The sequence below is a fragment of the Xiphophorus hellerii genome, chromosome 19 (genome assembly GCF_003331165.1).
Source record: "Xiphophorus hellerii strain 12219 chromosome 19, Xiphophorus_hellerii-4.1, whole genome shotgun sequence".
Classification (NCBI taxonomy): domain Eukaryota; kingdom Metazoa; phylum Chordata; class Actinopteri; order Cyprinodontiformes; family Poeciliidae; genus Xiphophorus; species Xiphophorus hellerii.
In genome coordinates this window covers 3,263,569-3,324,516 of record NC_045690.1, presented here as the reverse complement: position 1 = coordinate 3,324,516, position 60,948 = coordinate 3,263,569, and the positions used below count along the sequence as shown (strand labels likewise).

The 60,948-nt window shown below is 38.9% G+C and overlaps 2 protein-coding genes across 2 annotated transcripts; both read left to right on the top strand.

Annotated features, from left to right (window-relative positions):
- The first annotated feature begins 396 nt into the window (after positions 1-396).
- colec11 (collectin sub-family member 11) lies at positions 397-7,617 on the top strand. The gene is made up of 8 exons (XM_032547622.1): positions 397-553; positions 1,060-1,219; positions 3,882-3,976; positions 4,144-4,215; positions 4,986-5,057; positions 6,329-6,382; positions 6,472-6,567; positions 6,715-7,617. Exons 1-8 carry the CDS (start codon positions 397-399, stop codon positions 7,104-7,106), a joined length of 1,098 nt encoding a protein of 365 aa, XP_032403513.1. The 3' UTR covers positions 7,107-7,617.
- A 3,381-nt stretch (positions 7,618-10,998) lies between these two features.
- On the top strand, positions 10,999-35,943 carry dcdc2c (doublecortin domain containing 2C). Its single transcript, XM_032546372.1, has 12 exons — positions 10,999-11,361; positions 12,363-12,411; positions 12,777-12,853; positions 12,936-13,067; positions 13,825-13,932; positions 15,237-15,285; positions 22,300-22,423; positions 25,664-25,764; positions 26,812-26,925; positions 30,941-31,010; positions 33,898-33,953; positions 35,811-35,943. Exons 1-11 carry the CDS (start codon positions 11,075-11,077, stop codon positions 33,912-33,914), a joined length of 1,128 nt encoding a protein of 375 aa, XP_032402263.1. The 5' UTR covers positions 10,999-11,074; the 3' UTR covers positions 33,915-33,953; positions 35,811-35,943.
- The last annotated feature ends 25,005 nt before the right edge of the window (positions 35,944-60,948 follow it).

Here is a 60,948-nt window from a genome sequence, read left to right as displayed (position 1 = left end):
TAACTATTTGAGTGTAAAATCACCTGATAAACACTAAGTTTACAGTAAATAAATATTGGGGAAATATTTCATATTTTCCCAACAGTAGCAGCAGGAAGATATTAACCTATTATTATTATTTATTATACTTCCGTATTATTATGTAACAACTATAAGACATGATATAGAACTTATTTTTTTCATGTGAAATAACTTTTAATTTGTATATAGTTAGAGAGCCATGACTCTGGCTTGGTGCTCTTGGGGTCCCCCTGGTGGAGTGGAGGCCCTAAGCAGCCTCCTAACTAGCATATGCCTTAGGACATAAACTGTCTGACTTTCAGTTTACGACAACAGCTTTTTCAATGTTACTTTAACTCAAATTGTGGAGAATACATCCAAACTCCTCATCAAACCATGATCAGTTCTTCACCCAGAAAAACTTTGACTCTGCAGCCTGAAATCCTCTTAGTATTTGACCCTAATCCAAACAGAGAGGTGATAGGCTTCAAGTTGGACCAAAGTCAGCCAGCCATCAGCGTAAGGAGCATGCAAATCAGAAGACAGCAAGCATGTAAGTGTGCACGGACACTAGCTCAGAGTTTGAAGCAGGACACATAAAACACGCCTCTTGTTTCCTGCCATTTGTTTCCTGACTACAGCAGGCCAAAGGGAGAACGGAAAACTGGACAGCAGTGAATACTGGGAAAAAGCAAGGTTGCACTTTTTAAAAAAGGTATGAAACACTGGGTTAAGATAAAGATTTGTATTATTGGAGAAAATTTAAAAGAACATTTCAAAAACTGGAAAGTTAAACATCCACACAAGAGAAGGCTGGCCATGACTGAACATTGAATGAAAGGATCTTCCATGTTCTATCATGGAAGTAAGAAATTTACTTACAAATTTATTTTTAAGACACAATAAAATAGAAAAAGTCCAATAAATTTATAATAAACACTATGAATAGAAATTAAAATTCACATGACAAATCATTAAATTAAAGAAACCTGAGGGAGTTTCTGAACCGGAGTTAAAGTTTGATAAAATCCCGAACTCTTACCGTTTAATCTGGTTCAGATGGATCCGTTTCGGTGCAGAAGAACCGTCACAACTTTCATGTCCCTCATACGGATCTGAAATGCGGCGCAGGTCCAGGATCCTCCGCGTTTCCTCGCGCTGCTGCAGCACAGGACGCACAGATGAAAGGCTGCAACAGAACGCTGCGCTCGCGCCCCCGGTGAGCGCACGTGACGTCATCCTGGAGGTGCGTTAAAGTGCTGCTCGTAAGATCCCGTGTCAGGTAGATTTACTGGCGCCTAAAGGCGTGGAAAACGCGCGTTGACTAACAAACATTTGAATATTTGAATTATCGTCTTACGTCCAATTTGTTTTTAATCGTTTCGTGTGTGTGGATATGAAGTTTATAAAGCCTATACAAAGTTTTTAAAGGGGCTGGACGTTGTTCTAACTCTAAATAAACAGCTTTGCTCCTATTTCAACAACTCAGTTCACATGATATAGATTACACAAAGATGGATGTTTTCAAGTAATTTTGTTAATTATGTCAATTTTCTGCTTAAGGCGAATGAAAACATGACATTTAAGATCAAAATATTAAACAATATCTTTAACATAATCTGTCTGTCTGTCTGCCCGTCCGTCCGTCCGTCTGTGCTCATACGTTATCATTTTTCATCTCCTATTCATATTTGGTAGCTGTAAACAAACCATTTTGTCGCTGTGTGTAATGTGTTTATTTTTTGTTGTAGTTCCGCATTTTCAAAAAACTATGAAGCTAAACCGTCAAAACAGATTTAATTGAAATCAATTATATTTAGTTTTTCTGAAAAACTTTGCCTGTTTGGACCACTTCATTCTTTAAAAAAATTATATGATGACCCCATGAAACTATAATAATTGATCTCCAACTGGTTTTTCATTTACTTGAGTCGCACCAAAATATAGCATAAATAAATAAACAAACATTAAATTCAGCTTGATTAAACTTCGTCTCTGTTTTATTGATAAAAAACTTTAAAATATGACAGGAAAGTGGAGAGGGTTGGTTGGACTCTACAGGTATAAAACTGCAGCAGAGTAACAGAGAACCGCTGACCACTTCATCAGCTTAGATGAAGTGGCTGCAACTGCTGCCTTGAGAGTCATGAATATTTGAGAAGCAGGTAATGTAAAACTTTTGGGGGGAATTTTGAAGGAGACACTCAATCCTCAGCTGAAACAGTGGCTGCCACAGGGTTTGTAAATCTAATTAGGACATCGGATACTCCCACAGTGGACCGTATCTGATTACTGACACAGCATGTCCAACAGTGGCTGGACATTTTTTTGGTACCATTTTAATACCAGGTTGGTGACGCTAAGAAGTCCTGGACACAGTAGAAAAAACAAAAAAGACACCACAAAGAGATGCAATGAAACGGTTCAAACACCACAACATGCCAACAGGACTTACTCTCTCCTGTTATGGACGCTGGCTCCCTCAAGTGGTCAAAGAGGTGAAAAACATGTTGAAAATCTGGAGCAGGAAATTTAGGTTCTACAAATGACTTAAATAATAATAAAACATAAAATTAATGAATTGGAAAATCAACAAATTATTTCTAACAAAATTTCTCCTGGTTTTTACATGTATGTTTGCACAGTTTTGTTTTTATATATTATAAATAGTTTGTTGTTTTTTAATTCACATTGTCCTTTTTTAGGTTATCCTACTCAGCTGTATTCCTATGGATTGGATTACACGATTTTTGGTAACACAGTATATTATGTTGTAATTTTACCCTCACTCTACAGTATATTGTGCATAATTTTGTCTGATTGTCATTTATATATTTTTGATTTTTTTCAAGTACTAATGATGCACAGTTTTCTTGAAATAGGCGCTAAATGAGCAAACATCTACACTGAATTGCACAGAAAACTATAAAAATATTTTAATTCCTTGACAGAATTTAAGCCTCTAAACAAAGCCATACTTAAAGTATTCTGAATTATATATATACATATGACTGTAAAGATCTAAATGAATAATTAAAAGCAAAGAATGAGTGATCCAACTGAGTCTGTGAATTTAAACTCACATCCATCACAGGCTGCTTTCTCAGCCAATTATCTGCAGGGGCCCCAACTGCTTCAGCACGTTATCTCTGAACTGTTTATAAATGTGCTATCACACACACTTTCACACACACACACACACGCACCCCCACACACATACATCCGAGGAGGAACATGAAAACTTTTCAGTAGGACGCCCAGAAATCAAAGCTGCTGCAGATCTGGAAGCTGGAATCGCCTGTCTGGTCTGGAAAACACTCGTCAAGGTGAGCGTCAGAAAAACCAAAGGTTTTAATCTTAAACTGTGAAATATTTCTAAAAAGGTAGAAGTTTTCATAAAAATAAATCATGTGTTTTGTCTCTGCTCCAGGATTATTATGTGCACCTTCTAAAGGAATGACACTGCATTAACACAAACGTTTACCAAAGATTCTAGTGCAAATATCTTAGAGGCTGTTGAATTAAGACAAAACTAACTCACAAGTCACTTTTCAGCAAGATGTAGGAGCTTGTTTTACTCAATAACACCATAATATTGATGAAAATGTTCTAGTTCTACTTGTGGATTTCATTTATATCCTGGGGAAAATGTCTGATTGTGACAGTGCATTACTGCCTTAAAACAAGCTTTATATCTTACTGAAAATTAACTTGTAGGTTATTTTTGTTTTAATTCAAGTGTCCAAGGATTTTACACTAAAAAACCAAAAATACTCAGTAGGATTTTGTGTTTTGCAGTAAATCTAAACGTCACTACTTCAGCTCTGAACCAGTTTTCATCCTCTAACCTAATATTTTCTAATCTTGTTCTGTTTCTCCAGTAAACACACCATCCAGTCCATGTGGAAGAATGGCACGATGGAAACCTTTACTCCATGTGACTCTGATATCTGTGATGACGATGAGTTTATTACAAGTGCAGCTATTACATGGACAACAAAGTGGCAGAAGACTCCTGTACAATTCAGATCCTTGTCCCTGGACTCAAAGGCAAATGATCCACACTGTGCATAATCTGCTTTTCTCAACACAACAATCATATTAAAGGTGAAATATGTCTGATTTGATTTCCTGCTGCTGCAGGAGAACCAGGAGAAAAAGGACAAAAAGGAACGCCTGGCAGGCCAGGAAGAGTCGGCCCTCCAGGAGGGAACGGTAAACCTTCATGTTGCACTGCAAAAACACTCAACTTTAGTCTAGTTTCTAGTGCAAACATCTTCGTACACTTCAAATAAGACAAAACTAACATGCAAATAACTTTTCAGGAAAAAATATGAGCTTGTTTTCAGTAAAAAAAAAAAAAAATCCTTAATATTGAAGAAAAAATACTTGTCACATTAGCAGATTATGTCACTTATAACAAGACATTTTTCCCATGTTATAAGTGAAATGAAACTTGCACTTTTTCATCAATATTAAAGAATTATTAAGTTAAAAAAAGCTCCTAAAAAGTTACTTGCATGTTAGTTTTGTCTCATTTCAAGTGTGCCAAGATATTTGCACTAGAAACTACACCAAAATATTTGGTAAGATTTTGTGTTTTGCAGTGTTCTCCTGAATATTTGTTTTGTACGTTTGTTTCCCTAAAGCCTCTTTTCTATGTTCTAAGACTTGCAGCAGTTACCGGGGCAAAGATCACATTTCTTGTGCTGATAATGTGCAGTTAAGTTGCGTCCCGGCCAGCCACAGATCTCCATGTTTACATTTGGGTGAAAAGTTGGAGGAGGGACGGATTTAGGAATGCAGGGTTACTGCAAGAGTTTACTGCAGAGATTAATAAAGCGTGAAGGATGTTTTCAGATTGAATCACTATATTCTGATTTAGGTGTTTACAGAAAGTATCTAAAAGCAGAACTTTAATCCAGAATCAGAGATACGTTGTTTTTTAAAGTTTGGAATGTGTTTATAATGTGTTGCTTTTTCAGGAGAACCTGGGCTTAAAGGACAGAAAGGAATTATGGGACATCATGGAAAATTTGGCCCAAGTGGAATAAAAGGTAGGTGGTGGTCAAAAGTTAACCTAAACTCATCATATGTGTAAATATTATAAGTTTGGCCTTTGGATTTATTGTTGATTTCCTTTCATACATTTTTATGTTTGATTATTAATATGTATATATATTGTTTTCTCCTCTGACAGCTAACTTGTTCGAAATAAAAATTTAATTTAATTTCAGGGTCAAAATAATACAGTTACATAAATTCAAAACTTAAATCTTAAAGAAAAATTAAACATTGTTGCAAGTCAAAGTTCTCAAAGAGTCACTTTAGATGGTTATGTCTGTCGGCAGTAAGAATCTCCTTAGCAGTATGTAATCCAGCGGTTCTGAAGACACCTCTGACTGAAGATGCTGTTTTATTCCCGTTTTGTGAAGAAGTTGCTCAGGATATTTATATTCTTCGGTTTATATCCTGGGAACCATTTCTGACCCACATGGGGTCGACTGCAGGCTTCCTAACAATCCCATATCCTTCCTGAATATCACTTTGATGCCTTGAGATGTTGCCATTTAAACAAGAAGCTGATTTTCTTTGGTTGACACCTTCTAAGTGGACAGTGAATTAGTCTCAAAAAGATTCACAAAACGTGCAAATATCTCTTTGTATGCGTAAAATAAGATCAACAAGTGTACAATAAGATTTCTAAGTATGTTTGTAAGTGTTAGAATTTTTTGTTGTTTGTTTTTAAAGTTACTTATACAACATGATTTTAGTTAGGGAGAGCTACCACACACACATGCACAAATACTTCAGACCCTCTCGTAAAAATGCATATAACTTCATATTTCAAAGTTCAAAAGTTAAAAATACCTTAATATGCATTCTTAATATGTGCAGAAATGTAGATCTGAGGGGTTCAGCCAATCAGCACAAAGGAAAATGAATGCTGCTCCTGGATGGGCTGCTTTGCAAACGCCAGCCAATAGCATGTGAAGTAGCATTTTGGCTAGCTATTCCTGCTTCCTAAACTGCATCTTCTTGTGAATATTCTATGCACTACAAACCCCCCAATGAATAGACACATTTTGCACAAATAAATTTGAATCATATACAACACAACATGGGTGAATAGTTGAATTCAGCTGAATTATGAAAGGCCAGGTATCCACTGTAGCTTTTGTTTTATTATTCCACCAATGGAAAACAAAGATTTAACTGCATCACTGAACATCTGAAATTAATTTACTGACAAAAAACAAAAAGTATATTTAGCAATAAACTTTCAAGAAAATATTAGTTTTGAATGAATTCTCTTTTTTTTTCTCAGGAGTTAAAGGTGACATGGGCAACCCAGGACCTAGAGGTCCTAACGGAGAGCCAGGTTAGACAAAAAGCTACTTTATTCAGTTTAACAAATTCAAAACTTGTAAAGCGGCAGAGTGGTAATCCATCAAACGTTCGCCTTACCAGGTGTTCCATGTGAGTGCGCGTCAATGAGGAAGATGATTGGAGAAATGGACATCGTCGTGGCTCACCTGTCCTCAGAACTGAACTTTATTAAAAATGGTATACTCTAAACCTTCTACACTAACATTCTCTTAAACGAATCATTATTATGCAATAACCATTCATCCAAATGTAATTGGTGTGCAAGTCAATAAGAAATTTATAGAAAATCAAGTGGTCATTTCACAGCACTGCCCTCCCCTGCAGCTGTTGCAGGCATAAAAGAGACAGACAGTAAGGTCTATCTGTTGGTGAAGGAGGAGAAGCGCTACGCCGACGCCGAGGCTTACTGCCAGGCGAGGGGGGGGCACCTGGCCATGCCGAAGGACGACGGAGCCAACGCGGCCATCGCCGGCTACATAACAGAGGCAGGCCTGAGCAGAGTCTACATCGGCGTTCACGACCTGGACCAGGAAGGGCTTTTCACCTACGTGGACCGCTCCCCGATGAGCACCTTCAGCAGGTGGAGGCAAGGGGAGCCCAACAACGCCTACGATGACGAGGACTGCACGGAGATGGTGGCGTCCGGGGAGTGGACCGACGTGGCCTGCCATCCCACCATGTTCTTCATCTGTGAATTTAACAAAGACTCTGTGTGAGAACGAGGATAAAACCACACACAACTGGAGCAATTAACTACATTAGTCATGAATAGTCATGATTAATCGATAGTTGAAATAATCTTCAACTAATTTAGTAATTGATTAATCATTCAATTAATCATTTACTGGAGTACACTGATTTTAAAGAGGTTGTTTGCAAAAAGAAAGACATACTCAAAGATGTAATTAAGCCAAAACTGAACAAAAATATAGAAATTTTGCATTTAAGATAAAATATATGTATTTGTGTATAAATCTGTTCTATCCAGTCAGAACTTCTCCTAACTTCATGTGGTTCAAAATCTTCAATTAAAAAAAAGAAATCTATCTCCTGTAAAGAACATTTTCCTACCTAACTATTAATTGGTTCATCCAAAAATAAATAAACCCTACACTGCTTTGATGTTAAGTCAAGAAGAAAGGTCTGGGCTTTTCACATGTTGATGTTAGAAGTATTTTTTACAGTGCAAAAACACAAAATCTTTTGTGTATTTTACAAAGTATTTTAGTTCGGTTTTTAGTGAACATATCTTAGTCCACTTGCAAAATGACAAAATATGTGTTTTTTAGGTCAATAATTATTGAATATTAATAAAAAGTACTAGTTCTATTTTTTCACTTATGATAAAAATATCTGGCTGAGTTAAAAAATTCTACTAATGGAACTAGATGTTTGTATCAAAACTCAAATTATTGACTTAAAATATATACTTAAAATATATAATAAAACAAGCTTCTATATTTTGCTGAAAATTTACTTGTAAGTTAGTTTTATCTTATTTCAAATGTACTAAGATATTTGCACCAGAAACTAGTCAAATATTTTTGGTAAGATTTTGTGTTTTTGCAGTGTATCCTTTGTTACGCATGATTAGGCTCTGATGGCATTTTAGGCAATATAATGTTTATTTTCTTGCTTAAAATTTTAATTATTTATTTGAATCTTTTAATGTATTTATGAAAAAAGGCTTAAGTGAAAAATCTGCAGAAAGCACAATTTTTTAAAATCGGTTTGTCAGAATCATTGGTTAGAATAATTGATTGCTAAAATAATCATTAGTTGCAGCCGTACAAAAATGTTAGAGATCAGTCTTCATGTAAATATTAAGGAAACGTTCGGTTTGATTGTGGATCTAATAAGCTATTTATTTCTGAGTTTGCAGGATCCTGAGTTTGTTTTAAATTCTTCTTATTCAAATCGTATCCGCACTACCATATTCTGGTTTTCTTCCATCTGCATATTGAGCTTTTATGGCATGCAAATATCCTGTAAGAGTCTCATCGACAAACAGGACAAATATGCAGTGGGCTATAGATTGTGTGGAAAAATATCCAATTAAAAAACACATTCAGTTTCTGCTTGAGTGCTTTTAATCAAACAAATAGAATGCAGCATGCTTTCTGCGTTTATATTCAACATGATAAGAAATGTGCAGGTTTTTGTACAATAAACAATGATGGATACACAAGAAAGAGGACATTATTTCCTACTGCTGAGCTGGCTGTTTTTATTCAGTGCAGCAGTGCTGCAGCTGAGAAAAACCCTGAGACTGAAGGAGAGGAGAAAACCTGCAGAGATACTTTTCACAGAAGATAATTTCACTTCTTCAACATTTTTGAAGGCAAAATGTTTACTAAAACAATATCAGTGCACACAAACAAAATCAACAGGAAATAATCCCCATATTCAATTCTCACACCAAATCAAAATCATCTTAAAGGACAAGCTGGTACACTGCAAAAACAGAACATTTTACCAAGTATTTTAGTCTTGAAATAAGACAAACTACTTTTCAGCAAAATATAGGAGCTTTATATTGATGAAAAAGTGCTAGTGGCAGATTATTTCAGGGAACATGGGAAAAATCTTTGTTGTAAGTGAAATAATCTGCTAATGGGACAAGTACTTTTTACATCAATATTAAGAAATTATTGGATTAAAACAAACTCCTATAGTCTTGCTGAAAAGTTACTTGTAAGTTAGCTTTGTTTCATTTCAAGTGTATTAAGATACGTGGAGGACTAAAGACAATCATAACTATTTCTCAAGGTTTTAAAAATTACTGTATGAAAACTGAATTTATTTTATGTTCCTACCTGCTGGAGCCTCCTCTGCCCCCTCCCCCACATGTTGCTGTGCGTTGTAGTTTGTCAACTATATCCTGCTTTACGAAACTGAAAAATTTGGCTATTTGAAAAACATTTCCTGTATAAAATTGATAAAAACTTAAACATTGCTTTTCTGGGTGGAGTGAGTTGCTCTTCATCTCAAACTCGGTTGGTTGTTACGATTTTATTCGTCTGGAAATCCCACAGGATCGAAGATCAGTCGTCCACCATATTGGGAGGGAATTCCCACTCTGACCTGTAGGGGGCTCCAATTTGTTTTCCAAACAGATGTTTCTGTGGACTCTGTCCTGAATAACAATCTTACTTTAGATTAGTTTTTTTGTTTTGCGTTTTACCTCAAGTTGCCTTCCACAACCTGCCAGCTATTGTTTTTAAGTTATGCATCCCAGCTGAGATGATATCCTAATTTGTGGCTCTCTAGCAAAAGGAGTTTGAATATGCATGATGCACGTCTTCAAATAAAACACACCAGCAGTCCCTTAAGAAATGAATAATTAATGCTGAAATGAATTATGCAGCCACATGACCAGGAGTTGTCTAGCATAAACCAATTAAGTGTCATGGTTGGTTCAATCTCTGGTTACCTTTGCAGAAATAAGAATAAACTGTTTGGAGGATTGGTGAAACTGTAGAAGAGTAAACAATGGAAAACTTAGTTGCACAAACAGAAGTAAGAGATAGTGTGAAACAAAAATTTGAGGAAAAACAAGTAAAATAATAAGTGGTTATGTGATTTTTATTTTTTTAAAATGGAATACTAAATATGTTTTATTGAAGACTGAGCATCAGTTTGTTTAGTTTAGTTTGTTTTTGTTTTACAAGCACTGCTAATCCACCTCATTTGCTTTTGCAGCTCTTCTTTAAATATCTGACTGATTGTTTGGTTTGAAAGTCGGGCAGAGAGTTTTTAGATATGATTCTTTTTCATTATGATTGATGGAAGAGATGGTTTGAATTTCCTCCTCTCTAATGTCTTCTTGTGACAGTAAAAAGCAAATACTTATTCATGTCCAAACTCATCAATAATTTATACATTTCTTGACTTTATCTGGTTCAGATGTGGCTATTTCTGATGTAAAAATATGCAGGACAGCCTCGCATGTCGATGTTAAATGTATTTTTATAGCACATTTTCAGCGACTCAAACTGCACAAAGTGCTTCACAAGTCAAATACAAACAAGGAATATGGTCCAGTTTTGTAACATATAATAACATGAAAGAAAAGATAAATTAAAAGACATGCACATTTTTCATTAAATAATACAAATCTAAATTGATAATCTAGTTTTGATGACAAAAAGTTTGAAAAATACTGTATTTTTATGTCTTTATGTTGCATAGGTAGCTTTTTTTGGTTTCAGTCAGAGGCCTTTTCAGATTCGTTGTAAGCCTGACTGCTACTGCATCGCCATCCACGAGTCTTTGAAAACTCTTGGATGATTTACATTTAATGTTCCTTTGGGATAAATAGCGTTTTTGAACTTTTCATCTTAAAAAATAATAATTTATCAAAGGATGCTGAGGCCGACTCTGAACGACTAATCCACGGGATACCTGACTGGATTAAATAAGCAGAAATATTGTAATTTAGCCAACTAAAAAAGAATACAAAAACGCTGATTCTTGTTGCCATGGATACAGCTTTTGTTCTCTGCCGGTTAACTGGCAACGATCCCACAACAAGAAAACAGACGGAGGATAAGTTTCAAGATGACGCCCCTCCCCTGTGGTTGAATTGTTACCCATATTACCAGCTCATAGATCCAGTTACGTCTCCAGTGGCTCCCAGCATCCCGGATCCACTTAGACCAGACCGGAACGCCGGCAGGTAAACATGGCGGCGAGCCCACGGATAACTGCGCTTCTTCCTCCGACCAAAACCGTCACCGTCTACCGGAATGGAGACGCTTTCTATCCCGGGAAAAAAGTAGTGATGAATCCCCGGCATCTGTCAACTTTCGACAACTTTATGAACACTTTAACCAGACACATGGAGGCTCCGTTCGGCGCCGTCAGGCGGCTGTACACACCCACGAAGGGCCACAGTGTGCAGGAGCTGGATCAGCTGAAGCATGGGGGCTCCTATGTTGCAGCGGGGAAAGAACCATTCAAGGTCCTGAAGTAAGTAAACTGGGATTCAGTTAGAGGGATTCATAATAACCAGAATAGTAACTAGTTGCTTTTAACTTTTTAGTTTAAAAAAGGAGCAAATTCCCACCAAAAAACGTAGAAATCTTTATATTAATCTTAGAAACTCAGACATTTTTCAAAAGTAAAACGTTTCAGAGTTTTCAAACGCAGAAGTTTCCATGTTGTTGTTTTTTTCTTGAGATTTTCTGGGGTTTTTTCTAACAAGTTTTCTCCTGTTCAGACTCAGAAATTTTCTAGAAGAAAAAACAAGAACATTTCAGAGATTAATTTCAAAATTTCAATTGTTTTTCTGGCAATTTTTCACTTTTTTCCATAAAATTTCTGAGATGAATCAAAAAAAAAAAAAAAAATCAGATTTTTTTTCAACAAATTTGAGACTTTTCAGACTCAGAAATTTCCTAGTTTTTTTATATAGAAAATTTCAGAGATTAATCTAAAAATTTCAGAGTTTTTTGGAGGAAATTGATCTTTTTTTTTTATATTGAATGGCCTGAAGACGCCGCCGTAAAACAGGGATTTAGTTGGAATGATTAGTAAAAACCAGAGATGGGTGGTAGTTACATTTACTCAGTGACATCTACTTGAGTAACTTTGTGAAGAAAAATCTTTTTTATTTTTATTATGCATTTCACTTTTACTTGAGTAATTTTATTATAAAGGTATTGCTACTCTTCCTTGAGTTAAATCTCTGGAGACTCTACCTGCTGTGAGTAACTTCACTGAATGAAGAACAAGTTGGTTATAACCACAAATTCACCAGATCTGAGCTGCATTCACACACCTACAGAAAACACAAGTCCAGAAAGTAATGTTAATATAATTATTAGCTCTTTCTTAAGAACAATTTAATGTAATTATTTAACCATTAATGTTATTTGTCTTCACTATATTAATTAAAACAGGCAATTATTAGGTCTTTACATTTCCATGTTGGACGCCGGGTTTGAGTCAATATTTGTATTTTTTCCCAGCTACTGTGGGATAGCCACCATAGAGCCGCAGAAAAGGAAAAATAATCTGGTAAGAACAAATTCTACACTTCTGTTCAGTTGAATGATCATGCTGTATCATCATGTAAAACAGTTTTCATAAAGCTTCTGCCATATTTTGAAGTATTACAGTCAAATTAAATGTTGAATAAATGCATGTGGACTAATAAGTTAAGTGTTTTAGTTGTTATGTTTCTTAGCACTTGGGCAGCAAAAATCCAAATCCTGTGTTCCTAACCTTCCACTCATTTACATTAAACTCGCACAAAGATGAGAAAAAAAGCTAGTTGTTTTGTATACACATAAAGAAATTGTAGTGTTTTATCTTGATGCATTTAATGAACCTAAAAAAATAGGATATTTCATTATGTGACCCTGATTTTTTTTTTTGCACAGATTAAACCTGTACCTCACACCAGAGTAGTTGCTTCGGCTCGCTGGAGGAAAATCAGGGATGGAACTTGCACAATAAAGTGAGTATTGATGTGAGGACTGGTTCCAGAGTCCTCCCAGTACAGTGTCTGGTAGCGTATTTCAGGGGTTTTTGTTTTACAGCGTCTTCAGCAACGGAGAGCTGCGGATTCCTCCGGCTCGGGTCCGGATCCCAAAGCACACTCTTAAAAGCTGGGACCGTGTTTTATCCATGGTGACGCACAAAGTGGAACTCCGCACTGGGGCCGTTTACAAGTAAAATCAATCACTGTGACTTAACTGAGTGTGAAGAGAGCCAAGAGACACGATTTATTTTTGTTGTTACTGCATTATGACTTTTGTTCTATAAAAAAGTTGACTGAAGTGCTCAACATGTTGCTGCAACACAATTTGAAGCTACTCAGCAGACTTTTTGGTAAAGTCAGTGAAGCTCACTTGATAATTTCTCAGTATTAGTTTTTCTACATTTTTCTGTTTTATTAATTCAAACAAAATCCACCCTTCACAAAAACAAGCTTCCATTAAATACATCTGCTAATATTTCTTTGGCTCTTTTCTTTACCTACCTGAGCTTACTCATATTTCTTCCATCAGAGGTGTTTATACCTTTTGCAAAAATATTTGAGTGATAACCTTGTATGGATTTGAAAAGAAAAAGAAAATAATTGACAACAATTAAACACCAGGAATCTGTGAAGACAACCAGAGAAAACGGGGCAGGATTGTAAGGTTCAGATTTGAATACTTTTTGCTTCACAAATCTCTCAAGGCTGTGATTATTTACATTGTTAGTGTACCTCTTCCTCTTTTTTTCTTCCACTTAACTTTTCACTAAAAGGCTTGGATCAGATTTGATGACTCATGTTTGAGACTCTAGTCACTAAAATAAGAATGACTGCCTTTTAAATTGGCAAAATTAGTCAACTAGTGTCTTATTGTTGGACCTGAAGGTTAAAACTGGTGTGAATTGTGATATATAATTCATTTATTTACCTTTTTTTAAACTTTCCAGGCTTTGCCGGTTAGACGGACGTCCTGTCAGCGGATCTTCTGAACTGGAGAACAACCAGCATTATGTGGCAGTTGGACCTGAAAAGTTCAAACCTCTCCCATATGAACGGTGAGTCCTCTGCTGAAATTTAGTGAAGAAAAAATGATTCAACTGAAGGAGAAGAGACGTGTTGTCCTTGTGGAGATGCACCAATCAGATTCTCCCTGGCCGATATCGACGACATCATATGATGTTCTATGTGGTCTGGGATTATTTTTCAGTTTCACAACAAGTAATCTGAAAGTCTCAAAGCAAAACACAAACAAAAGTTTAGAATGACCTAGTTAAAGTCAAGAGATCCTGAGGCATAATTTTACACAGGCTGCTTGTGATCAAAAACTTTCCAACATGGCTAAATTAAAATAATTCTGCACAGACGATTGGATAATAAAATTGGTTGGTCATCAGAAACACTTTCGTGTAAAAAAAAAAAAAAATATATATATATATATATATACAGTACAGACCAAAAGTTTGGACACACCTTTTAATTCAATGAGTTTCCTTTATTTTCATGACTATTGACATTGTAGATTCACACTGAAGGCATCAAAACTATGAATAACACATGTGGAAATATGCACTAAACAAAAAAGTGTAAAACAACTGAAAATAGCCCCTTATATTCTAGTTTCTTCAAAGTAGCAACCTTTTGCTGTGATTACTGCTTTGCACACACTCTGCATTTTCTTGATGAGCTTCAAGAGGTCGTCACCTGAAATGGTTTTCACTTCATAGGTCAACCTGCCCTGTCAGGTTAATAAGTGGGATTTCTTGCCTTATAAATAGTCATGAAAATAATGAAAACCCATTTTAATTAGAAGGTGTGTCCAAACTTTTGGTCTGTACTGTATATGAAAGAAACACTATAACAATTACTGTCCAGTACGTCTATTAAGAATGTTGAAGCATTTATAGAAATAGAAATAGATTGATTTAATGAATAGTACAACGCAGAAACACAAAATTATGCCAAATATTTTTTGTCTAGGTATCTTAGTCCATTTGAAATAAGACAAAGCTAACTTCCAGTAACATTAAGAAATTAATGACCTAAACAAGCTTCTACATCTTGCTGAAAAGTTACTTTTAGTTAATTTTTCCATTATACAAAGAGATCCAGACAAGAATCTAGACTGAAAATACTTGGTGAGATTTTGTGTTTTCTCATAAATAATTTTAATTTATGAGTCCGAAAATAGTCAGATTCTGATTTCTTGGTGCTTCTTCAGTCTTTTGCCAACAAATTGATAGAGGTTGTTTTTCCATAACTGTATCTGAAAAAAAAAAACCAAACAAAAAAACCCAGCAACACTAGATTATAGATTTGTTGTGAAAAGAAAAGAGTAACGGTTTTCCTTTTGCCCCTGCAGCAAAGCTCTCCTGCTATCTGCTCGAAACAAAAGACCTGTAAATAATACGGTGAGTACTCCCACTTCAAAGTCGACTCCAGTTTGCCGTCAGGTTGTTCGCTTTCTCATAAAACGTGAAACCGATACAGTCTTCCCCCCACGTCTGCCTTCAGTTTATTGCTGTAACACCTTGGTAAAAATCACAACCCTTTGCACACAAAGCATTTCAATTAACATTTCCCACTTGTGCGCGACTTCTTGTGGGGGCGCGATTTGTTATGAAACAGAACTATCATCAATCACTGTCTGCAAGAAGCATCGAGTTACCATCGCCTGGCACTTTGATGGGTAATCCCCAAAAGAGACAGGCTGGTCCACTTGATCAAGTGCGGTGAGCCTTGGATCATACTGCAGGCAGCGGTGGGACTTTGCTTGCTGGGGGGGAGAAAAAAAAATCCCATTCGAAACTAGAACCAGGACAATTTGTTTTGTGATTAAGTAGGCAGTGAAATGTTTTGAATCCATATGAGGATTTGCTCTGCTGTGGGCCAGAAAAGAACACCAAATCAGACGTTGAAGAGGAAAACATGCCCAGTCAGCAGGTTTTCGGCGCACAAGGCCCCTCCTTCCTGTGAGAGACGCGTCTGACATCTGATTTTTCTAACCATGAAAGATGGCAAGGCTGTTGCAGGTGCCAATTTTATTAGATGGAGAAAAATACCCCTTGCCCTTATCTGTAGCAGTACCTTCTGTTGAATGGCTTTCTGTTCAGATATATGGATTGATATTAGCAGTGTATTAGAATGAGCTGAAGTGTAGACGCTGTAGTAAGATCTCTTCATCATGTTGCAACCGTCCAAGCAGAAAATAATCAATGAAAACAACTTTGTCATCAAAATAAAGTCATAAAATAACCTAGAGCTCAAAGTGAAGCTGCTGCTGTTCCACCTGTTGCCAGTAGGTGGAGACAGAGACAGATCTATGGCTGTGATTTCACTGGAGCAACACTCAGCAGGCATGGTGCTGCTGCAGTTTCCTTCTCTGTGTCTCATGAATCTGCAAGCTTGAGCTGCTGGGTTAATAAGAATCTTCCATAGGGGAAAAATGCATGCAGCAAAAATGACTTGCTCGCCCCTGATCTGTCACTTGTTTAGCTTGCTGATTACACAGCCCTTTATAGGGTCACATCTATCGTTAATTTCACTTTGACCTCACAAAACAACAGCAGTCTGGCTGGAAATGCCAGTAAAAGCATCCCTTAAACATGCTCACTGGGGCTGTGTTAAATGTAACCTTGCAGCCTGGAGATGCCGTCTGTCCTGCTCTGACTATCTCTGCAGGAATGATGGGCGTTTGGTCCGGACACTGGAACGTTAATTTTCAAAAGGCCAACATGTTTCACTTGACTTGAATGAGTGGAGATGTGATGTAAAAGGATTTGGGTACAAAAAAGAGAGAAATGTAGATAGAGAGCAGAGAATAACATCAGGTTTTTACCCTACCTGGTCAGACTTGGCTTTAAAACTGATGTTAAATAGTAAATTGGCCAAATCACAACTACATTTTCCCAGTAATTATTACGATAAACAATAATGTTATTGTTTTGAGACCATTTTAAGTACTATATTGATAATGGAATAATAATACAAGTTAAACTAATTAATTTAGCAAAGAATACAAAACACTGAAATCTGTAATATTTGGAAGATTTTCAGAATATTAAAAATAAAACACAATAAGAGTTTGTAAAAATCACTGAAAAGATTAATCTATTACGTCACCTTTGTTTTTCTCTTGATAGCTTTCAAATAATAATAATTGCAGGAAAACATGTAAAAACAGTTTGAAATGGTTTCAAAAAACAGAAATTAAAAACCAAAACCATTAATAAAATGGGTTGACGATAAAAACTCATCAGAATTGAAATGATTGAGTTCATTTTAATTTATCAATTCATGCGCTAATTGATAAATTGCTTATTGCAACGGCAGCAGCTCACTGCGGTCATGTAGACGTGGTGAAGACAACATGCTGAAGTTCAAAGTGAGCATCAGATGTTCAAACTCCCATGTTCAGGGAGTTTGAACATGGTGACAGATGGGATGCTGATCTACTGGAAACTTCTCACTAAATCATCTCAGATTTACAGAGAATGGTCTGAAAAGAGAGAAAATCCAGTGAACAGTTGTGTAGAAACCAATGCCTTGATGTCAGAAGTCAGAGGAAAATGTGGAGATAAATTTCTGAAAGTACAACAGGCTGAACCTTGAAGCAGGTGGGCTACAACATCAGAAAACCACACTGGGAGCCACTGCTGTCAGCTAACCGCAGAAAGCTAGAGCTAGCATGCGTACAAATCCATCACAACTGGACAGTAAGAGACTCAAACATCTGATGAGTTGATATCAGTTGCAACATTCAGACGGGAAGGTCAATATCTGGCATAAACATCATGAAAGTACGGATCCCTCCTGTTCAGGCATTAGTGATGATGTCACTCTTTGCCCTCTAGTACCAACTAAGCACAGTTTGAACATCAAACACCAGAGTGAGGCTGGTTCCCAGAACAGTGTTCCCATCTTCTGACTGCGACAGGATGATGTTTCATGTTACGAAGCTCAAACTAACATAAATTTGCTGAACTCCACATGCCTCCACTGTCACTAAAACTCAGTCCAATAGAGCAACGTTGGGATGTGACCAACAGGAGATTCTTCTCATGGTAGTTTAGAAAACTCTGACACCTGGTCGGATCTATGCCACCAAGAATTACAGCAGTTTCAAATGCTTCAGAATCCAATCAGGAATCTCTCTGTAGGATGGCTGTTCACTAAAGTCCCAAACATCCTGATTACTGGTGTACCTGGCCCTTTATGACCACTGTGACATCATTGACTTGGACGTTCATAATGCAAAAATGAATATTTTTAGCATGTTTTTGAAAAAAACATATATTTTTTTCAATATGACTTTTTCAAGAACGTGCACCTTCAACCATTAATTTCTTTATTCAGTTCAGTTCAAAGGAAATTCAGTCTCTTCAAAGAGTCGTTGTGGACGTTGAGGCTGTAGGCAGGATCGATCTCCAGTCGCAGTCAGTCTTGCAACAAACAGCAGAGATGATATTCCATGATATTCCGATTAGCAACTGTTGGCAAACATTGCTAATCTATCTCATTTGCTTTTGCTGCTCCTCTTTAAAGAGGAATTATTATACAAAGTAATTTTTTAGTACATTTTTGGGTCTCTACTGCTTCTAGAAACAGTCCAAGCGCTAAAAAAACATCCAGATGTTTTCTGGCAATAAGGGAAAGTCTTTAGTTGTTTGGAAAAGGAGCCCTTTCAAAAGCCTCATGATTATTGAGTCACAATCTGCTGAGGGTGCTGCCCTTCAACTAGCAACCCAAAGTTTTATATAAAACTGCTGTATGCGCTGCACAGTGGTTGCTGCAGTGTTTTGTTGTCAACTTGCCATTCAGAAACCACTGGCTGCATTCTTGTTGGTTGTGCACGTGGCTCTAATTCTGTTTTTCAGAGATGTATAGCTTGTATAATTGCAGCCATTTGTATAAAGTATGAGTGCAAATATTGAGTAGTGAGGAGCAGTGGGGGCGTGGCCAGCAGGAGATAATTTGCATAAAAGTGACAGAGACCTAAAATGGCTCATTCTGAATAACATGCAGAACTTAGGAGGTGAAAAACGTAACGTAACAGGTCGCCTTTAAATCTAACTCTGACTAGAAAGCCGGGCAGAGAGAAGTTGGAGTCATGGGTATAATCCTTGCCCATTACTTCATGCAGTAGTAATCATAATATACCTGAAGCATGTTGTAAAAATAATCCGCAGAGGTTTCCCGACTGTCCAGACTTTCTGTCATCGGTGACACTTTACTGCTGCTCCCCATTCCTCGGCTCCTGGCGGATGATCTCAGCGGTGAGGGGAAGCAGCGCGGCCCTGAGGGAAGCGGTGCCTCCTCGCTGCTGCCAGCATGTCTGCTAACTGTGAAGCAGCCTGGGAGTGGCTCCCACCGATCCCACAGCCAGCACGGCTGGAGGCCGGTCGGCCCAATTGTTTGGGACCTCCGTTATCCCCCGGCTATCAGATCACCCTGTCCTCTCGTTGACTCCTGTTCTCTGCTACTTGAGAGGGCCACAGATTGCTTTCTGCTCTGCCCTCCCAGAGACCCTGTTTGTACTAAGTCTGGTACAGGCTGGGGCCTCCTGATACACAACGTCGTCTGCTCCCACCGGACCCGAAGCTGCAGATATGTAACCCAGAAGAGAGGCCGCATGACCTCAGCTTTTCCACCGCCGTGCCTCCACTTGTGCGTCTGCTTTCCCAGATCTGCTCTGCGTTTTTTCCCCCTTCCCAGCGCTCTCCCTGAGTGATGAGCCCTGATTCAGTGTTGATATAAATGGTATCTATTTACATCTCATCACCAGGCTGTCAGAAAGCAAAACAAGCTGTTCCATATTTGATTGGCCAGATGTGATTTGACTCGGAGCTTCATGGTGACGTTGTCTCACGTTAGTCGGTGAGGAGCAGAGGTTAGAAACCCGGACGGTTCTCTGATCTCCTGTTATAGGGTTCTTAGAGTCTGAACTTGCCAAGGATTCAGTTTTAGCACTTTCCCAAGCCCACTATGTTGTGCTCGATGGGAAAAAAGTGACTTATTTAGGGAAGGGGAGTTAGAGGGTGTGGGGGTCGAGTTGGGGGGTCAGGATGAAGTGTGTGGGCGTGTTTGTGTGTGTGTGTGTCTGAGGGAGGGAGGTGGAAGCTTAGGAATACAACAACTTTTTTAGACATGCTATATTATCAAAATATCAGATATATAAGCTAGTGACCAAACTAAGGTTCCCTTGTTGTAGTGAATATGAAAAATGGCTCCTCTTACCCCAAACCCCCCCACTGCAAACCTACAGCATGAACTCTATTTCAACTATTCTTCACTAAATACACCAAGCAAACCTCAATCTTCTTTTTGTTGTTCTACTTCTCTTCCTGAGTCCACTAACGGCTGCAGGAATTCAAAGGAATATCAACAGACGTTGCCTCCGCATTAAAGCAGGCAAACAAGTGAAGAAGCAACTGGGCTATTCCCCAGACTCCATGTTAGTGAGCTTGCAAACAGCAGAGCCAGGAGTGTATTCTGGTGGAGATCAGTGCAGCGTCCCCTGAGCCAGCTCAGGGACCCCGCTGCTGAAACGCAGAGTTAGCTAGCTCACCGCGTTTCAGTCGGTAAGGGAGACATCCCTCACCTCACTACCTACAGAGGGGAAGAGGAGCCTGCAAGGAGAAAACTGTCTTTTGTGGAAGCATTAATTCAGATGTGTACCCTGCTGTCTGAACATCAGACTGAACTCTCCCTGCTTTTCCTCTCCTCCTCTCTCACTCCTTCACTCTCCCACTGTGCGGCTCACTCCCAACCCCCTCCTCTCCTTTTCTGTGTTTTGTTTTGCTCTCCCCCTCCATCAATAACCTTCTGCCGTCTGCTGCTGAGGAATAAGTTATTCCGTGCAACTCCCTCCCTTTTCCCTTTAAGCTTGTTTGGATTTTCATTGTTTGATCTGGTTTGATAAATAAGACAAATGCGGTTAGAAATTCACGCCTGCCCCATTCCATCAATAAATGATTTGTTTGCCACACTCCCAGGTGATTGATAGGTTGAGTGTTTGTGATGTATTGAAACCAGAGGAATTCAATAACACTAGAACATGTCAGCTCATGAAACACTAAGGTTAAAGGAAACTGCAAAAAAAAAAAAACCTAATGTAACTTAAAAATGTTCGTAGTCTAAATAAGTTTTCAGACTGGATTGTCTAAAAGTTGTTTCCGTCCATTCCAGCTAAAAATTGCTCCTTTTGATTTTGCTTCCAATCCTGAATTGGGCCAGTTCACTCATGAAATATGAATTATGTGACTTTCTGCTGGTAAATATCACTTTTTGGAGTCACAGTAACATATTTCTATTCCGTTGACTTAGTAAAAAATAAAAATGTGTTGGTTGTCCAAGGGAGTACGAATCGGTTTGCTTGTTGGTATGAATCTATGAAGCGTCCATACAGGATTATTTCTACATCATTTTTAAAGTTGAATATTTAACAACCAGAACTGCAAATAGACAAAATAACGCTAAATATGTTTTAACTCAGTTGTGGGCACATCTCTGCTAATTTTTATGTGTAGCGTCGATGCTGACTTTGAAAACATTTAGCACACTTACCTTCTCCTAAATTATTTTCCAGGAGAAACTCTAAAACATTAATTTACTTGGCTGTTTCGTAAACATTCAGTAAGTGTTGAAGTTTTGGTTATTGGTTGTTTTCAAGTAGTCAGGCGTTGGTATTCATGGTGAAGATTGATCTGCGCAGCAGTTTGTTCTGTATCCAGAATGATTCGCTGTCGTGTCGCTGACACATGGTGGATATCAACATGGTTGGATTTAGCACTTTAGCATTAGCTTATGCTAAATACCATATTAGCACAACTAGCTTCTTTGTTAGCGTTGTTACGTTTTCACAGAAAAATCCACAAATAGGAGAATAGGTTCAGTTTTAATAAAATACAATGAAACAGCTGTTTAAAAAAAAGAAAATGAAACATTTTTAGAAATAATTTCATTTTGAGAGAGCTGAATTAATGGCTGAATCATAGAATCAGGCTGACCAGCTCAAGTAGGCAGGGAAGCAAAGCGTCTTTCTTGTTTTTTTACTTTATAATTAAGAGCTTTGTGCTGCTACGCTGTTCCTCCAAGCTCTAGAAGCCCAGAGACATTTTTATGGCTATTTCAAGATGACCAAGCATGAAAATGGCCCACAGGTCTGTTTGTCCTGTCAAAATTTAGCCTAAACAAAAAATCAGACGTGATGCCAATTTAACCCATTTCATCACATTTAAACCGCATGCAGGCATCAATAGATCATCTTTTGTTGGAATTTCTTTCCACCCCGCTACTTTTCAACCACAATTTCATGTTAGGATGGACGACAATTTCTGATTTACTTTCTGCTATTTTGCCAACAAAATTTCTAAGACAGGTCAGAGGAAATGTGCTTTATTCTGGTCTCTTCGCTGTGTGCTCAGGTATGCGATAGAGAGGACCTTGAGCTCACAGTTGGGGGCAAGATGAAGGAACATGCAGCCAAGACGGAGCGAGTCAAACAGCAGAGGAAGGTGTCCAGAAAACCAGCACGCGTCACAGCAGGAGGTAAGCAGAGATTTTCACTAGCAATGTTTCTCCTAACACTTTGCTCTCCAGACTCCTCTTCCTCTGTGTTTGTTCCTTCATCACAATCTTCTTCACTATGATTATACTTAGAGAAACCTGCTGCCTTTTGATTACAAATTTATATTACGGGTTTCATTTTTGCACGTGTCCAGATGGCTGTGCATCACTGTACTTTCCTCATCTGGTGTACAGGGAGGACAGAAAAATAAATCCTCTGAAAGGTGAAGGAGATTTCTTTGGATTCCCAACCTGATCTGTGGGTCCAAACAGAACATATCTCATTGCTCTTCGAAATTAACACGACTTTTCCGGGTGAATATTAAACAGAACGAGGCTTCAAACGCTGTTAAGGAAGCTTAAGTCATAGATGAATTCAATCGACCACCTTATGGGAAATAAATCCAAAAAATTTTGTTCGAGGCATGAAATGCTTTCATTTTCTCAGGATGCGGCAATTATTATAAAACATTGATAATACCAAGTTGGTTTTAATAAGAAGTAAATATGTTTTTTCACTATGGTGCAAAAGGAACTAAGTATAACTTCTCGTAGTTTAAAGGCTTCGGTTGTCATGGAATTGAAAGAACAGTGTTGTTATAATTTATAAATAATAAAAACACCAATTGCAGAAAGTCACCAAAGTCAAAAGCAGAAGCGTTCATTAAGCAGCTTGTCTAAAATGTTTTACCCAAATTTGATCTTGTTTCATTCAGATCCTACAGAGCTGATAATCAAACTTTAACACAGATGTGGAACTTTATTCAACTAAAGGTTTGCAAAACAGTCAGGTAAATTTTAAAGGTTTAGAATCTGCCTAAAAATTAACTTAGGGGAATTTAAGTGTGCTAAACATTTTCAAAGTTAGCAAATATGCTAAAGCGCTAAATGAAAAATTAGCTCTGCTGTTAACAAAACTGCATCTGTTAACCTTTAATTTATGTGTTAAAAATTTCCAGTCAAGTTTTCAATGATAAATTAAAACTTGACCATGAGGTCAGGTCAAGAAAACATTGTTATTTAATCCGTGTTATTGTAAATTATATGGATGTCCAATTTTCAAAACCAATTTTGAAAACAAAATAAAATTCCTGATAACACTTCAAATGTAGGTAAAGTCAGAAATGTTGGAGATGAAAATAAATGTGCTGTGTTTGTGCAACTGGTCAAAAAAAACAAAAAAAAACTACTGAAAGCAAAAAAGAAAGTTTGTAAAAACCTTGATGTAGCTGAAGTCTCCCATAGAAAATGATCCCTGGATGCAGGAGAGCAAAGCAGAGCTTCAGTCTGTGGTTCAGCACGGTGAAGGTTGAATGCTGCTGTGGGCCAGGATCCCTCTTTCAGTAAACTGATTCACTGAAGTTATGAAAGGAATAATAAAGTCAGATGTCTTCTAAGGTGTGATGAACAAAACCTTTTACTCTGAGTCAGAACAGGAGGCTGGAGTTGATCCAGCAGGACCAGATGAAGGTGGACATCATGGTGGCCTGAACAAATAACCAAACAAACATTACAAATCTATGAAGTGCAGTCAATTTCTCAAATGAAACGCAGTAACAGTTTACGATTTAAAATATAGGTACTGATAGAAGGATTTCAAAAACATGAATCTTTACCAAGTATTTTTGGTCTAGTTTCTAGTATAAATATGTCAGCACACTGACATACTTGTTTTTAAGTAAATAATACCTTAATACTGAAATATTACTCATTCCACTGTCAGATTATTTCACTTATTACAAGACATTTTTCCCATAGCATAAGTGAAATAATCTGCTAGTGGAACTAGAAACTAGAGAATTCATAACTAATTTGATTTCAAATGGTTTAGTTTGTGTGTGTCGGGGTGTGTGTGTGTGTGTGGGTGTGTGGGTGTGTGTGTGTGTGTTTGTGAGTGTTTGTGTTGTTTCCCTTTTTGTTTGTTGTGTTTTATTTTGAATATTTAAAATGTCTTTCAGTTCCAGGATTACATGTTCTTTACAAAATTACAGTTAGTCTTTGAGAGGGTGAACTTGGTTTTTTATGCTATTATCAATATATTACTTGAAAATTGTGTCAAAACAAAATTTTCATTTTTCTCAATTACTGTTTGTATAATTTACCGTGACAGACGTAGTGATCGCTGGTCATGATCTTTAAGGTTTTCCTTTCCATGTTTTCTTCCTTGATGTTGATGGTCCTCAACTTTCCTAACAGTTTTTAATAATGCGTTGGACAATGTGCAGCCTAATTTGAGAAGTTTCAATCATCTTTTTAGATGCCAATAATTTGACCTTTCTTAAACAGACAAACATCTTTTCCACACGGTTGCTGCTCATTGCATCAGTCGGTGTTAAATAAAACATAATCACCATGCAGCAGCCATTTGCAGGGTTAAATCCAGGTGGTGCCTTGTTTTTTGGTCAGACAGTTTATAATAATGGGGCCTAAATTCTCTGAAATGTAATGATAGGAAAATGTCCCATTTCCATCAGATAATACCAAAATGGTTTACCATTATCACATAATACCTCGTGTATTTTCCTCCTTATAAACTCCACTACCAGGAGCTAAATTTGGCATTTTGCTCATTACTAATTCACTCCATTAGATCCTTAGAAACACGCGACAGCTCCTTGGTACCATCACCTGGTAAAGGATCAGACACTGTCTGCTTCTCTTTCATTCTGTTGTTTTTGTGAATTTAATCTGGAAGCAGATCTAAAAATAATGTTTAAATGAAAAAAAAACCCCAACAACAAAAAGGTGCGAGCAGATCTCAGCCTCAAAGTATTGTTCTGTACAGTTTTTAGTCTCATCTCTGTGAATTCTAACAACCGCGGTTATTTATTATTAAAATGAAATCACCCAAGGCAGTTCAGCAGCGTGTTTCATTATTAAAATTACACCCTGGATCAGTTTTAGCAGCTGCTGCCAGAAAAGGAATTTGTTTACAGGAGAAAATCTGTTTAATGTAACAGAATGAGCTAATCTCGACTAAATCGGGAACGCTTCCTGTCTGTGGAAGGATTGTAGACGGGGGGGAAAGATTCACAACGAAGGCCTGTATCCTGGTCCTTCCCCTCTAAATAAATAAATGGCTCACCAGCGGTATTGATCTCCTGCGAAGTTGAGCAGGAGAGGAAAAAGAAAGGAAAGGGGCAGAGAGGGATGGAGGGGAGGAAAGGTGACTGCAGAACGAGAGGGCAGACAAGTAATTGTGATTAATCCCTTTTTCCTCAGCCGACAGCGTATTTAATGCAAAAAACAAAAGAAGTGAGGTGGAAGGCGCGGCGGAGGTGCAGGAAGACCCCCACCTGAAGGTGGACCTGCCGATTGATCAGGTGAGATATAATCCCACTCAGCCTCCACCTAATGAGCGCTTTAGCATTCAGTTTGCTCTGTTTACCGACATGGGAGTTAGCTCTGATTCCTAAAGACAAAATGTTGGCACAGATATCGGCTCTGTGAAGGAAACGCAGACATGTTGAATTATTCAGCCTGACAGCATGTCAGGAACTGGAAAACTATGTTTTTTAGTTCATGGAGTCAGATGATAATTCATCATTATGACAAGCTGTTTATGTTCGCCCCGCTAAGCTTTACCTTCCTGGGTGAGAACGCCTGACTTGATTTTATGTTTACACTAAGACTCATAAATGCTCCCTACAACACGCTGCATAAACATAAAAACTACAGAAAGTGCAGCTGAGTAAAGGAGTGTGACATGCAAGAACATACCCATTTATTTCTGTTGTTCATATTTTTTCACATTACAACCATAAACTGTGTATGCTATTGGGATTTCATATGTTAGACCAACGCAAAGTGGTGCATGATGTTAAAGTGGAAGGAAAATGACCCTTGGTTTTTTAAAAAGTGCAGCAAGTATTTGAAACAACAGCTGTGTTTCAATAGTTTTTAACAAAAATGTTTTATCAATCTCAGATTATTTATTTCTTTTTAGTGAAGTTGTTCCAAAACAGTAGATAAAGACATGCCTAATTCACATTTTCTTTTCTGCAACATTTTAAAAGTTACTCAAAATTCGCATCACATTTGGATGGAAACAGGAATCGGAAAATTGATGTTCGCCAATTTCCTCCATCGAATCCGACTTAGTTTGAGCTGTTTTGTAAAGAAGAAAGGTCAAAACATTCATCCTCTAGATCTGCCAAGCTGGTAGAGACACAAACCAGAGTACTGACTCTGTCAGGCTGAATTTAAATGAACACGTTTTAGATTTCAATTTGTAAAAGTTTTGTAAAAGTTTGGAAAGCCACGTGTCATTTTCCTTCCACTTTGCAGTTGTTCTCTACTCACTGTTGGTCTATTTCTATGCGAGGCACAGTGTGTACCATGGAGGCTCTCATGTTTTCCCCTCTGAGCAGGTTGAAGCGAAAACAGTTGAAGAAGAGCACGAAGCCTCTACTAGCACTGCAAACAGGAAGAGTTCAGACGCCACGCGTCCCAAGAAAACTAAGGCTGCAGGTTACAAGAAACATGTGAGTACTCTTTATAATAAGTTTTATGTAGTTCTGTCTCACATTCAGTTCATTTTCACTTCATTGTTATGTCCAATTTTCTCATTTGCTCTGGAATTAGGTCACATGAAAATGGCCTAACCAGTAATTATGGTAATCATCATTTTCCTAGTTGCGCTGGGGTCATGCAGACCTGTTCCCAGCAACCACGTTTCCTCTAATATGTGCATAACCTGTTTATTTTGCCTCAGTGGCTCTCTCTGTATATTATTACCGGCAAATGTATTCTTAAGGACAAGGGAAGTCAGCAGAGTGCACCTCAGACAGGCAGATTAGATTTTGAGAGCTAGATATATTTTTGTTTGCTGAGAGTCTCAGTCGGGTTTTGTACCTTCACAGTGGATGGAGTCACAGCAAAGGTAGACGCTGATCCTGCTATGCACCTGATTTGTGTCCTTTGTTATGGTTATTGTGCGTCGTCACGGTGATGAAGCGCGGCTGAGCCGAGCATGCAGATGTTTTTGCACAGATCTCTGCTTCCCAGAAATTACACTCATTTAAATACACTTATTTTACCCTAATAATCCTCCAGGGACAGCAGCGGCACCGCCGCCGCGCCGTGATGGATGCTAACAATAGTTGGGTGATATTACTATTCCCCGCAAATTCATTCAGCTTTGAAAATGAGAAAATATTGAGTCTTATTTAAGCAATCAATAACCTTGAACAGCTCTTTTTAATGAAAACTATAATTTCAAGTAGTGGCAATTACACCGCAGGGGGATGTTTTGGTGAGGTGATGATTTTTGCTGCTGTGTGCACTTTTGCAATAAAGATATTCTGTTTGGGATAATTATTGACTTCTGGGGCCAGTTATGACCCTGGCTAAAGACCTCATCAATACCTTAATTCATCAATTATTACTTTTAGCCTCACGAGAACGTTGCTGATTGAGACTGACTATGGATTACAGGAAATGACCATCACATGGTAGAAAATAATAATAATAATAATAAATAATAATAATAATAATAATAATAATCTGTGGACATACTCAGCGACTTTTTGTGATTGTTTCCTTTCCTGGCAGATTTTCCTCCCTCTTTTAGCTAATTGAGATGGACGTAAAGGAGAAGATGGACTAGCTGAGATCCTGAAGACTGTTTTTCAGGAGACACAAGCCTTATATAAACTTATTCTCAAACCTTGAATTGTTTCATATTTTGTCATGTTACAACCACACACTTTTATGCTTTTTATCAGGATTTAATCCAACAGACCTTCAAGTAAAAAAATAAACATCCATAAAAGACAAAAAACTAAAAAGTGGCTTTTTAAGTGCAAACAGAGCAAGCAAACGTTTTTCTCCTTTTTTGCTTAAATGAAAGAGGTACAAATCTACAGAAAAAAGTTTTTAAAGTAAAATAAAGGGGTCATTAAAAAAAGAAAAATCAGACTTTTTTCTCAGATTGGTCTTGAATAAAATCAGATTCACAAGCAAATCTGATTTTAATCACATTGTTAAAATTTAGCTGAATACAGCAACAGTTTTCAAATGAAGAGAGACCTAACTCATGGTTGTTGTTTTTTTATTGCTGAATATATCTTTTTCTATATATAAATCTTTTTCAGTTTTCTTCAATCAAGCCCAAAATAATTTAGCAAAGTGGTTGGCTTTTTTTCAATGCAAAACCTTTTTGAAGTTCTGGACCTACAACGATTTACACATTCAATTCCTATACAATTTTATAAATATTTTCACGCCTACTTTACATTAAACCCTCAATAAAACTTTTTGACCTGCGTTTGGCTTCTGCTACAAAACGTTTGGACACGCCTGCTCTATACAAAGTGGATTTTGAAATAAATATCTTTACTATTCGTTGGGAATTAATGTCGTCTTACCAGGCAGACCCACAGTAATACTGGTGATATTAAAACTTAACTGGTCCTCTTCATTTGGAGCTAAACAGACTTTCGGCGTCTCATCGTCAGCAGCCCCGTCATTTAGAGGCGTGTGAATAATAACGAGGCCTAACTGCAGAGCCATGACTCATTCGTGCGGCTGAGTTCTGACAGATTTCCTCCCGCCCCGGCGCTCGTATACGCCCGCAAAATGCCCCCGTACTCTGCATACGCGCATGTATATAGTAGATATTGATGACCAAATTCAATTACATGATTACATTTTCAGCCGGAGCTTTAAATGATTTATTGCGTTGAATTGAAATGCATTTCCAGACAGCACCCCGGCGACGCGCTCGCCGTGCTCGTGATATTGACCTGTGTGGTCCGGGCCAAGTAAAGAATAACGAGATTCAGCGTCTCTGCCAAGCCAAGATGTCCGCCGAGAGTTAGAACGGCCAATTTCAATGACAGAGAGCAAAAAAATGACGAGCCGGAGCTTGATGCTCATTCATCCAGGCCTTTTCTTATAACCACCTGACGGGTCGTTGCCGGGCGCTCTGGAGGTTTCCTCTGGAGTCGGTTAAAGTGTCGATTGATTTCCTGACGTCCGTCCGTGTTGGAGACGTCGTCCACTTTCAGGAAATGTGAACACGAGTAGATTTGCACCTTGTTGTTGCAACTATCATTTGTTTTGGTTTAACAGTATTGGCTGACCCATCTGCCAGTCAGCTAAGCATTTTTCTTAATTAATATTGTTAGAAATGCCAATGAAGCTGGAGATGTCAGATCAATCGTCTTCCCCTTCGTAGGAATTTTGTGAGGAAGAAATCGAAACGTTATTGACCAAGGCATTGATCAATTCCTGCGCGTCCATTTCATTCGTCTTTCCTCTGGTTTTCCTGGCTGCTAATCCCCTGAAGCCTGCATCGTCATGACGATCGGCCTTGCCCGGCCTGCATCGCCATGGCGAAGGCCGCAGCGTCCCCATGCAAGGTCAGCCATGATCGGCTGCAGACATTGTCAGCGCCTGGATTCCCCACAGAGCCCAGCTCTCCTCTACTCCTCAGTCAGTGCTCATTAATCAGACTAGGGATGCAGGTTATTGATTAATTAGTTAATATAAAGTTGATTGATCAACTAGCAATTCATTGATAATCAATTCCTAGCAAACTTTTGACTTTGGAAACCAGTATTTTTCTACAACATTTCTGAGATTGATCTCAAAATGTCCATGTTTTTTCTTTCATATTTTTGTCTTTTGGAGCTCAGAAATTTCTGTTTCTTCTAGAATATTTCAGAGTTTTCTGTCTACAGTGGCCCTAACACAGTACTGTAGAAATCACATTCTCACCTTCCAAGCAAATCAGTAATTTTTGACATGGAAGTTGACGCTGCTCAGTCAAGCAGCTCAGCTGAATGAAGCGCTGTTAAGTCGGTAAGAATTTTACCAACTTAAAATCCTTAAGTTTAATATAAACAATAAACTTAGAAATGTATTGTTTATATTTCTAACAGAACAGCATAAAGTGCATATAGTATCCCAAACCGGACTCTGTTTGGACCGTTTCTCTTTCCTGTTCTGGTATGACTCTGCCATCTTTGTTTCTGTATCAACTAGCTCCGCTTAAATGACCAGCAGCGCCCTCTGTTGGATGGTGGCCAAACTACAACACTGATAGAACGTCTAAGAAGGACATTATTAATTAATCGACTGGAGCAAATTTTAATCTATAAACCATTAAATCAACAATTAATTAGAAGTTGATTAATTGTTTGCATCCCTAAACCGGATGGAGATGTTCTGGAGGAAATAGTTCTGGTTTCCCGTCTGGTTTAGTGCTGAGAGGAAGAAGATGTGTTGCGGTGCGCTGATGCGTTCAGCAGATAGAGATTCAAGGCTGAGCTGCTAGTCAAGTCCCAGTTTCTGTTCCAAGTGAAGTTCTGCTCTTCCGTCTTTGAATTTCAAGAAACATGAGCTTTGTTCCAGATTTACTGCATATGTGGGGAGAGTATTACGAATCTGATATATCACCGAAAGGTGAGAAGGCTGACAGATTTACTGATTAGAGCTGCATATGCATGGAATATGACTAGATGATGATATGAGAATCTGATTTATGTGTTCCAGGAGAGGCAGGAGGAGAAGGAGGCGTCGACCGGGCTCAGAGTACGGTCACGGATGTCCCGCTTTTTCAAGGGTAGGTTCGTCAAAGCATAAAGCCTGGGAGCAGCTCCAGTGGCGGGGCCCGGGTTCCCCTCCACAGAGCCTCACGCAGCCATAAAGAGAGCACTAATACTCACAGCGTTACCAGAACCTCCATTCCTCTGCATGTCAGAGGATCTCCAACTGCCTCTCAGCATCTGGAGGGTTTACACCGGGCTTTATGGGGACCATCTGTTTGACTCGCACTGCATCCCAATCTCCGATGATTTATCCTCCTGTTAAAGGAACCTGCACATCAAGGTCTGACATATTGACAACCAGGGATATTCCTGAATTACTCCTATTTTCATTGTTTTCTTAAAATTTAAAAATAGCTGAGAAAATACAAAAAGTACACAGCAAAACACAAAGTATTACCAAGTATTTTTTTTGTTTAGTTTCTAGTGCAAATATCTTGAGATAACAGCAAACTAACTTATAAGTAACTTTTTTTAGCAAGATGTAGGAGTTTAAGTCAGTAATTCCTTAATATTGATAAAAGAAGTTGTAGTTCCACCTATTAGTGGAACTACAACTTCAAAAGTTACTAATATGAGTTAGTTTTGTCTTATTTCAAGTGTACTAAGATATATGCACTAGAAACTTGAAATACTTGATAATATTTTGTCTTTTTGCAGTGTAAGCATGACAAAAAAAACATTGTATAAACATTTTGGTTTTCACAACAAAAGCATTTTTCATCTTCATGATTTCTTATCTGTAATAAAGCTGCATGGTCTCTCTTTTATGTAACTGTTCTGGAGAGAAGCACATCTGAAGGAAAAACGTTACGTTTGAAGGAAGAACTTTGTATTAATGCAAACTCAATGTTCTGTGCCTTTCAGTCAGTGAGGCCAATTTTATCCCAATTACCTTCAAATCACCGGTTTTGTCTGTCGGACCCACTCTGTGGTTTCCAAGTGTCTCTGAGATCCCCTGTGAGAATACCGGCGGTGTTTAAATGGAGCTGGATGTGAAGCGCTGCAGGCGGTCATCAACGTCTACCCTTCGATCCGACGTCCGCTCTGTTGGCGTGACAACAGGACTCACTGCTTCCTGTTCTGTCCCGCAGATTTCCGTCCCTCTGAGAGTCATGAGTGCTATCAAAAAGCTGCAGACAAGAAACGGGCAGGAATTTGTATTAAACATCCCCCAATCATGCTGTTTACATGCTACACATTCCTGATATTTGTATAAATTGATTGTCTTATTGACACGAGGTTGAGATACTGCCCTGTACTCTCTGGTACTAGTCATGATTTCCCAGCAGAATATCAGTGGGCGGTGTGTGTGTGTCAAATAAATCACTGCATATTATTGCTTGCAGAACCGAGGTTCACATACATACTCATTTTTGTCAATATGACGATATATTGTTGCTTTTTGGCTCCTGTAGGGTTTTGCTTCATTCATGTCTATTTTCTACGTGAAACTAGAGACGCATTGATCTAATTTTCTCATTTCCGATACCGATATCTGGGGTTTAGTGTCGGCCGATACCGATTTAAACCTTTTCATTTTTTAAACACCAACACGTAAAAACAACTTTAATTTGTTCAGTCGGTGCAATTAAAAAATAAAATAAATCATAAACTGAAACTGACAAAAACAGTAGGTTGATCCTTTGGTCAAACGTGAAATAAACTGCAACAAATCTTTCAAATGGTTCATAAAGTACGATGAGGATTTCTAAATATAATGTTTAATAAATAATAAAGCATGACATCGCTCAGAGCACAAAGCATAGAATTATATTGAATAGATCTGCCCTTATGGGTCATTCACATCGTCACTGATATCTGATCTAGGATTTTTTTCAATATCGGGACAGATTCAGAAATTAATATTTGATTGGTGCATCTCCACATGAAATACAATGCTTACACTGCAAAAACACTAAATTTTACAAAGTATTTTTGTGTAGTTTCTAATGCAAATGTTTTTGTACAATCAAAAAAAGACTAAACTAACTTACAGGTAATTTTCAGCAAGATAGCAGCTTGTTTTAAGTCAGTAATTCCTTAATATTGAGAAAAAAAGAACTAGTTCCACTGGTGGATTATTTCATTTCAAAAATGGGGAAAATATCTTGTTATAGGTGAAATAATCTGCTGCTGGAACTAGTACTTTTTAAGATTAATATTAATGAATTATTGACTTAAAAGGAGCTCCTATGTCTTGCTAAGAAACTAGATAAAAATACTTTTGTGTTTTTGTGGTGCAACTGGAAAGTCAGAGCTGAAGTGGAAAGAAATGCAACCTGCTGCCTGCTTGGCATGAAAATACCAATATTTATGTCATATTTCATACCTGGATGAAAACAAAGCTTTGTCTACCCTCAAAGTTTTGGGTCTGTGTTTGTTTCCTACACTTCGCTCGAGGGGCTCCCCATCAGTAACAGCAATACATTCCCGCTCATTCAGTTTGGCTGAGGTTCTCCTTCAAAAGTTATTGGCAGCAGGTACAATGGCCCTATAATTTATGAGAACTGTTAAGGCCTCTGACAGAAGTTGTAAAGCATCTTGACTGATTGGGTAGATGTGAGATGTGTGCCGTTATGGCATATTGTTGCCCCGTATGCGTGCGCGACATGCAGATAGTTCCTCGACTTCCTCTGTCACAGATAAATTACTCCACACAGTCAAATTAAGTTGTTGTAAATCACCCGGCGGACCCGAGAGCAGTCCCCAGTGACGACCTTTACGCCTCTTTGACTTTAACTCTTATTTATGTTAATCACATCTGTATTATACTGATGGTAGAAAAAAAAAGCTAGAAATGGAGAGCTTGATATTAAAAAAAGTCTTGATAAGTCTGCTGCTCAGGACTTTGTTTTAAAATGTTCTCTGATCTATTTTCTTTATAATTCTGTCTCATTTCAGGACTAGTAAAATTGTGATGCTTTCTGTTTCGGTTGGTGCACTTTTCAATTTAAAAGGTAAGCAGAATATCATTTTTATCAGTTTAATTTTTAGACTAAAATGTTTCACATGTCAGCAACTCTCATGCATCAAACAGCAAAACTCTGCAAGGTGAAAAATAATCAAAACATTTTATTTAATTCAAATAAAAAGTAACTGATATTAAACAGATTCTATTACACAGACTGATGCATTTTAAGTCAAACTCAAATCTGACTTTCCAGGAAATGTAGAATATTAGAGAAGCACCAGTTATCTGCCTGTATTTTAGTTTCTACTTGTTCTTACATTGTTGTTACATTGCTTATGCAGTTCTTCCTTTTGTGTATTTAGCTATGACTTCAGTGTTATTCTTTAGTGTTTGGTTTCATCAGATTCTTTGTTTCCTGTTTATTTCATCAGCTGTTCTGCGTTCCTCTCATTAGTTATTCCTGGCTGCCAGTCATCCTCCCTCCCAGTAGTTAAAAACCTCAGTTTTTTTTTATTTCTCCTCTTTGGACCCTCTGCTGTCGATTCTTTGCTCTGAAAGTCCTGGATATTGCTCTCTTTTATTCATAATTCCACATCATTTCACACGCTCCCCCCGTTCCCGCCTCGTAAACATCTTCATTTGAGAGAGAAATGATATTTATGGCCATGTTACGGTTTATACAACCAGGAGGAAGACTGCTGAGCTGACAGTAGTCCAGCAGACGGACACACGGTCAGTGCTGCGTCACATACTGCAGCTGGAGCCAATACACACACACAGATATCCGAACATGGGCTACAAAATCTTCTGTTTAGATCAAAGTAATTAGAGTACAAATAATCTAATCTAAGGAGGACTGGTTAAGAGGAAGATGAGCGCCAAAAACAAAGATGAGTTAAAGTTAGCTTTTAAAGGGGCAGAATTATGTAAAAATCAACTTTTTTAAAGCTTTATAATATTATTCCCTATAATGTGTGCAATCAGTCTATTTATGGTAATACACAAGTTTCTTATTTCAAATCGAATCCTGAAATAAATTAAGTTTTAGATGATACTCTTATATATTGTGCCTGTATTTTATGTTAATCCAACACATTTTTAAACCATTACAGCTTTAAAATCTCTTTAAAAACAGCTTAATGAAAGTATTCATGCTTCAGTACAGATTTGCGTTGTGTGTTGGTCTACTAGGTTTCCTCCTTAACATTCGTTCTGCTTTATTCTCCCGACAATAAAGTTTTTATCCAGGCAAGAACCAGCTATCATTTGTCACTGATAGTCTTTGCTAGCTACAGTAAAGTTAGTGGAAAATGGACGCTTTTCCCTCTCATTCATCATACACGTGTAGAAGAGGCCTTCGATTGTTCACAGCTCCCAGCAGCGGTAAGCCTCTTTTCCGCAGTGAAAAATAATAAGTTCCAAAGGCGGCGTGTGGAAAACGAGCCGCTGTGATGTGGAAGAGGCGCCCGCCCGCCCGCCTGCGTGTGTTCCCTGTCGCCCACATCGAGCGCGCCGCCGTCCAGCTACACTTTAGCTTTGATTGTTCTGCGTTGGGCTTTGAACCGCACCTCCACATGAAAGCCAACCTTGTCCACAAAGCGTCCACTGCAGACCGGAGCCGTTGCTTATTTGCTCCAGGCAACATCAGGCCTGGTTTTTATTTTTACAGTTCTTTACCATGCAGTGAAGAGCGTTATACATAATTTATCATACAGCACATCTTGTGACAGCATCATGTCTCAGCTCCCTTTTAATTTAATGCCTGTTCTTTTCTTCTTCATCTGTTGTTGACTGTGGTCAGCGGAACAGCACGGAGGTATGCCAGGGCTTTGATAGCAGCGCTTCCTGTAGCGAGGGCATGGCCACTCAGTGTGCGTTCTCTCTGTTGCTTTGTGTTTCCCAGTTTCAGAGTTGCAGACATCGCAGGAGTGCTACAGGCCCGACGTCCTTGTTCTCATCCTTCTCTGGAGGCTGGCTTCTCATCGATGAGACAAAACCATGCTATGAACCAAATAAAAACGTCTCGCCTTTTGACAGCCCCGCTTTGGATATATGGCCTCTTATTTCAGTGAATATATTGCATAATTATGTGCTGTTATGAATATTGCATGCAGCCTCACACTGAGCGCATGGTAAGACGCCTAATTGCAGAGTTTAATTATTTAGGAGCAAAGGTCCTGCGCGGGTTTTGGGAGAGGAACTTTTGATAAATTATTTTTCGTGGTTTTCTGATGAATTATTTCAGCGGGCTTGTGTCTAATCAGCAGGCATAGCGGACTTACTAACTGCTCTTGAGAGGGACTTATCATTCCATGGAGAGGAATTACTATGCTGATTAAATCCACTGAAATCAACTAATAACTTAATGTTATTGGAGTGGATCAGAAAAGAGCCTCTTGCAGCGGCGCGGGCTGGAAGGAGGGCTGCTGCCTCTGACCTGGGGGCACAGTTTTAATATTTTGCCTGTGATGGTAAAGTAGAGCTCATTTTAAACAGTGTCATGCAGCTTTACTCTATAGTGCATAAGAAGCACTGCGAGCAAAAAGTCCACAGAGGTTGACTAAACAAGGAATAATAAACTAGAACTCCCCCAAGTAGCCACCAGGCACAGCTGCTTGTGTAACTACAGAACCGACGCCCACACAGAATATTCCCGCCTCATTATGCTGGATATACGGTCCAAACAAACTCGCTATGCAGAAAAGTTTACGGTTTGACCTCGATGAATTAAGCAAACTTCACTGAATTTATAGACTGCTATGGAAAACCTGCTTAAAGATTTATTCTGTTGTTTTGCTTTTTTTTTCTCACCTTTTAATGTTTCAGATCAAACTAATTTTGATAACAAGCAAAAAAAAAAAAGTCTTTGTTCAAATGATTGAACTAAATAACTGGTAGGTCTGTCACAATAACAAATGTATCTGAATAATTGTCCCAGAAGTTATCGTGATACATGATAATATTGTTGTTTCAAGATGATTTTAAAGTAATATAATAACGCAAGAACACATTCTCTAAGATCAATAAACTTTAAATTCTAATGAACATTTATCATTGGAGCTGGAACTGGAACATTTGAGACCTGGGTTAGTTTAAAAGTCATTTTTTAGAATGGCTACAGTTTAAATTTAAGTTAGAGTGCTGAATGTATCAGCTGAAATACTCATTGCTTATTAAATGTTTTGATTTATTTCATGCTTTAAAAAAAACAAACTGCAGCAACTTTATATTTTACTGGACGAAATATATATTGATTCAACATGTAGGCCTACTTTAAATTAAAAATGTATAATTAAGCTAATAAACAGTAAAAATAGGGATTTGTTTCGATTGAGATTATGTTAACATTATCTAATAAACAGTTCAGTTTTTAAAGAACTGAATTTTCTGTTCTTATTGTCTCAGAGCTAATCGCTTTGCTGCAAACAGCAGCACTCTGACCCGTTTACCTGCAGCCTCCCGTGACGGGAACAAACCCGGTCAGTACCGTACGATCAGATGCAGGTACAAGGTTTCCCCAGAAAACTTGCTAAGCCCCGTGGCGGTCATTCATCCAGCGACCCGCCGTGTCTTTGAGTTAAAAAATGTTTAAAGTTGACAGGAAATTTGAAAATATCCCTTGACAATTATGTGTTATTGGAAGATTGAAAGATTAATATCTGAACACAAACTATAAAAACTTAAAAAATGCAAAGGTTTAAAGAAAATTTAAACAAAAAAGCAATGCTAAGCCTGGTGGGGGCACAAGTAAAGCCTGGTGGCCCACCAGGCTTATAAAGCACTGAGGTAGCAGCCGGCTGCTCCTCGTTCAGCTCCTTCAAAATGCATGTGGGTCTGGCACGTATGAAATGTAGTCAAGCTGCTTTTCGCAATCCAGCACCGATATGCAAATAATTGATCAATACTGCTGTAAAGAAGGAGGAGTTGTTTGTTTGGAGGGCAGCAGCTTAGTTTTCTGGCATTTAGCAAATAGAAATAATTTTGGAGATTCTGACCAACCTAAAACAAGAAACTTTTAGTTTGATTCAACTTTAAACAGTGAGAAAAACATACAACTGTCTTTTTATTAGGTGTATGAAAATATCTGGTTTCAACAGTAAATATTTTTAATCAAGCTTTAGGTTGCACTTTATTACAAAACTGTGCAGTTTGAATATCTAGCACTTTCAAGGACTGTACAGAAATCAAGCACCGGTACGAAGTTTGTCTTTCTAAAACATAGAAGTTTGAGGTTTTAATGTGGAAAGGTTCAAAGATCATGAATAGTTTTACAAAACAGCTGCAACTCCAGCTAAGCAGGCCATTTTCTTCAGACTTCTCAGAGTAATAGTCCCGTTTTAAACCGACTCTCTGCCTGCAGAACTTAGTAACTATCCAGCAGTCTCGCAATCATTTTCTCCTGAACAGCTTTGTCCAGCTTAACAGCTTTTGAATCAAGGACACATGCTGCCATAAAGCACTTTCTATGAGTTTTTAACCAAAATGAAAACAGTTAAAGGTCATTTTATACAGCAGAACTGCACGTCTTGAGAAGCCGTATTGTGACCAGAGTGGACGGTGGTGTTATAAAAAGACTTTTCTTTCATGACTGACATCATCCAGAGCTACCAGGAGGCCACTTTCCTCCACTCTGCCTCTCCCAGCGCTGCAGCTACCCACTGTCTGGGCTAATGGCTGGACGCAGGGCTAAAAGCTCTCAGTGTGATAACGTAATGCGGATCGGAGAGAGAGAGGGATGGTTACAGCAGGGAGACCATATACGCTGATTATACAGGGATGAGGAAAGGGGCTAAAAATAAAAACAAATGGAGATGCGAGATGATATCACTGACCCCAGATTGCTGACGGCGGTGTCTTAAGTCGGGTCCAGATGGCTATGAGGCCGGGACGGTGGACTTACTGCTGTCCTCTCTGCTGATGTCATGCTTAATAAAGGAGAGTGGCGTTCTGTTCTGCAGATGCTCTAATAAATGATGAATATTAGATTAAAAACGCTGCTTACTGTTATCCTCCTGAGATCCTTGCAGCTCAATTGCTGTAAACATACTGTAATATTTTATCTCCAGCATATGCGGTTGTTTTTACTGTCTCCGCTGCAGGTCCCATATGCTGCTAACGCCGCGCACCATAAAGCCTCGTTTGGCCATTTTTGCTCCTTTCCCTGTTTCTTCCTCTCTGTCCGCGTCCCTCTGCCTCCCAGCCTGCCTGTGCTTAGTAAGATGGATGTGTGCATTCCCAGGGCAGATGGTCGTGTTGTTACTCCATGTACCCGGCTCACACTTTAACACCCAGCCGTCTTGTCTGGCCTGATGGGGCCATTGCCTGGGGAAGGAACTCTAGCACTGCAAAGTGCAGTAAATGTGTGTCGTGCAGCTAAGTGCAAGGGCCCTCATCTGTTTTGTCAGAAAGTGGCTGTGCAACAAAGACACTGGCTGCTTTGTCAATTCATTATGTGCTGTTACTGTTAGATTTATGACTCAATGAGGAAGATATCAGTTAAGATTTGGTGTTTGCCTTTCAAAAGTATTCACATATTTTGTCACATTTCAGCCAATAAACCTCTGTTGGTATTTTATTGGGAAGTAGCTGCTTTTCAATTACAAATGTGCACAAAACTCGAAAAACACATTTTTAGAGTTATTTGTGTTTACATTATATAAAAAATATTAAAACTGTAACTTTTATGAGAAATATATTTTTTTTCATATTTATTGAAACTGTCACGTATGTCTGTTCATGTCTGTGAAAAAAAAATCAGCTCCTCTGCTTTCTTCTAGTGCTCACTGGAATAAGAGCCGGGAGGCGGGACTTAGCGCTGTCAATCACTCCTGTCAGCTCAGCCTGTTATGAATGCTAAAGCTAGTAAGCATGGCCACAGGTTATGATGGATAAACAGTTTTCCGGTAACAGTAAGTTGTTTGTCTGCCATTAGCACATTTAGCAGTGAGTACATGATGTTGATTGACAGCGCTAAGCCCCTCCTCCCGGTTTTGATTGGTTGTTTTTAACTAGGAATGATGCATTCAGGCAGGAAGGGGAGGACATTACACAGATTATCAGTCAACATGGTGACAGTTTTAACTAATATGTAAAAAAAAACCCAACATTTTTTAAAATAAAAGTTACATTCTGCACCTTTAAAATCAAATCAATAATGAACTTCTTGTCTGTTTTTTCTTTACAAACCATTTCAAGCTTTGTGAGATTAGATGTGTTGGTGAGAATGAAATTTGAACTCTTTTCCAAGATTCTCACTTCGATTCAGATTGGACCATGATAACATATAAATATGACTTGATCTGAACCATTTTGGTGAATCTGATTTTCCCAGGTGAGCAGTACATGTCTGCAGCTCCAGGTTTTCTCCATCATTTTGTTCACTAACAAACCTCAGATCTTCACAGAGCAGCTGCGTTTATTAAATTACAGAGAGCTGGACTAATTAGGTGACATGCAGGGCAATTAGTTGCATTTAGTGCTGCCAGAATAAAGGCAGCTAAAAAACAAACGCACAATGCATTCAAGTCTTTAGAAAGAAATAGAAAACTGTTATCAAATAAGCCGATTATTCTATACTTTGTATCAAGTTTGTTCTTATAATGTGACAAAATGCAAATGTGCAATAAACTGTAGCGCATAGATTATTTGACTGTCTGCATTTAAAGCTCAGATCTATCAGTATTTTTGTACCAGTCTGAGTCGGAGCTGTCAGGTGAACAGCAAACTCAAAAAGCCGACAGGTCTCTTGTGTTTGCAGCTGAAGTTGACGGCTCAAACTAAACAGATTCTTGCATTTATTTCATGTTTTATTGTTTGTTAGAACAAACAGCAGATCAACCAATCGCATGCCAGCAGCTCAACGCAGGTAGTCTTCTTGATGTGGCGAAAACGGCTTGCTAAAGTTCAAATTGAGCTTCAGAACAAGGAAGAAAGGAGTTAAAGTGGCTTTGAACCCGGCGGGTTGTTGGTGCCAAACGGGTCTGATCGTTTCAGACCCTGCTGGTCTGCTGGGATTTCCACACAGAACCGTCTATCAGGTTCACAGCGATTGGGCCGGCTGGTTTAAAACAGCAGCTGCTCTAACAGTCACTCATTACAACAGAACTATGCAGAATACAGACTGAAGGGTTCTGGTCCAGATGTTTCGTTGGAAACCTGTTAGTACCAGCTGAGTATCATTTCTCACCATGTCCATCTTTTATGGCCACAATGTAAAGGTAAGTAAAGCGTTATTTATAAAGCACCTTTCAAGATAAAAAATGCTTCACAAGATCCAACATAAAAAACAGGAGAAAATTAAAAGAGCAGATTTAAAAAGATGTTTCTTCCTGGCGTTTAGAATAAAAGTCCAACAAGCTCAAATCCAAAGTCAGGAAGTTTCAGATTCTGCAAACAGAGCTCTGTCTTTTATCCTAGTGTTGGAACCATCACCAGACCCCAGGGGGCCTCAGGGGCCCAGAGGTCTGAAGTCTGCGGCTCCAGACCCACCAGTGGCTGGTTGGACCTTCCCACAATGGCTCTAAGTAACTCTGAGTAAAAATAAAATGAAAAACCAGCTAATGGTTTTAAATTTAGATGTAACAAATGCAGGTTTATTTCAGGTTTATTCCTGCAATATTTGCATTGAATTTCCATAAAGTTCAAACTGAAGGACACTAAAAGTTTCAGTAATATGTTTTTTTAGTTTTTCTTGTCACTAGCTTTGACCCTATGAGATCAAAAACATACAGATGCATCCTCTTTCTGCTAAACTTTATGTTTACCTTTATTTTAAATCCTCAACATAGAAATAAAATAAAAAATTACCTTTTAAAATAATTTTCCAGAGTTAAACATTTAAGATTATAAGTTGTCTTTTTTCAATAATTTGTCTTGACAATTCTGGCTCTGAACGGGTTTTACTCGGCTGGTCGCAGAGTAAAAATGTGTCTTTATGTTGTGAAGGTTGCAGATCCCTGACCGATCACTGGACCCGCCGGAGCAGAAGATCTGATGTGACCTGGTGCCTAAAGAGATCTGTAGGTCCAAAGAGCCTCCATCTGCAGACTGCTACTTCCAGCAGGACAGAGCTGCAGGCGCTGCTGCGTCGATATGGACCAAAAATCTCTGGATGACAAATCATTTTGTTCATATCTCCATAAAACCCTAAAATGTTTATATTTTTGCACATTTCAGCTCAGATAAATGTAGACGTCCTGCATTTGTGAGTTTCTCAGTGTTTTAGCATGTCTTCTGGCGTGTGTGTGTGTGTGTGTGTGAGTGTGTGTGCGGGTGTGTGTGCGTGTGTGTGTGGCCGCCGTTTCATACCGGCTAATGAAGAAGCTGAGAGCGTGCTTCGGGTTACAGTGGGAACGCGCGCATCGAGGTCACTTCAAAGTCGGGATAATGACGGATTAAGTCTAAATCGCGGCCGTGTTTCAGTCGCCGCCTGTCGCTTTGCATGTTATTAACAAATCATTGCAATATCATCCAGATAAAATGTGTCGGTGTTAATTTCCCCTGTCTGTCTCACTCTGGCCAAATCCTCCACATACAGATTAGTGAATCATGGTGGGCCTTTTCATCAGCCCTCCATGCTGATGAAACATCCTTTCATTACTGTCCATATATGTATTCATGTTTTAATGAACTGCTTTCTTAGCGGTTTCTCGTTGCAGTGGGTCGTGTGTGTGACAGTGATCCGGCTTTTCATTCATTACAGCCCTACAGCTGGCAAGCAACAGATTTCACCCATGGTTAGTTCAACCCAGCACTGAAATCACCCAACGCCCACAGAGCTCAGCCTTCAACTGCACAAAACCAAACATCAGATTCTTAAAGCTCCTGAGCTGAAATACGACAACCTGCTCAATTTGAAGGTTGCTGAGTTACACAACTTTTAGACAAACTAGAAAAATAGATGTTCCTTGTGAAACAGTCGTAAGATTGCTGTTCTGCTGAATCTAAACACCAAGATGCTGGAGAGAGAGACAGAAAGATGAAGACAAACAGATCTGAGCAGAGCAGAAGAGAATCACAGGAAGCGATAGGAGGTGTGACACGCCTGCACTCTGGAAGTGTTAGAAATAAAACTGTAAGACATACGGAAATTACACTTGTATTTCCTCAAAGCAAACGTCCATGGTTAGGTTTTGATGCATAAACTGTTTCTGTAGAGCGAAATATGTAAGAACAGGAGCAATTTGTTTGTGAAAACGTGATCAGATTGAAATGCGCACTGTGGCGTCATTAGATTACACTGTAAAACTGAAGGAGGCCAACAATGAAGCTTGAATCATGATTATAGAAAAACTGTAAGAGAAATCAAAAAGCTGAATCATTTGAAGACAGCTTAATATCTGGTGACTTCAAAAAGTTGAGTGGCGTTTCTGGCAGAAGTAATAAGCTGTCAGAGAGCACAGAGATTTTACAGAATTTTGTGGAATACAAAAATTTCAAAGCATTTAAATGGAGCTGAAATTTTCCTTAAACTTCAAATATCTTAAAAATGATAAGAACTGAAATTACCAAAAGATATAGCAGAACTCTGCAGAATAAGCTGAAGGATTTTATAGAAAATTTGCTGAAATTAGTTGAAAAAACATTTGGAACATGGAATAATAAAGAGAAAAGGTGAAAATGTTAAAATCATTCTCACCAAGCTGCAGAAATGAAACCGTCTTTAAACCTCCAGCACTCCGACGCCCTCATCAGTGATGCACCACAGCAGGCCTCATTACTGGAGATCCACTCAGACTGAGCCGTCTGTTCAGGAAGGAGAGGTGAAGATTAATACTGGAAATGAAATCAACCGAGGAGAAAAGGCCAAATATTGATTTAAATGATCTGATGATGTTTTGTTCTCTTCCAAAATCCCTAACAACCTGCTTTTAGATGAGACCTTATCGATCATTTGGAGAACAATTTGAAAATAATTATCTTAAGGTAGTTGTTTTTAACTGACATACTGCTAATGTCAGATTATGATTTAAGACTAACTTTTATGTATTTTCCTTCCCTATGATGGCCAAAAGCAGTAATACATCACTCTGAATCAGGAAAAAAGTAAAGGACATTCAGTTCTGTTGGTTGCACTGGATTTTACTTTGGGGTTTTAGAGTACAGGGAGCTGAATGCAAGAACATGCCACACTTTTCAGAATTTATTTCTTAAAAGCTAAACATGGCCTACATTTATTTCTTTTTTTAAAATCAATTTAAAACGGTAAACACTAAAAATAGAAAAAAAGGATCAGATTGTGTAAATAATTAGAGGAAGAACATCAAGAAAAATTCATGCTTCTTCAGGATTCATAAAAATGGATCTTAATCGGACCTGAACCTCCTTAACGTCCTGCCGTATCAAACCTCTGAATATCTTCACTACATACATTAACATTCTCTGTGGTTCCTTTTCCTTTTGCTGCTCCATATTCAACAACCTTCGTCCAGTTTATCCAGACATAAATGATCATCACTGGAAGCAAAAAGGAAACAAGAGAAGACAGGTTTTCAAAATAAAACAATAACTGAGCCACAGAGAAGCAGAACTAAAACCAGCACCAAGAGCTGAACCAGAACCGTACAAAAGAAGAAATAAAATAAAATTAAGAACAAGGAAGATGCAAAACCAGAATCCTAAAGATCATGACATCTTGGCTGTTTACTTTTGTCTTATTTTTATTGTTTGTCTTCAGTACTGAACATTGGTTGGTTAAAATTATTTAACCAACAAATAATTTATTATTATTTTAGCACATTATATCAAACAGGAACATAAATATTATAACATGGTTTTAATTACACATTTTTGATCATTATTGAGTGGGTAGGTGATATATTTCACTAAAGTGAGATTAGGGTTCGGATTAAACAAGTGTTCACTTCTTCAAGCAGAAACATAGTGGCAAGCTAATTATTTAGTTATTGGTTATGTATGCACATGTTTTCTTGTTTTTAAAAACTTATTTGAAATAAATAAACCAAATCAAAATCTCAAGTTTTTTCTTGATTTTATTGAGTATCAACTCTAGTCAAATTTTGTTAAAAATAAATCCCAAATATGATTATAGATACAAACTATAAATAAATCTATAGACTTTTTAGCGTAGAGTTTTATGAAGCTCAACTTTATTACTGTTGCTCAAGTTGAGATATGTGGCTTCCAGGATGATGCTCATAATAAAAAGATGAACATAATTATAAACTTTTGCTGGATAATATTTCCAAGCAGAGGCTCAACATGGTGAATGTAAGATAAGATAAGATAAGATTTATTTATTTAATGCTCAGTTCAAGGTTTCTTTATGTTCCAACAGAACCAGTAGTGTTGCTGGGAGTACTGGGGAGGACTCCAGCAGGTGAAAGTCCAGCGCCAGGGTCCAAGTTTCATCTGAGTTCTACCACGTTTTAATTGGCTCCATTGTGTGATTAACTTAGCACATTTCCTCCTCCCCCTCAAGGCCACAGGACCACAAACCCCCCAAAGTCCCTCCATCATGGAAAGCTCAGTGTCAGCGCTCCGGCCGGCCGTCACATTCCACTGGGAAGTTTTCATTTTGCTGCAGATTCCCGTTCAGTGTAACCTCTGCACCTTTGACTCAACACACTGCCTTTAAAAGGGCAGTAACTCAGTTATGGATGATTAGCAATATTCCTTTGTTTCCTCATAAATGCTCTGTGTGCATATTTTGTTGCTTATTATGCTTTATGAGCTTTGTAGGAGTTTTTGCAAGCTCTGCAAGTTGTTTGTTGTGAGCTTCTGTCTGCATCAAGTTCACAAATCGACTTATAAAATCTATTTTATTTCCTCTCACATTTCTCCTGCTTTTGCCTTTGTGTCAAACTTTATTGTCTGAAATCATTAAAACTAAAAGAACACGACAAAATTCCTCCACACTAATGGAAACGACTAACTTCCATTTATCATAAACGCTTTCTTCTGCTGCCATAAAGTTGTTAGATTTAGGACAGAATGATGTTTTCACACAAGACCAGGTTTGATAATAAAATATGTTTGATGATCTGAAAAGAACAGAAGAGATCTGTAAGGGACAAATACTTTTACACACCACTGTACATCTGCTTTGTGTGTGGTTGTGTGTGTGTGTGTGTGTGTGTGTGCTGCAGCGTTTCATTTTCAGTGTGTTAGACGGATTTTTGTTTTGCTTTTACCTCTGAAATCAAACCCAACAATGGGGCGAAGCGATTCAAAAAGGTTTGAATCTGCTGTTTGTGTGTGGACTCGCAGATATTGGTTTTATTTTGTTGCTCTCCTCTGAGAATAGTGTGGAAAATGAGAAGAAGATGGAAAAAACAAAGTCCGTGATGTTAATCTGTCCTGTCGTCGCTGAAATCTTGCAGGTTTTATGCGGCTTCGCTGACAGTCAGGCGAAACGGACGGTGAAATGCCAATTTTACCACACCACTTGTTATTTGCCAGCAGCGCCGGAGACGTTCTACCTTCCTCCATCCAGTGGCTGCGGAGGTGTTGGAGGCAGAAGTGTGTGTGTGTTTGTTATTTTCTGAAGGTAGAGAGAAGTTTACAAATGGGATCCATCATTTTTCATGCACACGGGTGACATCCCTCCGTCAGCCAATTTCACTCCGAAAGCCCACTCCCCTGGTTCATTGATATCTGCATTAGGGACCTTTGTTAAAGGTCTCATCTAAATGCATTGAAAAACGCCTTGCACCTTCTGTTGTTGGAAGTGTGTGTGCGCGCACGTCGCCTGTGCAGAGATTTGCCGACTTGGCTTTGTCTACATTAAGGTTAGTGTATGTGGCACGGCAACGCGGTGTCACTGAACCTGAAAGGGAAAAACAGCTTGTGAGAAAACCATCGACAGAGCCAGCAGAGAAAGCTGCTGCTGTTTGTCGCCATGTTGCTACTGGCTACCTCTCATGTTAACAACCGGACTCACTTTTTAAAATCTATTCAAATTAATCTCAAAGAATGAAACACGACCTAGTGAACCTGAATCAAGAGGAGGACATAAATCATGTTGAAGTAGCTAATCTCAAATTGATATAAATATGACGGTGAATTCTGAGTGAAGTTGGTTGAAGTAGGCTCATTAACCAAAACACTTCAGAGCCACTTCATTTTATTCCACTAAAACCAGCGCCGCTCATTTCCTGCACTCATGCAGTCCTACAGTTCACACCAACACGACTACATCCCTGGCTCCTATTAAACAGATTTAATTTGCTATTCCTGTCCATCTACTTTACAGAGCCGCGCTGCGATACTGCAGAGGTGCCCGAGGGGCTAATGTCGCTGTCAATCCTCCATCCCCTCAGCTACAATCTCATGCCTTAATTTCCACACACATCCAAGTACCCTTGAGCTGTAAGAGGTCTCGTTCTCACACTTGAATCAAAATTGTTGCAAACTTATTCGGCCAGCAATTTCACAACACTCTGCTTATGAGAAACGCTGAACTTTTAACCTTTTCTCCAGAGCCGCTGCGCTGAAGCAGAACCACACACCGAGCGTGTCTAATAAATTTAATATGAATGTGTGTCAGGTATTTCATCGGCAGCCTGGAGGTAGTCAGGAAATATCTCCTGGCACTCTCATAAGATATAATAAGAATAGTAATTAATAAACTTGATAATATGAAATTGACTAATATATTGGTGCTTGAGGACATCCCTTCAGTCTTGTCCATGGGGATTTCATGAAAAGTCCTAATGTACACGTGTTCAGTACGAGTCAACCACTCACAGAATGACTTGAAAGTTAATTGTTTAAATGAACTTTGCAGACTGTAGGTACTTCACCGTACAGTAGCAGCTCAGCGTCGCTGGATGTTTACCAGGTGAGGCGCAGAGGGAGCGTCTGTCACTGTCTGAACTGAATACAAGGCTTTGACATGCTATTATTGTATGGCCCAGTTTCAGATACGACAACGTTTAAAATTGGGACTCAAACCCAGTCAAAGCAGCTCACTTTGGTCTAATCTGATCGCCTCAAATCTGACACCTTTAGGTACTTTAGGTTTCACTTTAACAAAAAAACAACAAACTACAGGTCATGTTCTACCAGTCTGCCTCTGCAAAAGCAGTTGACAGCGCTTTTAAATTACTTTAAAAGCTTTGAAAAGCTAAAAGCTCTTTTTGACAAAAAAAAAATTATTTGCAACTGGAAAATAAAGTGAATCTACAATTTGTTCAACTATTGTTGTGCATGTTGTGCTGGTTTCTTCATAAATAAATGCTTTTTTGATTGGAGAATGTCTAAGAGTTTGCGTAGATTGACAGATGGTTTTCTCAAAATAACATAACAACCACTGAAGTGTAGTGTATTTAAACTCTGATGAGTAAAACATGAACCAGTCATGTGTAGAGAAGTGAGGCTTGCCTAACTACTGCATTGTTTCTCTAATATGCCTCTGAGTAACAATGCTGGTCAGAACAGGAGCAGGAATGCTGCCAAAATGGTTCTAATTATTTGTCACCATACAGAGAATTACAGACAGACTGGTTTTGCCACAGAACATTTTTAAATTTCTCCATGAGATGCCAGTTTATTGCTGCTACTCTGAGTTTCATCTTTTTAAAAAAAAATAAATTACCAGATAATTTTTAAATTTATGAACTTAAAATTGAGCTGTAGTCTTTACTAGTCTTCTACTTTTTAGTGGGTTGACGTCCTGAAACATCACCACTCCTTTGCAGACTTTAGTTACGCTTTTTCCTTTTATACTTTTTCTCAAATTTTCTCACAGAATTGAATAAAACTATGTTGAGCTGAAATGTCTGCCTCTCACTGTGTTGATACTCTGTTCATGTGAGAGAGTCCGGTCTTTAATGCAGTTGGCGATTTGGACTCTTGGAAACTTACAGTCACTTTTCTGCTTTATGGGGAGGAAGAAACTCCAGAGCTGTTGGACGTGAAATCAGTGCAAGGGTCACTGGCAAAAGAAATTGGATTTTATGCAGAGTGTGCCTCAATAAACAACACTCCCAAACCAAAGGTAGACACGCAGCCCCTGCTGGCTCCTTCTGCCCCGTCATTATTTCTCATATATCCCAAACTAACCAAAAGCAGTGCCTTTGACAGCTTGACTGATGAGTTTGCCATCCTGAATGTCAAAAGGAATGCTCTCCCACACCTTATCTCCTATTTCACATTGTGAGTAGGACTTTTTTTTTTAAATGGAGAAGCCATAGACGTTGTGATGAGCATTACCGGATGATAATGAAGGGCGCGCTGCTGTAGTGTCAGCCTGAGCAGTCAGCAGACAGACTGGCAGGCAGGAGACGGCTGCTGGCTGCTAACACACATTCATTCATGCATTTATGTGGCCTTATGTCTCCATCTTGGTTCTGCGATAAATGAGCATATTTATATATTTTCATTATGCCAGGGTCATGATTTCCATATCTATCGCCACCTGGAGTCGTGAGGTGAAATGTCGAGGGGTAATCAAGTCAAATGTGGCTTTTGTTCAAGTGCATATTGGTGTCAGTGTGATGCTTACTCCTGACATGTATAAAACAACCGGAGAATGTTAGTGTGCCGTTTGATTATTCATATGTTCCACCTTAGAGTCACACATAGATTCATAAATAATGGAGAAAAATAGAGATCATACATACTTAATGTTTATGTTTCTACCCTGAAAGTCTCACTGCTCAATGAGCAATTTGGGTTTGTGTGAGCGCACTTGAAATTTACCCAAGTCAAGTTTAGATTTGACTTTTTCTACTTCTTTTCCCTACATAACTCGCCATATGTTATATGAAAAGAGTATTGTGGTTTGATGAGCGGCGCGCCTCTGAGGACTGTGTTAAGGATTTCCAGTGATCCTGCCTGTAGCTTGGCATGCAAACCTGCAAGCACAGACGAAGGATAATGAGGTCGGATCCGGGTCTGAGTGGTGGCTGTTAGGCAGGAAGCTGCATATTTATGATGGCTTTAAGAAGCATTTATTGCCTCGTTTCCATCAGAACATTGTCTGCAGAGACCTGACAGCTTTCCTTGGAGATTAGTCTCAGATAGCCCCTGTTAGGTGGTGGCACTCTGGCTAAATTGCTCTTCCCTCGATGGTGTGTTCACCCCTTCTCTAGTTTTCTGGGAAGCCTTTCTACTTCTGTCTCTTTCTCTCCAAACATATGCAGTCGACCCCTTTTCCCCATCTATTTTTTATCCCCGGTCTCTCTCTCTGTCTCTCTCAGAAGATTTCTACACTTGATGTCACTTCATGTCCTCCAGTCCCACTGATACAAATCAGGGTTAAAGCATTTGTTTACTGTGAAGGAGGGAAGAGAGCGAGAGACACAACGCCGCGCTAAATGTCAAGGATGATGAGGTGGGTCAGAGCTGGCGGAGCCGCTGCGATTAGGCCTGTCTTCGCACGCCATCGTCACAAAGTCTGACAAAAGCAAATCGACTGCACAATTTATGCTCCGGAGGGCTAAAGTCTTCCAGTTCCAGTGTTTCACTAAGAAATTAAATTCATATGTTATCAGTGGCAACATCCTTTCTCCTTTCATTCCAGCACACATATCAGCAGCAAAGGAATGCACCGAGGGTTCAGACCAGGGATTGCTGGATTTCTGCTTAATGTGTTATTTTGGTATTTCTGAGCACAACTACATTCACAAAACCACCCCTGTTTTCTGTTTGTTTGTTTCTTCTAGTACCTTAACAGATATATAATGCCTTTTAAAAGTTTACATGAACAGACCATGGGGATAAATGTCAAGCAAGAATCTGCTGCAGGAGTTTCAATGTATTGCATATTTTCTGTAAACCTCAAAATTATTCCTACACACCCTCAGTTATTTGGTTAGTCGCCTCTTAGCAAGTTTCAGAGAAACCACAGAGAAGCTTAATTCCTGGATATTTGACCACTATACTTATCAGAAAGAGTAGAGCTGGTTTAAAGTCACTGTTTAGAGTCGCTTTCAGATGTAGCTCACAAAGTTTCAGCAGGATTAATTTACCGTCGTTTATCCTTTACAAAACCAGTTCTGATGCGAGTTTGGGTTTGGAACAACAAATGTTCTCAGGTTTCAGCTGAATGTGAAGGTAGTTCTCCATCTTCATTAATCCAATCACTCTACACAGTGATTGGATTAATGATCCCCCAGCATGATGCTGCCAACACCAAGCTTGACTGCTGGTGCAATGTTCTCTGTTCTTAGGTTTTAACACCCGAAACAAATTCTGTGTCGCTGTGGTGAAATGAATCAATAACTGGCTTTTCCATGTGGACGATATGAACAACTCCATATTACAGACAAGCTGTCAATTTTGAAGGAGCTGTTTTTATTCTTAGTCCACCGGCTCAGTTGTATTTGGTGACCCTTGACCCTCAGTGATTCTTGGGTTGCTCTGATGCATCATTTCACCTGGGGTGGACAGTGAAGGTCTGATCTGTAAACCTGATTTGCTATTCAGTGTTGTAACAGGCTAATGAACGCCAACACACTCCAAGTTGGTTTTGGAATGGATAAAGCAGAATAACAAATGAGTCAACCTCAACCATGCTGAAAATCTGTGGACTGCGCTTAAAAGCAGGCTGTGCCAGTAAACCCATAAATTTAATTTAGCTCTATTATTCTGATAAGAAAGGCGGTCGAGCATTCAGAGGTGTGCTGAGGTTACAAATTAGTCTGAGATACAACTTACTCAGAGATGTTTAACCAAATGTTAATGGAAGAGTATTTATACTTCGGTTTATGGTTCCATCACTTGTAAGAAGTAAGCGTTTTAGAAGCACTGTAAAGTAACTAATATCTTGAAACTCTTGATAAATATTTGATATCTATGTTTTATGTCTTTAACCACAGGAAACAGCTAATTGTCGTCTCCGTTCTTTGCGATCTGATAACCTACAGTATGTTCACGCCTGGAGGTTTGCTGAGTGCCTTGAACATGAGCTATATGACTGTGGAGCCGTTCTCATTCAGCTCTTAATCAATAGCAGTCATCTTGAACTCATCCTTTAAAGTGGGCCTCCGCTCTGCCTGCCATCACCCATTCAGCTATCTGAATTTGGATTACCGAGCAAGAGGAGCATCTTCACGATCAGAAGACTAAGCAGATCGTTTAAACCTTTAGTACAATGTTGATTACGGCAAGTCTCAGTTTATAAAAATCTATACAAGGGCCTGAAGAGCCGGGCGTCGTGGCAACAGGACTAACCTGGGAATGTGTGGGGAATTTAAGAGCAGGAGGAAGGCAATTTCAACATCTCGTTTTTTTTCTCTGATTGTTTTGTTAAAGCTAGTTTTATTGCTGTTGCTCAGCTTTCCTCTCAGTCTATTTGCTTTGGGTTTAAGAAGTCGCCCAAGGTAATTTCTTGTGTTTCCACCCTGCAGGGGAGTATTTGATAAGCCACTTCTAAAGCTGCCCAGCTGTTGGCTGGAGAAAAGGGAGCATGGTTTAAATTCTGCACGAGTACATTTCAAAAAAACAAAAAAATAAATCACTTGCAGTTTCTTCGTAGTGTACCTTTGTATGTCCACTCCGTGAGCACAGCTGTTTGTAAGTCTATCTTAAGTAAACATTGATAACATTTGAGCCACAAAGATGCCGGCTTTCTTTTTCTTTTCTTAACCTCTCTGTTCCAGTCATGCTGCTCAGCCTCTTCACAGACAAAAGCGCAGCGATCCAGTGCGCTCAACACAGTTAAGAAAGTAGTTTTTGAAAATTGGACCTTGAAGAATTTATTGTGGGTGGGTAATTGGAGGTCAATAGAAGGCAATGCTCCACGACACGGCTGAACTGAGAGAGAGGAGGCAGCCGCGTGTCAATCAGCCGGCGTTTTGCCCGCATTGCCCCTTAATTTAATCACTGTTTAATTACTGCTGTCCCCTGAGGGGCGCTCTGCGAGGTTCAGCTACTGAGCTTTTTCCTTTTCCTCTGCCTCCATCTCTAGATGTGTTTTCAGCCAACAGACAGTCGCTCCAACATGTGGCGCTCTCAAAAGCCTCGGCGTTATTTCAATCTTACCCCAGGGCTTTTTGCACAAATCTGCTGATGAGAAGGTCAAGGGAATGCACATATGTGTGGTGAAAGGAAGCATGACACCACAAATATTAATTTCATCCACTTGTGCAACGGTAAGAAAAAGCAGGAAGAGTCCTAATGTGCAAGCTGTCAATGCCCACCACTTCAGGACCGCCACCATGGTGAATCTGCATTCAGGATGTGGATGTGGAGGGAAACATGGGAGTGATGCAGCTTATTAGAAAACACAGAGGAAAGGCATCATCAAGTCTTAAATAAAGATTTAATCAGTACCCATTTATATATCAAGGAAAATATCAAAAATGTTTTTTTCAGTAAATATATTTTAAATGGGCCTTTTGGTGTGAAATTAACAGTAATAACCAAAGTCACACAAAAAAAAACAAAGCAAAAATGCTCTTAGGCATAGTTAGATGTTATAAAGGGGGAATGATGAGAAAAATGTAGAAAAAGTGAAGAAAAAGTGGAGATCTGACAGTTTTAAGCAAACAACCTTTTAACTCATGGATGCAAATTAATTCCAGTGTGTTTAATTCTCACTGATAGCCTAACAAAGGTTGTGAACTAGGATGAACCACACATCTCAGAAAAACAGAGAAAAGTTTCCAGGAATGTCTTGCTATCAGGCAAGTTGTAATTGTTCTTTCATGTCAACTAGTGTTGTCGATGCTACACGATGTCCAGAGACATAGAGAAAGAAATGCAACTCTAATGGACGCCAACAGCGGAAACAGCTGCTCAGTGATGTCAGGTAGTTTGTTATGTCAGAACTTATTCAGAAAATGTGTTTCTGTCTTCGTTCCACATTAACTCTTTTTCAGGAAAGCCAAACACCACCTAAACGTAAAGACGTTTTATGCAAAATTGACAAAGTTATTTTGAATAATTTAAATCAACCTTTTCTAATACAATACTTCAAAATGTGCATAAAAAACATGACTAGTAATTATGAAAGAAAAGGCAAAGAAAATCTCTGCTGGTTTCGGAAAAAGATAAAAAGTAGACTGAAGGCCCAGACAATTATCTGTTTTAAGTCTAAAAGAAGAACTGAAGATCAAGGGACAGTAAAGAGGCTTCCACATCCTTTAAGATTGGAGAACAGTTTCTAATCCAGTTTCTTCTGATTTCTCCATGTGTGGAAAATATCACTTATTGTCTGAAAAACACTGAGGTTTTCAGTACTTCCTTCCCCTTGTGGCCAAACAGAGCATAAGTTGTGGTTTCTCTGGATTACCAGAAGCGCACTACCACAGAACCAGCACTGGGCCGGTGTCAGGGGAATATCTCACAGTTTAGCTGTTAGGCTACAGCAATCAATAGAAATTTAGCATGGTAATGATCAGGTGCAGGAAAGGCTGGTTCTCCTGTGACTCTCTCTCTTCTCCCTTTCCCAGAACATAGCATGGAGCTCAGACTCCCAGAGGCCTGCGGGAATCACAGCTGCAGCTCTGAGACGCACATCAACCCTCAGCTGAGGATTACAGCAGCAGAAACAAACAAACAAGGCCGTCTGCGGGTCCGTGCCGCAGACCAGGTCGGCAATGAAGCCACTGATGGCACACTCTTATGCACAGGCACACACACTCCAAGTTGTACGATGTTCATCCATTCCCATCCTGCGGAAGCTTGGAGTCATTTTAGCCTGTGTTGAGGGTATAATGGGACAAATAGAGATGCTGTTGTGTGTGGGCGTGGGGGCGTGTGTGTGTGTGTATGACTGATAGATGTGATGCTGTTTCTCTGGAGGATCCATGTTGATAGCTATCGCCAGAGGAAGAGGGTTGAGACAGTTGGGACTTCTGGGCATTCAGATTGGAGTGTTGACAGGTTTATTATTGAAGTTTGCATCCCTCCCCGCCCCAACACACACGCACGCACCCCATCTTTCACTGAAGCAGAGGTGTCAGGCTGTGATTGTCACTCTCTCCTACTGTAGTTTTGTTCAGGACTTACAACACGTCTGCTGTCTCCACACCAGCTGGTCTCCCGAGTCTCTGGCAGCTATTTCAAGGCATCAGGAGGGGACGACAATAACACAGATGAATTAAATGGCCTAACACTTTGTTGTTTATATACTCAAACTTGTTAACAATTGTACTTTCAGAGTTGATGCCAGAACCTAAAATGAAATTGGCTGAAGTGAACTGTGCCAACTGCAGTCCCTTTGAGCTGGCTGCGCCGGTTTGTTTGTGTCGAGCAGGAAGCGCCGCCAGAGTCCCGCAATTTAAGACCTCCTGCCTCTGTACGCCATAAACTCTCACAATCATATTGTAATGAGGTCTTATCCATCATGGTGCTGTTTACCGTGTAATCAGATAACATTATCAAACTGAAGCTTAATCAGAGCCTGGTGAAAAGCCACTGCTGTACAACCTGCTGGCATTACTCTTCTAAATGAATGGATGAGAGAATGGGATTTAAATCAGGACTCTATATGTTAATGCCGTGGTTTAGCTCCCTGCTGAATTACTTTCTGTGGCGGCACAAAGAGGTGGGGATGGAAGCCATGTAATGCAGATCAATGTCTGTGGAGTTCTGTGAAAACCATAACACAAGAAGGAAATTTCTCATTTATTAAGAAGGAAACATTGGTGTTTGTGTAAATATGAAAGTGTAAATGCTGATATTTAAGTCCTGCAGGTAACTGTGTCCTGATTGGCCACAAGAGGGAAGCAGCTGGTCACAGAGAGATGGGGCGGGATCCAAGTTCATGGAAAGAACTACACAGGTGCATATTGGTACATTATGTTTTAGTAAAACTGACTAACACTCACATAAAGCTGAACACAGATATTTACATGCTCTGCGTAAAAATATATATTTTTCCTCTGTGAAATTAAATCAGACTAAACTTTAGCTATTTTTGGAGGACCCAAGTTATTTTGTCCTTGTTAAATGCCAGAATAAGTATGGAGAGATTTTTATATATATTATTTATTAGCTTTCTCTTATTATTCTAAAATTTACATTTATTTCTTGAGTAACTTAATAGCTTATTTTTCCCACCAGCTTCTCAGAAGTTTGAAAAACTTCGGGTCCGATCTTGATGTACCTGACCCAGGTTAGCCGTCCGCCTCGCTCGCCACGGTCAGGGCTTCGTGATGGACTTCCTGTCTGATGTCTTGAGACATATTTCAATATCTTCTTCCCTCGTGATTTATGTTGCGATGTTCCTCCTGCAGTGAAACCAGATGACAGTATGATCCTGCCGCCTCTGTGCTTCAAAGCTGGGATGGTTTTACAAGACTCATTGTTTTTCTACCAAATGTCGTTATGGCCAAACGCTTTCATTTCTGTCTCATCAAATCCCAGGACTTGTGTGCAAAATTCTACATCTTTGTTCCTCAGTACATTTGCTTCTTCCTCTCTGAGTGGCCCTTCAGTCCATGTAGGAGCAGAACTAACTTCTCTCTGGATAATTATGCTGTTACCAGATTAAAGGTCTTTAGCTTTTGTTGTTGGGTCTGTTTGCTCACTTCACACCACAGAACCCATCTTCGTTCTGAATACTGTGATGGAACAGATGGATGTAGAACCTTCAGGCATCTGGACATTTCCCTAAGGATGAACCAGACTTGTTGATGTCATGGTTCTCTTCCTGATATCTTGGCCTGATTCAAATTTTCCATGATTAGAAATTTTCATTAGACCGTCTCACTACTTCCTCCTGGTCTGCGATGGACCTGAGTTGTGGACCAGATTGTACGTAATCAAATGTCTCGAATGGGACACCGTTCTACTCAAAAAGGCAAGACATTTTCTGTTAAAATGATTCAAGTTCTGATTTCTCAGAAACTGAATTTTGGCTTTTTATTCACTGTAAGCCAGAATAATCAAGAAATAAACACTAAACATATATTAATCTGTGTGGAATAGATATACAAAACATTTGTGCTTCACTTTCTGATGTCTTTTACTGAAATAAATTAACCTTTGGTTGATATTCTAAATTACTGAGATGGAGCTGTGTCGATTCAAACGTGTTACCATAAGCCTTACTTTAATAAATCATATATTTTATTCTTTCATTTAAATACAGCATGATCTTAAGAGAAGAGGAAAGCTCTGTGGACACGAAATCTAAATTTAAAGGTATTGGTTTTTATCATTAATGAGAGAGTCTGTGATCAAAGGTTCACAATACTCAAAAGCAGCTAGGTTGCTCTCAGAAGGGGGAGGGGGCGGGCCAAGTGCTCTCCAGCCAGGCTGAGTAAATTAGCAGATCAGCTAATCAGAATTCAGCTGGAAGATGGAAGTTAGAGCAGACTAATTGAAGACAGATTTAAGGGGCATCCATCTGGATGTTGCAACGCTCCTCTCTCGCTCTCTTTAGCAATATGTGTTGAATTTTAATAATGTTTTGTATATAACAGTGTGCGTATACGTGGAGCGAGGAGGGGGCATGAGTGGGTGGAGATGGACTTTTTTTCTCCAAATGAGGCCCCTGAAAAGACTCAAACATACAGGGAGAAATAACTCAAAGGAAATGTGGAGCAGATTTTCCATTTTCTTGCCCCCTTTGCCTCCCTCTGGGGAGGGGGCCGCGGTGCGGCGGTGCGGGGCGGAGCCGGGACCGCCACGCGCTTCTGATAAACATTACATGTGGGATGTTGTCAGCACCTGCTCAACGCGGGCACAAGAGCCAATTAAACATGTATAGGTGGATGTTGTCCACATGATTAGAGTCCTAATCCCGGGTGTGTGGGCGTGTGGTGTGTGCTCACGTTACAACTCCAGGTTTCCTCTCTACCACATAGGAGCCAGTGGCGCCCCTAGAAAAGGACCAATCACTGTCATCCACTGAAGTCATCTAATTATAGAACGTCATATTCTGCAAAATCATGTTTTAAAGATGAAATATATGGTGAAAAACTAAAATAACGTGTATTTTTCACTACTACTGCTTGTGCACATTAGAAATGTGCTGCTCTGATGAACAAACTTTATAAAATATGCAAATTATCTCAGAGAATGGCAGTAAATGCTAAAAGTCTTTGATTTAACTGTTCCCATATCACTATACTACTACCACCACATTTCACCCAGAAACAATCAGCTGTTCATCTCTCATGCAGTGACAGTGCATCTAATCATTCTCAAGCTACTTGATGCTATTAAACTTACACAGAGATTTCTAGAATAATTATTTACCAGAAAAACATCTCTGACGTTGAAACGTCTGCCAGGAAACAGAAAGTTTTTCATGATGAGAGGAGTAAATTACAGTATCCACGTGGAACTGAAAATCAGAAACTTGAATGAACCCCGTCCCCCCAAAGATTTTAGAGATTTTAAAGTCAGATGTTTGTCTCTGAGATTAATGTTGTAAGTTTTGTTTAAGTGATAGATCTGGGTTCTTTTTCTTTAACAGAACAACACTGTGATGCAGCCATGTTCCTCACTGTCTCATGCAATCACTTTTTTGACTTTATAATGTCTGAATATTTTGGCTTTACTAGTTGTAAATTTTTGCCTTTAATCACCTAATTCACAACTTTTGGCATCAAACCAAATCCATGTTTTCTTCTGAATAGCTACATATAGCTTTACTTCTCTGTGGCCACATTACGTATATTTTTGTTGTTGTTTTTCTTTTTTAGGGTAGCTGTTCTTGAAAAAATTTGATAGTTTGAAACTGTGGAAAATGTTAGCCTTGATAACCCAAAAGGTCAGACCTGATGGAACCCATCATGTTCAGCGAGAACTGGTGAAAAAATATGTAATTTAGGATAAGCAGAAATGTCATATTAGATTAAGATAAACCTCTGACAAACCGTGCTTCAAATTAAAACAAAATAATTAATTTAATCCATTTTTATTAAATGTGATGCGCCTTAGTTGAACCCTACATGCAGTTTATTCGTGTTGTTTACCATTTTCAGGTTTTCTTTGAGTTGTTGCCGTTTGTCAGTTTGATATTGTCTTCTCTGACCTTCATCATTCTTTCCTTGAGCTTTACAGCTGATCCTAATCTGACAGTGAAAATACTGGAGCGAAGCGCGCTGTCAACATGGCAGTCACAATTGCTGTTATTTTCCTCCAGACCTGCAGGAACATATTTTCAGCAATCCTCCGAGGCCGTATAAATATATATATATATATATATATATATATATATATATATATATATATATATATATATATATATTCTGGTAACACCTTACGGTCAGGAAGCAGCTTTTAAGTTGAAAAAGAAATGATGAAAAGAGGAAAGATAGGAAGTTTGATTTGATTTTAAAGGATGTTTATGTGCCATCTCGGTTTGAGCCAGACTGAACACGCTGCACTGCTGTAACAACAAAGTTAGGAGACAGAAGGAAGTGAGAAATAATTAAAAAATAAGTTTATTATCTTCAATACGAGTTGTAATTTCTTTCCCAGATCTTAGAGATCTGCTGCTTTGATATGCATGGATGCATAGCTACACGAAGCTGTTGTAAAAGGGATAAAAGCGTTTCTACAAGGTGTGTGATTTCCATCCCCGCAGTCAACATGCTGCACAGCTGGATGCAGATTGCCTGCCGAAGCTCACAGTTAGCGCAGAGTAATAGCATACGTGGAAAACCGGCCCTGGGACAGTCCATGTCCTCACATTAGATGTCTATTTGAGAAGAAATGATCCAGCAGTGGCAGTGATTGTTGTAATGATACATCCCTAACCAGACATTTTTCATAAATGGAACCTTGGATGTGGGCCTGAGAAAAATCAAAAATGGGTATTGCAATGTGCAGAGGCAATTTAGAGAAACGCTTCTGCACTGAATCTTTGGATCGTGGCTCGGATGTCTCAGGGTAATAGAGTTCATGTTTGGGGATTTTCATTCAGACCATTAAAGTTTAGAAGGACAGAACTACAGCCACAGTGACAAAGAAGTTTCTTACATCTGAGTTTCCCCACATTATTTTTTGATTGATGGGTTTACATACTGAAAATGAATTGCTCTGGCTGGAATATATGTTTAACACGGTACATGAAGGCTTTCATTCAATGCCATTTCCTTCTGATACGCAGGACTGAACTTAACCTGAGGATATGACAATATGACTAGAATAGGATGTTAATCTGCCTGCACTTATAAAATTATTATAAAGCGATTAGGAGAGCAGAAACAGTATCTACATCTCATCGCATTTGGAAAATGATCCGACTTGTACAGACTGGTTTATGTTAGAAGTGACTCCTCCTCCGTCACTGGCGACAGAACAAGGCAACGTCAACAGCAGAATCTGAATTGAGCAGCATGACTGTGTCTCCAGTTTTGATGTTTGCATCACTCTGATGGTAGGAAGACAAACTTCCCTGAGGACCAGGATGCTCCTCTTCCATTATCGTATGTTGCCTGTTCTTCTCTGGATATTTGAAATTTGGACCATTCTCAAGTAAAACTGAACTAAAGAAAAGGTTTAAAGGTTTAAAATGTTGAGTCTCTGCAACCGCTAAGTTACCAACAAAACCATAAGAGAACAATGCCAGAGGCAACCATTGCAGAAAAAGTCCAGAAATTGTGGCAAACATCAAGCACTGAAGATGACAGTCTCCATCACTTGATGTCAACCTGGCTATGACCAGACTGATTAATGTAACCTCCACCAAACCTTGGTGAGTTCTACAACAGTGTATTAAGGCAATGTAGATAGAAAAAAAGGGAACGATTTCTGAGATTAATCTAAAAATGAGATTTTTTAAGACAATTTTTGACTTTTAAAGCTCAGAAATTCAGCACCAGGTTTTTTGTGTAAATTTACTCTTTTTTTTATGGCCCTAATACAACATTGTAAAGTTCTTCTTTTTGCCAAGTAAAATGACCCTAGGTATGAGTGTGTGTGTTTGCTGATCCTGTGTGTCTGTTTATGTACAGTGTACCACGCCTCTTGTCCAATAACCAAGTCTGAAAAAGCGGGTATGGACAGTGGGCGGATAGATGGACTGTTAATTATGAGACTTCTTAAAGACCATTTAGAAAACTTCCATTTTTTAAAAAGACCATTTGTCATTTTCCTTCCACTACACAGTTATGTACAACTTTGTGTTGAACTATTTCATAAAATCACAATAAAGTACATTAAGGTTTCTG

Coding starts and splice junctions, on each gene's coding strand:
- colec11 (XM_032547622.1), top strand. CDS start 397: ATGATCAGTTCTTCACCCAGAAAAACTTTGACTCTGCAGCCTGAAATC. Junction 1,220..3,881: donor ACGCTGCGCTCGCGCCCCCG/GTGAGCGCACGT, acceptor CTGTTTCTCCAG/TAAACACACCATCCAGTCCA. Junction 6,568..6,714: donor ACTGAACTTTATTAAAAATG/GTATACTCTAAA, acceptor CCTCCCCTGCAG/CTGTTGCAGGCATAAAAGAG.
- dcdc2c (XM_032546372.1), top strand. CDS start 11,075: ATGGCGGCGAGCCCACGGATAACTGCGCTTCTTCCTCCGACCAAAACC. Junction 15,286..22,299: donor AAAGACCTGTAAATAATACG/GTGAGTACTCCC, acceptor CTGTGTGCTCAG/GTATGCGATAGAGAGGACCT. Junction 26,926..30,940: donor CTGCAGGTTACAAGAAACAT/GTGAGTACTCTT, acceptor TATGTGTTCCAG/GAGAGGCAGGAGGAGAAGGA.